Raw genomic sequence first — 72089 nt, 5'->3', positions numbered from 1 at the left:
TGTTTAACGTTCATGCAAACACTTGTCGGATCAGCCAGGATATGGTTCAACGACCTTCCTGCCCAAAGTGTTCGAAGCTTCGATGATCTAAGCAAGGGATTCTTGGCCAACTTCTCACAACAAAGAAGGTACGTCAAGGATGCCACGATAATTTTTCAGATAAAACAAAAAGATGATGAAAGCCTTCGAGATTTCATCGAAAGGTATAAGAAGGAAGGGTTGACATATGTGGGGGCCGACGAAAAAATGAGAGTGGCAGGCTTCATGAACGCCATCACCTCTGAATACCTCACAAGGGACTCTAACAAGTGCCTACCTAAAACCCTTGAAGAAGCTCTTGAACGAGCTTAGGCTCATATCCGAGGAGAAGAGGACGTTGATTTCAAAGAACAAAGAAAAAGAGCTCCTAGTTGGCGAGGCAACAGCCCCAACCGAAAGAGAGGAAATTTGAAAGAACAAAGAAAAAGAGCTCCTAGTTGGCGAGGCAACAGCCTCAACCGAAAGAGAGAAAATTTCAGTCCCTCTGATAGACACCCAAGGAGCTCAGATCAACGAAGGCCTGAAGGTCGGAACCTTCCTAGCAGGGAAAAGACTGTGAACTTCACAGCTCTAACCAAAACCCCTCTAGAAATCCTTGCCACCGAAGAAGTGAAACACAACTTCCGACCTCCTCGACCCTTGCCCAAAAGCAAGAAATACGAAAACTCCACTCAGTTCTGTGACTTCCACGAAGAAAAAGGTCACCACACCAACGATTGCTTTCAACTCAAGAGAAGAATTGAGGAAGCTGTCAAGTCTGGAGAATTGGCCCATTTGGTAAAAGGGGTCAAGGACAAGATGTCCGAAAGAAAAAACAAATAAGTGAATATGGTGAATATAGACCAAGGTGTTCCCCACAAACGATAACGCTTGGAGGTTAGCTTCAATGTGTCTGCTTCCCACCACCTCAAGGTGACTTACTCTCAAACCCTTTGGTGGTTGAAGCGAACGTAGGAACACTCAAAACAAGCAACGCCTACATTGACACAAGGGCGGCCACAGATATCATGTATGAAAGGTTCTTCAACTGACTAAGTGAAGAAGAGCGTTCAAGGCTTCAACCTTCCGGGTCATCTATAAAAGGTATCGCCGATACACCCTTGAAGCCTTTGGTCCAACTAACCCTTGATGTCTTTTTTAGTGAAGGAAAGATGAAGAAAACCAAACCACTCACTTTTGTGGTTATCAACATACCTTCCAACTATGATGTAATCATAGGAAGGCCAGGACAATGTGCGTTCAACATGGCTGTCTTGGTTGGTCAAGGTGCTGTAAAGCTTCCCACCGATAGGGGAATTGCAACCCTTCAACCCACCCAAGAAGTTTACACAGTTGAAGGAGAAAGTTCAAGAAACGAAAACGACGAACAAGGCTTGATCATAAACCCAAAGTATCCTGAACAAAAGGTACGGGTAAACACAAGCCTTTCCAAAGAAACTATCTCGCACCTTGAGAAGCTGTTGATACACTTTAACGATGTCTTTGCTTGGTGCCCGGAAGACATGACGGGCATCCCTCGAACCATTGCAGAGCATGAGCTAAAAATACCACTCGATGTCAAGCCTGTTGTCCAAATGACACGGAGCTGGGCTCCTGAACGAAGCTTGGCAGCATGCCAAGAAGTTGAAAAGCTTGTCCTAGCTGGGATCCTACGTGAGGTCAAATATCAGTCTTGGGTTGCTAATCCAGTCATGGTTCGAAAACCCGACAAGTCTTGGAGGATGTGCATCGACTTCAAAGACTTGAACAAGGCATGCTCGAAAGATTGATACCCCTTACCCAAGATGGACCTCAAGGTTGACTCTTTAACCGGCCATCCCTTTAAGTGTTTTCTCGACGCTTACAAGGGTTATCATCAAATTCTCATGAAAGTAGAGGATGAAGAAAAAACTGCATTCCACACGGACAAATGTACTTTTTGTTATCAAAAGATGCCTTTTGGCCTACGAAATGCCGGAGCAACCTATCAACGTTTGATTGACAAATCATTTGCCAGCCAAATTAGCAGAAACTTAGAAGCTTATGTCGACGATCTGGTAATCAAAAGCAAAACCGAGCGTCAAATGCTCTATGACATACAAGAAACCTTCCAAAACCTGAGGAAGATCAACATGAAACTCAATCCCGGAAAATGTTCATTCGGGTTCGAAGAAGGCAAGTTTTTGGGACACATCGTGGGGAAACAAAGCATAAAATCCAATCCCAATAAAGTCAGGACTGTTCTTGAAACTAAATCTCCACAAAGCAAAAAAAGAGTGGAAAGTCTGAACGGAAGGCTTGCAGCCTTGAAGCGTTTTACCTCCAAGCTCGCTGAGAAATCCCTACCCTTCTTCAAAACACTAAAGGGTTGCACCAATAAAAAAGACTTCAGGTGGACGGAAGAAGTGGAAGAAGCCTTCAACCAAATGAAGCAACACATGGCTTCACTTCCAGCTATTGTAGCTCCCGAAACAGGGGAACTGATCTCTGTCTATCTCTCAGTGGCTGAAGAAGCATTAAGCGCGGTCCTAACCATCGAACGAAAGAAAGTTCAGGTACCCATTTATTTCTTTAGTAAAACGTTAAAACTGGCAGAGATCAAATATCCTTCTTTGGAAAAACTTGCCCTAGCCTTAATTCAAACTGCCAGAAGGCTTCGAAGGTACTTTCAAGCACACCCTATACAAGTGGTCACTGACCAACCCATCAAAAGTGTGCTTGAAAAACCAGAAAATTCAGGCCGATTGGCCAAATGGGCTGTGGAGCTAGGTGAATATAACATCACCTATGTTCCAAGAAAAGCTGTCAAAGCCCAAGTCTTGGCGGATTTCATTGTAGAAATCCCGAAGCAAGTCATTCCTGAAATACATACAACTGCCACTGAACCTTCTGACCCTGAAGTCTGGAAGTTTTTTACCGATGGAGCTTCCAGCATCGAAGGGTCAGGAGCTGGCCTCATTTTAATCAACCCCGAAGGGTTAGAATTTACATATGCTCTACGACTTGAATTTCAGACCACCAACAACGAAGCCGAATATGAAGCATTGATTGCTGGTCTGAAAATTGCCAAAGAGATGAAGATCTAAAAGCTTCAAGTCTTCACAGACTCATTGCTTGTTTCAAGTCAAGTCAATGATAGCTATGTAGCAAAAGAGCCCAACATGAAGAAGTACCGTGATAAGGCAAAAGAGTTGATGAACACGTTTCAAGAATGCACCATTAAACAGGTCCCAAGATCACAAAACAAAAGAGCCGATGCCATGAGAAAACTAGCATCCCTCACATTTGCACACCTCACCAAGAAAGTATTGGTAGAAGTGTTGAAAACTCCTTCAATTCAAGAATTGGAGGTTCAAGATGTAATCACTGAAGAAGGTCCCAGTTGGATGACTCCCATAGAAAAGTTCCTAAAAACTGGTGAGTTACCTCTGGACCAGACAGAGGCTGAAAGGGTTCGAATCAAGTCCCGACAGTATGTGTTGCAAGGAGAAACCCTTTATAAAAAAGCTTACCTTGCACCTCTACTAAGATGTGTGGGCCCAAAACAAAGTCAATATATGATCAAAGAGGTTCACGAGGGGATATGTGGAGCTCATTTTGGGCCAAGAACGGTGGTTGCAAAATTGATGAACCTCGGATACTTCTGGCCCACGATACACCGAGATGCAACAGAGCAACTTAAGAAATGTGAAGCTTGTCAAATTCATGCACCGGTTCCCAAAAGCCCTAAACACGATCTTGTTCCCATCTCCTCGGCTTGGCCATTCCATAAGTGGGGAATGGATATCGTTGGTCCATTTCCACCAGCCAAGGGAGGGGTAAAATTTTTGTTAGTAGCAGTTGACTACTTCACCAAGTGGCCCGAAGTCAAGCCACTTGCAAAAATAACGGGCAAACAAGTCATCGACTTTGTATGGGAAAGCATCATTTGCCGCTATGGGCTTCCAGGAGTGTTGGTCACGGACAATGGGAAGCAATTTGCTGAGAAGCCTTTTAGCACATGGTGCCAAAAAATCAGAATCACCCAAATGTTCAGCTCAGTTGCATACCCACAATCCAATGGCCAGGTTGAAAGAAGAAACAGAACCATTGTGGAAGGAATCAAAGCAAGGTTGGGAAGACATGACAACAACTGGCTTGAAGAACTCCCAAATGTTCTGTGGGCAATAAGAACAACCGAAAAAACAAGCCACAAACGAACACCTTACAGCTTAGTGTTCAGATCGGAAGCTGTAATCCCATCCGAAGTCAGAGTTGTAACTCAAAGAACACTCAACATGGACCTCGAATCAAACAACAATGAGACCATGTTGAATTTGCAACTCCTTGAAGAAATCCGTGATCAAGCCGCAATACAAGAGGCTAAGTACAAACAAAAAATGGAAGCTTATTATAATGCAAGAGTGAAACATGAAAGTTTCAGGCCAGGAGATCTTGTACTCCGAAACAACAAGGCCAGCAAGAAAAAAAACCAAGGAAAACTCGGCCCAAAGTGGGAAGGAACATACATAATCCTTGAGGCTCACAAAAGTGGATCCTACAAACTGGCCGACGCAGTAGGCAAAAAGCTTCCAAGACACTGGAACGGCAAAACCCTTTAAAGGTTCCATGTCTAGTCAAGATCTTAAAATGTATTTCAAGAGATGTATCGCTCTCCTTTTTGTAAACAACAACCTCTTGAATGAATGATGAAGTCTTTTATCATAACTTGTCTTTACTATCCTATAATCAGGTTGAGAACCTAGCAAGAAACTCCATGGCAAGGGCCATGTAAGGGGATGAGCTCCCAGGCCACATCGCTCAATAGGTTCAAGGGTTAAATGAACCGATATAAGGGGTGAGTTCCTATATCAATCTAACTCCATGAGACTTAGAAAATTTTATCAAACAAAACTTGTCACATAGACGGTTCTGAACAACCTACATCAATTCGTTCCTTAAGCTTTGAAAAAAGTTTACGAAACAAATATACACTAAGTAATGATATAAAGGATAGACAACATGTGCTTTTTACCTAATGAAGCCTTGAAGCTAAAGTGACTGCAGCACTAAAACTTCTTAAGAAAAATTAGTTAAAAACACATCAAACTAACAAGACAAGCAACAAAAATACAAAACATCGAATATTACGATTCATAAAAGGGCCTTTAAAGGCCATAATAAGCAACATCCATAATAGCCAAACAAGGAAATCATAAAGATTCCCATAAAAAGTGTTCAAACGGCCAACAAGGACAACAACAACCATAAAGCAAAAACCTTAAGGGTTTCATGCCAAACCTAAATTGTTCAAAGTACATAACATTGTTTAAGAGTGCTAAGAAAGCTACGAATAAATTGTTCAAACATCAGAGACAGGCTTTGAAGTACCAGCCTCACCACTCTTTCCTTTCTTGGATTTCCTTGCCTTCAAGTCATCACCAACCGTTGAACCTTAGACACTACCCGCATGAGACCCACCAGCATCTCCGGAAAAAGTCTCTTCACTATCACCTGAGCGAGAACGCTTCTTGGATAATACCTCAAGCACCTCAGAGCAAACTTTCTCATCAAGCCCAGCCGGCCTTAAACCCTGCAAAACGGAAAGAGGTTTACCAAAGTAAGATGAAACTTCACCCACGTAGGGGTAAGAAAGCCTTTCCATCGCATGAACGGAATCTGAAAAGAGCTTGGAAGCTTCACGGTTGAACATAGATGATTGTTCCAAGGGTTGACCAACTTCGTGATGTTTGAAACCCGCAACAAGCCCAAATGTTTCCCATAGTTCAGCAGCTTCGTGTAAACACCACCCAACACCGAGTTAAATTTAGATGAGTGAAGCAGGTAAGTCACAACCTGATGAAACCCACACTCAATTAGCCACCGGTTGTCGTTAGTAGCCTGGGTGACTGAAGCCTTCAAGCCTTCTTTCTCCATATCAAAGGCTTTCTTCTGAACCTCAAAGGCTTCCCTATCAGCTTCTAGCTTAACCCTTTCAGCTTCCACCTTTTTCTTCAACCCGGCAACCTCAATCTCATGACTACGAGAAAGCTCATCAATCTTCTTCACATACTCCTCCCCCTTCTTTAAAAAAACATCAATATATTTTTTCATCGCCGCCATAGAAGCTTTCATCCTCTCTTTCTTCTTAGAAAATTCCTCATACTCTTGCATCCCCTTTCGAAAACGAGTAACACCCTCAGCCAAGAGGGCCGAAAGGTTGCAAGAGCTAAGAATTAGCCTTGAAAGCATGGCATCACCCTCCATCTCAGATATGGTATCACTAACCCCAGGAGGATCAAAGTTAGCCAAAACTTCAGTGCAAACCTCTTGATCCTTAAAGCTATCACCAACTTTAACATTCCAACCAGGAACATAAACCTCATTTCCATCTAACCCTCAAACAGTAGGTGCTGCAACCTCTTTACCAACCGATTTCTTCTTCTTAGAAACAACCAAACCCTGCTCCTTCTCCACCTCTACACTTGGACCTTGATCCTTAGCAACTTGAACATCATCACTTACATCCAAAAGCTCATGTGAAGATGACGATTTTAACAAACGCTGATTAGAACGGCGGGTAGAGACCTTGGGAGCACTAGACTTGGTGAACCATTTAATGTTAGGAACTCCCACATATCCAGAACCTTCGAACCTACTCTCTTTTCCTCGAACCACAACGTTTTCCCCAACAGTAGCCGCAACATCCCCAAATCCAACATCGGAAGTATCGTCACTCTTCAAAAAATCCAAAGCTGACATAACTACAAAAACAAATTGAATCTATCAATAGGCACAACAGGGAAACAAAACAAGTGCAAGATAAGCAAACGCATACCCTTATCATCTCTCATAAGCACGGGATCCAGATTAGGCTTATCCCACAACTTGATAATTCCTAACAAAACGAGAAGATGTTCGGGAAGAGGACTCACGGACACTTCCTAATAGATTTTAAAAACACATCGTTCAACTCCGATTCAGACGACTCTGGCGCATTCAAAACGGCCTCGGGATGTCTCCAAACAGATTTGAAAGGAAGAATGGAATCGGAAACAAAGAAAAAGCGATCCTTCCAGGAACCAAGGGTCGTAACCGTCGAAGATATCAGGCAAGTATCAACCTGAGAATGCTCGAAGGTATACCAATCGCCGTTCTTCGCTAGACGGAAGAAACGGAGAAAACACAACAATGACAGATCATACCCTAAAGCACTACATAAAACCTCAAAATGCAAAACCCTAGCAAGCCCAAAGGGGTGAATTTGACCAAAAGACACACGGTAATACTCTAACATGTTCAAAACAAAAACCGAAAACGGATGGCGAAGGTTCGAAAACTCAAAATGACGACAATAAAGGGCAATCGAACCCGCTGGACAACGGTCGATCGAAGCGTCGGACGGCGGAGCAACCGGTTTAAACTCTAAACCTATACCCCAATCGAGGAAAAACAATTCAACCTCCTCTTGGGTTAATCGGGAATAACTCACCAATAGATCCTTACGAGCACCCATAATTCGAAAGAACAGGGAAGGATTTGAACTAACCTGGTGAAAGATCGAAAGGAACTTGATGAGTGTTTGAAGAATATTGTGGAACTTTAAAAGAAAAACTGAAGAAAATGAACAGTTATTACTATTAATAAGAGTAGTTATTGGAAACCGCAATCTGCAGTAACCATCACATCAACTGTCTTGTCAGAAATTCATAAAATAAGCAAAACCGTTCAAAGCCTTGAATCCTTTAATCAATAACACAATATGTGCAAAAGTCAGAAGCCTTTGAGCCTACTTCTCAAAAAACTCTGACTTAGGGGGCTGATGATGGGGGTAGCCCAAAGTCTGGTAAAATGGCTTTCACATATTAACGCTAAAAAGGTTAGAAGGTTAAAAGGTTCGTTTCCCACCCAATTTAGGAAAACAAGTACGTGAACAGTAAGCAAGTGCAACAGTACCACGTCAAATCATTGTTCACATCATCCATCTGCCGTAAAAGAGGGGACACGCTCAGAAAAAGTAATATTATTATAATCATTAACCGAAGGTCAAAAGCTTCCCGCCCGTAAATGGTAAACCCTCTACCAAACTGGAGGTTCATTAGTTTATCCATCAGACAAAATTCTTGGATTCCTTCCCCTATAAAAGGAACACAACTCAGCCATAACAAGGACACACCAGATCTGAGAATTTAACATATACTCTCTGATCTTATCTTCTTCTTTGAGAAACTTGCACTTTGCTTGCTTCTTTCTTTCTCCAAAAACTACATAGCTTCATCAAGAACTCACATCCAAAACCAGTTCCAAACATCTCGGTCTTGGATTCTTGATGAACTATAACAAATAACAACTAAACTAGTGAACCTCTCTCTACATTTTGCAAACGTAGAGGGACCCGACGACCTGCGTTAGGTTAACCGGAACCCTTGAAGCATGTTAGCCTAACCAGTCCATTCACTATCATTGGTCTTATAATGGTTGTAACCACAAATCCCATTCTCTGTTTGAGTCTAAGCATATTAGATGTTTAAATCTCTCGAACTTTGCTTTGATACCAACTTGTAAGGCTCCGATCCCGGTGCCCTACATTGGACGTTGGATTTATTCATAAACACAGTTCTAAATATCAGAGTTAATTAAAATTTTCGCGGAATAATAATAATAGTCAACCATTCATTACAAATATTCATAATTTGTCTCTTTGAAACATAATCAAAACATAGTATCAAAACATCAGGACAAATCTTCAGATGCCAGCCTCTTCAATCTTGCCATGTGTCCTGCTCAAACCAGCTGTCTTAGTTTGTTAACCTGCGTGCATACTAAAAGTCAGCTACGCTGAGTGAGTTCTAGTTAATCAGACGACATACAATACATCCACATACTTACATATGCAACCGATGGTACATACTTCATATTTACTTACATACTTACATACATACGTACTTTCATTCTTTCTTTCATACTTACATACATACTCACATTAATACATATACGTTTTAAAGAGAATTCCGCCCTATAACATTCGCCGATTTTATTAGGGTCGGTTCCCTACATTCGCTGACATTATTAGGGTCGGTTCCCTACATTCACAGACATTATTAGGGTCGTTTCCCTGCATTCGCCGACATTATTTGGGTCGGTTCCCTGCATTCGCCGACATTATTAGGGCCGGTTCCCTACATTCGCCGACATTATTAGGGTCGGTTCTCTATATTTAGTACATTTTACCATACCTGCCGTTACATACCTTTCTTAATATTACGTGCAATATCCGAAGATCGTTCACGTACCATCATCATAACATACATACATCCTTTATATATATATCATACATATATATAGTCATATCTTTGACTATCACCTGGCAGCACATGCAATATCTGAAGATCGTTCATGCATCGTCAAACAGTCATCATACATAAATCGTACAAGGCATACACTTACCACCTAAGGTAAGTGTATTAACTATCACATCGAGTATGCACACAGCCCCGAAAAATAACAAGGAAGTGGGGCTAGAAACTCACCTGAATTCTGTTACGCTCGCCGTTAATTGGTATTCCTTTCCTTAGCTGTGCACGACTAACTGTTTAATCATTACATATATTAAATACGGTTATAGCTCTTCTTATCATTACTTAATTAATATTAAGCGTCTAAGCCGGTTTTACTTCATTGGACCCTTACCGGTTAGTTAATCGTTACTCGTTAACCTTTAAAGGTATCTTTCAGCAATTATCAAAGTCCAAGGACTAATATGTAATTATCTCATTCTTTCACTAAGTCCAGGGACTGTTCTGTCATTAACTCAAACTTCTAGTTCATTACTTTGCTTTTAACGAATTGGATTGTCATAACGAACTGGTCCTTGTAACGAACTGGACCCTCTAACGAACTAGTCCTTGTAACTATTTGGACCATATAACGAACAGGACCCTTGACGAATCGGTTCATATAGCGAACCAATCCATGTAGCGAATTTTATCTTCTAATTCGTTATATCTTTTAACGAATGATTAATGCGAATTGGGATCTAGTTCTTTATCTTATCCTTAACGAATCATCAGACGAATTGCTTCTAATTCGTTAACTCCCCGTTGACGAATCACCTCTAATTCATTAACTTCCCGTTAAAAAATTAGGGTTAGGTCAGAGAATGTCAGAAACATTCTCTGACATTCCCTTCCTCGTACCCGCCGCCTTTCCTGCGCCGTCGCCGGAAAAACGCGATTTCACTGGAAAAACGAGATCTGGCTCGTTATCCACCGTTTTTCATCATTTTTCGTCCCGTTCGATCCAGATCTGAGCTAGGGCGACCCCTAAGCTCATCTTAGGTTTGGTTTACACCCGATTCCACCCGGATCTTGTGACCTTGATGGTTTAATGGTGTCGGCTCGTCATTTCATGATTAAATCTAACGGGTTGAGCTCATACAATATCATACTATCATTACCTTGGATCAGGATCGGTTTTCCTTGGTGATGAGAGAGAGCAAGATGAGAGATAGCTAAGTGTGTGTTTTGGTGGTGTATGGAGTATGTGTAAATGAATGAGAAATGGGTAATTAAGGTTTATATAATTATGGATCATGGGCTTAAGCCCTGGTCTTTTCATTCTTTCCTTCATGACCCAAGTCCATAACCCATATCCATTACCCAACACTAGCCCGACTCATAATAACTCATATTCTCATTTTATTAACCGAAACTAGAAAACGGGATGTTACAATGAAAATACCCATTTTTTGTTTCTTATAATAATTTAGGTCATTACAAAAGCTCAGAAAACAATCACAACTTTAAATAATCGCCGGGTTCACACATTGCTCCATTTAACCAAATTATGGTGTTTAACCGATTCAAACTATCAAAATAAGAACTAAGTTGGGTTAGACAACATAATCGCCTATAAACATCACAACTTTAGTTTTTTATAATTATTCTATTTATATAATAATTAGTTATGATGGTGGACATTGCTATTTGACTTTAAACAAAATAAAATAGATTGAATGTAATTTAAGCCATGTAACATCACCGTCGTACTTTCACCGCCTTCGTAGACAACCACCATGTTTGTCCCTTCGATTTCAGCTGGATCTTAATCAATCATGTCATAACTCACACGGATTAATCGTGTTGACAAGAGAGTTAATGATGGGTTGCTATATTTAGAAAGATATCCATTTGTTAAAGGCGGAATCAATAACAAACATACGGTTGCAATAAATAATCAAAGATAGAAAGCACATACAGGATTCACTCAAAAGATTTCCATTTATATAATATTAATCATACAAAAGGATAATCGATTTAGGGTTTTCTCGGAATCCTAAGACAGCCGTCACACAATATTCTCTCAATTAATTGTGTCGGTCTTATCCGTATTGTGCTCTCTTGGGTGTCGTGCCCTAAATATTCTATTTATAGGCCTGCCAACCTAGGACAGCTGTCATTCCTTCTAGGAACCCTAAATACAATCATACATATTCAAATTACATATTCAAAATAAACTAAGTGTAAAACAAGTCTTCCGGGTAGGCTTTGCATCGATCTTGTCTTTCCGAGTATGCTCGGCCATCCTTCATAACTTGGTAACATAGAAGTGTGCTTGGGATCAGTTTCCGGGTAGACTTTACTTAAAGAGTATTTTACCAAGTAAAATACTCACCGAGTAGACTTCAGTCTTTAAACTGTTTTAAACGCTTTTCACTTGGGGGAGATAACATACTCCGATAAACGCATTTAAGATTTTGTTAGTAAATTATATATCACTTGTAAAGGCTAAGTGGCAAACGAAACATTTGAAGTCCTACACATCGAACCGGTTAATATTTGAAATAGCGAGTCACTGTTGAATAGTGCTACTGGGTTTGACAAACCCCACCCAACGCTAAACTCGACTGGAGGTCGAGCGGGTGTAATTTTGGCTAACACGTACCATGGTCTGGATGACCTGGTGACAAGGCACTTGATAAACAGTCAGCTTCGGTGTCGAACACTTAGTAATACTTGTTGTATAGGCTAGCTACCTATCGATATATAATTGATTTAACACTATCTGGTAACGCAAAACGCTGAACGCAAAACGCTAAACGCAAAACGCTGAACGCAAACGCTAAACGCTTTACTTTATATAAACTTGTGAACTCACCAACCTTGTGTTGACACTTTTAGTATGTTATTCTCAGGTAGCCGAGGCGGGCGCGCGGTATAGGATCATGCATTGCTTGAAAACGCTTTTGTTATGCAAACTATTTTAAAACTGTTATCATTGGGTTTAAGTCGCCCTGCGTGACGCAACATTTATTTTATGGTTTTTACGCTTCCGTATTTAATTACTCGTAAACGTTTTTATGGTTTGATTATAACTAATGAATCCGATCCTGTTAGTTCACACCCTCTGACGGTAAAACTCCGTTAGTGGATTTTGAGGGTGTGACAGATTGGTATCAGAGCCATTGGTTATAGCGAACTAGAAGCTGCATGCATACTAGACTATAACCGCGACGACCCATTAGTTATAATGATACGCACTGCATAAGTTTGTGTAGTCTTTGTTATCTTATCTCTTTACCTCTTTCACTCATACGCGCGCATACACGGCTTACCTGTAAGGATGTCGACGCCATCTTCATCATCATCCGACCTGATGTCTCACGCCCCTGGAAAGGAACCGCATCTTCCCAACTCATCGCCACCCCGAGTAGTCCCGGAGCTCGAAGCTCCTGCACCGAAGAGGTATCGCTTATCCGGAGGCATGTACGAAAACGAAGTTAGCTGGGATTGGTACCCTAATATGATCAGACGTATGGTCTATCGAGAACAAGTTCCCCCGCTACCTCACCCGAACCATCCTGCTTACCCCAACACCCTACCACCCATAACCGAACCTGTGGAGCGAGTTCTCGCAGCTGTTGTCTCTTGTTTAGAGCGTAACGTGGGTTTTATGCGCTCGGCGAGAGCGGATAATTCCCGGACTGATAAGAGATGGAACCGAAACTAAAGAGGAAATTTCCCGCCTGACAGCGGCAATGAAGGAAATGCAAGAGGCTAGTGATCAACAGATGAAGATTATGAGAAAGAGGCAAGCCGAGATGATAGACTTGTAAGAGCAACTCCAAGTAGCAAGGCCCCGAACCGAGATAGCTTTAGAGCGCTGCGATGTCTTACAAATGCAAATTACTCAGAACGCAGCCGAACCTGAGGCAGAGCCCGAAGAGGAACCCGAAGAAGATCCCGAAGAGGAGCCTGAGGAGGATCCCGAGGAAGATCCCGAGGAGGAACCCGAAGAGGAACCGGAGGAAGAACCGGCTGAGCCAGAGGCACACTCATAGGTGTCCTCAGACGATGTGCAAATGTGCAAATTCTTGGATTGGAACTGGCTAACGCTATGAACTGAGAGGTGTTCAAGAATATGATGCGAGAAGAGTACTGTCCGAGAGAGGAGATTGCAAAGTTGGAATCTGAGTTTTGGTCATTGAAGATGGTGGGTTCGGAAATCGAAGCCTACACCACCCGTTCTCACGAGTTAGCTGTGATGTGTCCACGGATGGTAGACCCGCCGAGTAAGAGGATTGAAATGTATATTGATGGGTTAGCACCGCAAATTCAGGGCATGGTGACGTCTTCCAGACCAGCCACGATTCAACAAGCGATTCGGTTAGCTCACAAATTGACGGATCAAGCAGTGACCCAGGGTGCGCTACCACCTAGGGGTTCAACCACTAAAGCCCGTGACAACCCGAGTACTGACAACAACAGCAACGGCAACCCGAGCAGCGGAAAGAGAAAGTTTGACAACACCAGATCCTCATCCTCGAACCTCCCACAGCAACAACACTACCGCAAGCCCGAATTCACCCGGAGCTTCAACAATCAGGGTCACAACAACAATAACAACGGTAGCGGGCATGGTTCGAGCGGCTATGCTGGGAAATATCCGAAGTGCAACAGGTGTAACTATCATCATGCTGGCCCGTGTGACCGTGTCAAGTGTCTGAGATGAGGAAAGATGGGTCACCAGGCAAAGGAATGTAGAGGAGACCTTGCGGCAAAGGGTGCTCCTAAACCACCTATGACGACGAAGGGATGTTTCGAATGTGGGCAGGAAGGTCATTTCAGGAAAGATTGCCCCAAGCTGAAACAGAACGACAACAACGGAGGTAATGGAAGTGGCAGTGGTTGTGGAAACTTTGGTAAAGGAAGAGCTTTTGTTATTGGGTCGGGTCAAGCCCGCAATGATCCGTACGTGGTGACTGGTAAGTTCCCTGTGAACGATTGTTTTGCTTCTGTATTGTTTGACACTGGAGCTGATAGGAGTTGTGTGTCGAAAGCCTTTAGTCAACTCTTAGACTTAACTCCAACCCCGTTAGATGCTAAGTTTCCTGTTGAGTTAGCTGACGGTAAGACTATAGTAACGACTCATGTACTTGCGGGATGTAAGTTAAAACTGTCAGGTCATATGTTTGATATTGACCTCATACCTTTTACGCTTGGTAGTTTCGATGTCGTTGTCGGCATGGACTGGTTATCCGAGAACCGAGCGGAGATTATATGTCATAACAAGATAGTCCACATTATTACCCCTTCCGGCGAGATCATTTCGATCCGGGGCGAGAGAAGCGGCATAACCACCAGCGTTATCACCCTCATGAAGGCGCAGAAGTATCTACGAAAGGGTCATCCGGCAATTTTGGCAAATATTGTTGAGAAACCCGCGGAGGAGAAGCGAATTGAAGATATACCGATCGTGCGAGATTTTCCGGAAGTATTCCCGGAGGATTTGCCTGGACTCCCTCCTATACGACAAGTCGAATTCCAAATCGAGTTGACCCCCGGTGCAGCACCCATAGCACGAGCCCCGTATCGGCTCGCACCGGCAGAGCTTCAGGAGTTGTCCACCCAGTTGCAAGATTTGTTGGATAAGGGTTTTATCCGACCTAGCTCATCGCCATGGGGAGCCCCTGTCTTATTTGTCCGAAAGAAGGACGGGATTTTCCACATGTGTATCGACTACCGGGAGTTGAACAAGGTGACGGTCAAGAACCGTTATCCTTTACCCCGAATTGATGATCTGTTTGACCAGCTCCAAGGATCGAGTTATTACTCGAAGATCGATCTGCGATCTGGTTACCATCAACTAAGAGTGCGCGAAGAAGATATTTCAAAGACGGCTTTCAGAACACGGTATGGTCACTACGAGTTTTCGGTTATGCCTTTTTGGACTAACCAACGCACCAGCCGTATTTATGGATCTCATGAATCGAGTATGCAAGGCGTACCTCGACAAGTTTGTGATTGTGTTTATTGACGATATCCTGGTCTACTCCAAGGACAAGGCTGACCATGAAGAACACTTAAGGGTAATTCTGGAACTATTGAAGAAGGAACAACTGTACGCTAAACTCTCGAAATGCGAATTTTGGCTTCGCGAGGTTCACTTTTTGGGACATGTGATCAACGAGAATGGTATCCATGTCGATCCCGGTAAGGTAGAGGCCATCAAAAACTGGGAAGCACCTAAGACTCCGACTGAGGTGCGGCAATTCCTAGGACTGGCCGGCTACTACCGGCGTTTCATCGAAGGATTTTCAAAGATTGCCCAACCCCTCACCGCTTTGACTCACAAGGGTACTAATTACAATTGGGGAGACGCGCAAGAATCCGCTTTTCAACTATTGAAAACCAAACTCTGTAGCGCCCCTATTCTAGCCCTATCAGAGGGAACGGAGAATTTTGAGGTACACTGTGGCGCATCGATACAAGGTCTCAGTTGTGTGCTGATGCAACTCGAGAAGGTTATAGCTTATGCCTCTCGACAACTGCGGGTTCACGAGAAGAACTACACGACCCATGATTTGGAACTCGGAGCTGTGGTGTTTGCCCTTAAGATATGGAGGCATTACTTGTACGGTACCAAGTTTACCATTTACACCGACCACAAGAGTCTCCAGCATATCTACGATCAGAAGGAGCTGAACATGCGACAGCGTCGTTGGGTCGAGTTACTTAAGGATTATGATTGTGCCATCAAGTACCACCCTGGAAAGGCCAATGTAGTGGCCGACGCTCTCAGCAGGAAAGAAACCGATAAACCCAGGCGAGTGCGAGCATTACAACTCACGATTCATGCCAACTTACCCGATCAGATTCGCGAGGCGCAACTCGAAGCTTTGAAAGATGATAATCTTCCATCAGAACTCATGCGGGGCATGAACAAGCAACTTGAAACCAAATCGGACGGGGTCCGATATTTTGAGAACCGGATTTGGGTTCCACGATACGGAGATTTGAGAACTCTAGTGATGGACGAAGCTCACAAGTCCCGATATTCTATCCACCCTTGCTCAGATAAAATGATCATGACTTAAAGGCACTTTACTGGTGGCCAAATATGAAAGACGACATTGCCACCTACGTGAGCAAATGCTTGACTTGTGCCAGAGTCAAAATAGAATACCAGAAACCATCTGGCCTACTACAACAACCGGAACTTCCAATGTGGAAATGGGAACACATTTCAATGGATTTTATCACGGGATTACCTAAAACACCGACGGGATGCGTTACCATCTGGGTGATCGTTGACCGGTTGACTAAGTCTGCGCACTTTTTTAGCGATTAAGGAATCGGACAAAATGGAAAGACTGACTCGCGTCTACATGAAGAAAGTAGTGTCTAGACACGGAGTGCCTGTCTCAATCATTTGTGATCGAGATTCCCGTTTTAATTCGCACTTTTGGAAGTCACTGCAGAGCGCACTAAGCACCCGTCTTGACATGAGCACAGCATACCATCCTCAGACGGATGGGCAAAGCGAACGAACTATTCAGACCTTAGAAGACATGTTGCGTGCATGTGTGTTGGATTTCGGAAAAAGTTGGGAACCTCACTTACCTTTGGTAGAGTTTTCGTATAATAACAGCTACCACGCAAGTATTAAAGCAGCGCCGTTTGAAGAACTGTACGGACGGAAGTGTCGATCACCTCTCTGCTGGGCAGAGGTGGGTGACAGCCAAATCACTGGTCCAGAACTAGTACTCGAAACTTCGGAAAAGATTGTTCAAATCCGAAATCGCATGGCAGCAGCACGAGATCGCCAAAAGAGTTACGCCGACAAGCGCCGAAAACCCCTCGAATTTCAAGTGAACGATCAAGTGTTACTCAAAGTCTCACCTTGGAAAGGTGTGGTTCGCTTTGGGAAGCGAAACAAACTCAACCCACGATACATTGGCCCTTATCGAATAACTGAGCGCATTGGTCCGGTGGCGTACCGACTGGACCTACCAACGGAACTCAGTGGCGTACACAATGTTTTCTACGTATCCAATTTGAAGAAATGCCTATCTGATGAAACCCAAGTAGTCCCTTTGGACGAACTGCAAGTTGATGAACAGCTGCGTTTCATTGAAGAACCAGTCGAAGTTTTGGATTGGGAAACCAAAACACTTAAGCACAGCAAAATTCCAATCGTTAAGGTTCGTTTGAACTCAAGACGTGGACCGGAGTTCACGTGGGAACGCGATGATCAAATGATGAAAAAGTATCCTCACCTTTTTGAAGGGCTGACCAAACACCGGAAACCGCGAAACCCAGCAAACCGTCAGAAATCACCATAGGTATGAATTAAATTTCGGGACGAAATTTCTTTCTACTAGGGGATGATATGACAAACTGAAAATCTTTCTTACTTTTTCAGACACTCATCACGACTTGACTCAAATTTTCAGGACGAAAATTCTTTAACATGGGAATGATGTGACAATCGTCAATTTCAGGTTAACTCCGTTAACTCAACTCCGTCAACTCAAACTTAAAGATCACTGAATCTATAACGCACACCTCATTACATTTAAACTAGGGTTTAAATGACGCTTGACACTTACTACATGTGTAGTCTTTCGGGATTTGCACCGAAACGCAAACTCTGTAGCGCCCCTATTCTAGCCCTACCCGAGGGAACGGAGAATTTTGAGGTACAGTGTGGCGCATCGATACAAGGTCTCAGTTGTGTGCTGATGCAACTCGAGAAGGTTATAGCAATGCATGAAACATGATAATTGCTAGTTAATTGTTATGTTTTGACCAAATTGCCCCTGCGGGGAATAGTTGCTAGTGATGTACATTATTAATACATGACACGTAAATGATTGTTCACACACGTAGCGTATCACAAATGTGCTTGTTAAGTCACACACGATTCACAAACAAATACGAAACGTGATATTTGCATAGGTACTACGTGCCGGGTCTAGAGACTCGTTAATAGTTCCGACACTTAGAAAATCTCTTTGTTGTTTTAGAACGCTAGAGAGAGTTTTTCTGTGACGCGCATCCTTTGGTGATTTATTTTGGGAATTCTTCGCAAACAGTGAGTTTCACTTACCCCTTTAAACTGTTTTAAACGCTTTTCACTTGGGGGAGATAACATACTCCGATAAACACATTTAAGATTTTGTTAGTAAATTATATATCACTTGTAAAGGCTAAGTGGCAAAAGAAACATTTGAAGTCCTACACATCGAACCGGTTAATATTTGGAATAGCGAGTCACTGTTGAGTAGTGCTACTGGGTTTGACAAACCCCACCCAACGCTAAACTCGACTGGAGGTTGAGCGGGTGTAATTTTGGCTAACACGTACCATGGTCTGGATGACCTGGTGACAAGGCACTTGATAAACAGTCAGCTTCGGTGTCGAACACTTAGTAATACTTGTTGTATAGGCTAGCTACCTATCGATATATAATTGATTTAACACTATCTGGTAACGCAAAACGCTGAACGCAAAACCTTAAACGCAAAACGCTGAACGCAAACGCTAAACACTTTACTTTATATAAACTTGTGAACTCACCAACCTTGTGTTGACACTTTTAGTATGTTATTCTCAGGTAGCCGAGGCGGGCGCGCGGTATAGGATCATGCATTGCTTGAAAACGCTTTTGTTATGCAAACTATTTTAAAACTGTTATCATTGGGTTTAAGTCGTCCTGCGTGACGCAACATTTATTTTATGATTTTTACGCTTCCGCATTTAATTACTCGTAAACTTTTTTATGGTTTGATTATAACGAATGAATCCGATCCTGTTAGTTCACACCCTCTGATGGTAAAACTCCGTTAGTGGATTTTGAGGGTGTGACAGATTGGAACACCTCAGCTGACCCAAAACATTTCTATGGTTACTTACACTCAGCAAAAATACACATCAAATCAAAAATCAAAATTACATATTCAAATAACATAAGCAAATTACATAATCAGTTGTCATATTTACCCTTTCTGACCAGTTGTCAGTGGGATTCTTCTTCAGATCTTCCTTTACTTGCTCTACCCATTTCTTGGCAGCCATTGAAGGAATGGACTCACCAATCTCTTCTTCAATCATGACATCAGTATTCAAGTTGGCTGGTTCAGCAGTTTCATATGTTTGACTTTGGGGTTGAAAGATGCTAACCCCCATAGCTAAGGAATTATCAACTTCCTCAACTCTATTCATCTTAATCAACTCCTCTATCATCTCTTGATCAGCCACATCATCAAGTATTTCTTTTGCTATGTTGGCTTCATTGATCAAGATCTCCTGCTCTGTCATTTCTTCATGAGTTAAGGATTGGGCTATTTTCTCCCTTTCCATTGACTCTTTGATAATTCTTTCTTGTTCTTTTAAGGCAGCAGCAGCATCTCTGAATAAAACATCCTTTTCATGATATGCCTTAAGAGGCTCTTCTTCTGTAACTTTGGCCTTTCCCTTTTCCATCCTCTTCTTTAAGTCTTCTTAACTATCAGGAGGAAAGTCATCAATTTCCTTTTCAAGTGCTTCCAGTTCTGAATCATGCTCTATCCTCTTGGAACTTTCTTCTTGGTCAGTTTCCGGTTCAGTGTATATAAGTTCCTCAGTAGCAGCATTTTCATCAATGAATTCTTCAGTTTGTGGATCAGTGACATCAGTAGGTACATCAGTAGCTAAGGAATTAGTATCTTCCTCAGTTCTCCTCTCCTCACTGCTCTCCTCTCCATCTCCATACACATTCATAATCATATTCAATGCATTCACATTCTCACCTTCTACACCTGAGACAGTTGGCATAGAATCATTTCTTGTCCTGATTTGAGGCAGCTGAGGTCTTCTCAACCTCCTGCTCCAGGGCTTGAATTTTCAAGTTTGCCTGCACCAACTTCTCTAACAGGATCACATTCTCCTGTGTTACTTTCTCATTCCTTCTTCTCAGCTCAAAATTTTCCTTCATTAGGGTCAGAAGGTCAGTTTCAGTGTGTGGTGATGTAGGTGGTGTTGTGAAGAATTGTTCATAATCAGGTTGTATCTGTCACATGTATTTCCTGACCAGCAACGGATGCTTCAATTCTTTTCCCATTGATGTCTTCTAGAAGTTCTGTTGATCTCCAGAAATCAAGTGAGTGATTTCTGTAGATGACAGGATTTTCAGTACAAGCAAAGTTGACATTTGATCGAGCCATCCATCTGATCATTGGTGCCACAGGCTCATTGTCAGGTGTGACTTGCAGAAGTGCACACATATTAGGTTTTTTTCAAAGAAATACTTTGGCTGTTCTTCTTCTGCCATATCTGAAACACATAAACAAACATATTCAAAGTGAAATTAGTCATAAAGTTCAGTACTTTGGATAATTTCAAGTTATAAAAATGAAGAAGAAAGAAAAAAAATCTTCATGAACCTGTTCTTCGAAAAATTAATAACCTAAACACATAAACAGAGTATTAGTAATCAAATACACAATCAAAGCCCATTATAGTCTAATCGTGATCGGAAAACACATTATTAATGCTTACCGAGTCGGAATTAGAGGGCTGATAAAAGTTAGGGTTTGGATTAAAGTTGACTGCGATAAGTCGGTTAGGTTTCTTTGTGAGTAAGCAGTTGCAGTGGAAGGAGAGAGAGAGGGAAAAGTAATGTTGAAAAATTTTCCTAACTCCCTCTTATATACCTTTTGAAAGTGGGTTTTAAATGTTTTTTGTCATTTTGTGAATTATTAGCTGTCAACCAGTAACATTATCCACTTGATATATTAAAAACATTTAATTTCATTTACGTTCATAAGACCTTACTCGAAAGATTAATATATCCAAAGTCTACTCGGTATACTTCCACTTACAAACCTTACCCGGTCAAACTTTGCTTGGAAAATTTTCATTTTTGAATATACGAAGTTTGCCCGAATTCGTCTAGTTATAAACCTTGCTCGATCAAGTAAATTAATTTAAAATTAAGACATGATGAAGAAAGCTTACCCGAAATACTAGATTTCTTGAGAAATTAATCACAAGGCAAATAATCAAGTATAATCATCAAATAAAAATCCTTACTAAGAATCAATTAAGATCCCCACATAGATTTCTCAATTTTAAATTAAAACTTATCTAGCATAAACCCTAATAAGAATCATAATCAATTTTATCATACTAACTAACATATTCAATCAAGTAACACATTCATTCAAGTATGCTTAAAAACATAGTGTGATCGAGCAATCTTTCTGGAGAATAGTGTGCCCGAACACCTTTCTAATGCAAAGTATACCCGAATAACCTTCATATAGTACAAAGTGTGCCCGGAAAAGAATTCTAGCAGACAGTGTACTCGGAAAGTTAAGTTTTGAAATTACCAAGTATATTGAGGGAACAAAACTGTACCCGGAATATAAAGTGTGCCTGGAAAACAAAGTTTGCCTGAAAACACTTGTAATTTCAAAGAAATCATAAACACACATATCACAGAGCATGCTTGGAATGAAATTAAAACACATAGACATTTAAGTGTGCTATAGTCTAAAATTTCATAGAGCTTGCCCGAAAATCCTATGTTAGCACTAAGCTTGCTAGGAAAAACACATTCAATCATCAGGTATGCCCTTACCTGTCACACCCCGACTAGGTAGTTGCGGAAGCGTAATACGGGAATGTAACAGATAACACTGGTATCAACAACATTGTTTATAAGGAAATTCATAGCTAATTTACATCATAATACATGGGTTGGTACTAAGTTTACAAACTAGATGTGAAAAACACATAGCCGGTTTACGAGCTTCTTATATAGTATTACATCTGCGTCTATTCACAGCTATTCAACTTTCTTCCTAACACCAAGCATGTAAGCAAATCATTCCACTTTTGCTTTACCTGAAAAGCATGTTAAAACGGGTCAACTACGTCTAGTTGGTGAGTTTCAAGTTTCACGAGTTTCAATGAAATCAGTACACGAGTTCGTAAAGTTTACAGTGTGTATGTATATATGTCTGTGTATGATGCATTATACTAAGCCACAAGTGAAACCGAAACGAGCTATACTGCATGGCCTCTCCTGCCCATGCACTGCTGTTGGCATTTAACAGCCAATTTTGCCCCATGTATGTACTATGTCTAACACCACATAGCAGTATGTAAATATATAATGACAATGTGCAACTGGTTTTACATATGTTCCGGCTTACCCCACCGGCTCTGTCACAGTTGGGTTTGTCAAACCGATAGTACTATCCACACGCCACCGGCACGAAGTTAATCACTTGTGTTTGTGGGGACTTGTCAAGTGTTAGTACTTAGATAATCCACATCATCACACGTTTTCAAGTATAACAGTTTATGTAAACATGCTTTTCACCCCAAAAGTTCGTAACACAGTTTAGAAAGTTGGGGTCGTGAAACTCACCTTATCGTAGTTCGCACAGAAATCACGTATCAAATAGTCAGATGTCTCGTTTATAGCCTGATTCCTATAAACGGTATCGTATCGTTAATACTAGTACAGTGTTCAAGCTAAGTCGGGCTGTATAGATAATCTTGGTATAGCTGTTAGGCCCAGAACATGACCATAGTCTTAGATTGTGACGTTGTATACTATGAAATGTTTAAAACTGGATTTGGCTCAGTTTTACCGTTTTCCGAGCCTAGCTCAGTTGATCGTTTATACGTTTCGGGATTAGGTAAGATCACATAAAACTTAAGTAAATATATTGATTGATAAAATAATTTGATTTATGAAAGAATTTTAAGGTTTCGGTGTCTGGTTTGATTGCAGGGCTCGTTTCCGTTTTCATACGGGTTTGATTATACAAAACGCGCACAATCCACCCGAATTGTCCGGAATTCTCGTAAAAAGTTTGTTTTTATTAATATCATTCAAAAATATGATATTTGACCACTTTTGATATTTTGACATACCAGTCAGTCCGTTAAACACAAAACTGCCGGTTTCGTTAAAACAATTATAATTTAAATCTTTGATAAATCATAACTAAATATGTAATTATATATAAATTATGTAAATTTTTGTAAAAATACATTAAGACATGGAGAATTTTATAAAAATATTTCCAGAAATTTTATGATTAATTATTTATTTATAAAAATTCATTTAATAGGTTATAATCGTGTAATAAATGGCCCGTTTATATCAAACGACCTCCGAAAAATCCGATAATTTTTACCGATAGCCTTAATGTGATTACATAGCCCCTGCAAAATTTCCAGAACCTAACTCTTTTGACAAAATGCCTTTTTGTGCGTTTTTCGGCTGTTAAAATTTGGTTAAGCCATGATCGCACAAACCATACTTAGACATTTCCAATGATTCCCAAACTTTACCAGTGATCTTACCATCACATATTAAACTCCAAAACCAAGTTTCATAATTTTTCAATATGTTTAGCTATTTTTCCCAAATAAACGCTCATAAACGGGAATAAATTCACCAAATATTCTCCGTTTATCGAAAAATTACCAAATTTGAACAGGGACTCATTTATATGATCCCTAATGTCCCTGAAAATTTTCACAAGCTAACAACAAGCACGTCACAACCTAATACTAAACAGCCCCTAAACGAGTATTACGGGTTTACCTTGTCGGTTTTCGATGAATTTTGCTAGCTTAAACGACTTTCCGGATCTCGGGTTGCAAACTCAGTATATCTACATATCATGTAACATCAAACCAAGCATAAATCATCCATGTAACAGCCTTGATAATTAGGGTTTCGGTTTTGGGTTCAAACCGAACTTTCTAACCGTAAAAACGTTGTATTCATGTTCTAATCCGCGTTTTTGACCAAAAAAATATACGTTCCAGGTTTGTAAACATGTTTAACATCAACACATAATTTTACTTGATTTTTAGGGTTTTTGGATGGTTAAACATGTTTAAAACTAATTAAAACATGTTTATATATTAATCATATACATCAAACTTTGTTAAAACTTTATGGAATTTGATCTCACCTTAGGGTTTGAAAGGAAGTTGAGAGCACAGGGGTTTAGAGCTGCTGGACTTGAAATATTTGAGAGTTAAAATGAATAACATAGCTTAGAAAGTAAGTTATATAAAACAATGTGTGGTATGGTGGGGCTAGCGATCGGAATGAAGAAAAACCCCTTAATGGGCTGTTTTGGCCCATTAAACTGTACACACAAGCCCAAACATGAAAAGCCCACTTTAAATTTAGTTCGGGTCCGGTTTTTCGCAAGAAAATTAATTCGGGTGTGAGAAATAACGTAAAAACGTGTGTTTTTCAGCTTATTTTTGTAAAATAAGAAAAACGTACTGACTCGTTGTAAAATTCCAAAATATTTTCACGGATTGCTTAGAACATGTCATATAAGTGTTTTATAAATCTTTTTCGGCTTAACGGATGCTACAATGCTTGTTTTGATATTAACGATTGCGTTTAAGCTTATAGCGTATCGATAAACGAAACCTTTTTCGTTTAAAGAATTTTAAACGTACCGAGGCCTAAATATCAATATGTTAGCCTCTATAACATATGTATAACTCGTATATGACCCCTCAGTATGTATACGGGTCATAATTAGTATCGGTCGGTTACTCGTTTAAGCACTACGAATTAACCGATTTATCGTTTACTTGTTACGTAATGAATATAGTATACCTCGTTTTATCATGAATGTCACATTCTCCCCCCGTTAAGAAATTTCGTCCCCGAAATTTAATGTGTCATCGGTTTTCTAGGGAACAGGTGTGGGTATTTCTTTCGAAATTCGTCCTTTCGTTCCCAAGTATATTCGGGTCCTTGTTTTGAATTCCACCGAACTTTTACCAATGAAATTTTGTTGTGTCGTAACTGTTTAGTTTTCCCGTCTACAATTTCTACCGGTTCCTCTACGAAGTTGAGCTTTTCCTTGATCTGAACATCTTCCAGTGGTACTATTGTCGTTTCATCCGTCAAACACTTTTTCAGATTCGATACATGAAACACGTCGTGAATAGTGTTCAGTTCTAAGGGTAGTTTTAATCGGTAGGCTACGGGACCAATTTTTGCGACAATCTCAAAAGGTCCGATGTATCTCGGGGCTAGTTTACCAGTCTTTCCAAATCTTATAACACCTTTCCATGGCGATACTTTTAAAAATACCTTATCACCTATTTCAAAAGATAACGGTTTTCTACGAACATCGGCATAACTCTTTTGTCGGTCACGGGCAGCTTTCAATTTTTGCTTAATCTGGTGAATTTTATCGGTGGTTTCCTGAATTAAATCGGATCTTGAAATTTGAGTATCACCCGCTTCTGTCCAACATAATGGTGATCTACATTTTCGCCCGTATAGAGCTTCATAAGGTGCTGCTTGTATACTACTGTGATAACTGTTATTGTAAGAGAATTCAATGAGCGGGAGGTGTTGATCCCAATTCCCATTGAAGTCCAGTACACAAGCACGAAGTAAATCTTCTAAGGTTTGGATGGTTCGTTCAGATTGACCATCGGTTTGGGGGTGGTAAGCCGTACTTAAGTCGATTCGGGTTCCTAAGGCTTCTTGTACTGCTTGCCAGAAATGTGAAGTAAAGTGACTGTCTCGATCGGAAATAATCGAAAGAGGTACTCCGTGTCGAGATACTATTTCATCAATGTAGATTTGAACGAGTTTTTCGGTGGTGTAGTTGTTACGGATGGGAATAAAGTGTGCGGATTTGGTTAATCGGTCCACAATTACCCAAATTGCGTTGTGTCCTCTAGCGGTTTTAGGAAGGTGTGTCACAAAGTCCATGGTAATTTGTTCCCATTTCCATTGTGGGATTTCGGGTTGTTGTAACATTCCCGAAGGTTTTTGATATTCCGCCTTTACCCTTGCACATGTTGCACATTTACTTACATACACGGCTATATCCTTTTTCATATCAGGCCACCAGTAAAATTCTTTGACATCCTTATACATCTTATCAGTACCTGGATGAATAGAATATTTGGATTTGTGTGCTTCATCAAGTATCAGCTTTCGGAGTTTATGAAGTGTTGGAATCCAGACCCGGTTTTTGTAATAATATACTTCATCAATTTTCTTCTCAAAATTCCTTTCATTTCCATGTAGTTCTTCTTTTTCTAGCTGATCTGCCTTCAAGGCCTCATCTTGTGCAACGCGAACTTGTTCGGTTAGGCTACTTTGAACAATCATTCCGAGTGCTCGTACCCTTAATGGTTTGATTATGTCTTTTCGGCTTAAAGCATCAGCTACTACGTTGGCCTTACCCGGATGGTATTTAATCTCACAATCATAATCATTTAACAGTTCTACCCATCTCCTTTGTCTCATGTTTAGCTCTTTCTGATCGAATATGTGTTGTAGGCTTTTGTGATCAGTATAGATGGTACATTTAGTGCCATACAAGTAATGTCTCCAAATCTTCAATGCAAAGATAACTGCTCCCAATTCCAAATCATGGGTCGTATAATTCTTTTCATGTACTTTTAATTGTCGGGAAGCTTATGCTATTACTTTCTTTCTTTGCATCAGTACGCATCCTAAACCTTTACGAGATGCGTCACAATATACCACCAATTCATCAGTTCCATCTGGAAGGCTTAATATTGGAGCCTCACATAACTTCTGTTTTAACGTTTGGAAGGCCATTTCTTGTTCTTCTCCCCATTCATATGCTCGATCTTTTTGAGTTAAGAGGGTTAGAGGTTGTGCAATACTTGAAAAGTTTTCAATGAATTTTCTATAATACCCGGCTAGTCCTAAGAATTGACGAATTTCTCTTGGTGACTTAGGCACTTGTCAATTCTTAATGGCCTCAATTTTACTTGGGTCTACTTGGATCCCTTGATGGTTCACAATGTGTCCCAAAAACTGTACTTCTTGTAGCCAAAACTCACATTTGGACAACTTTGCGTATAACTTCTCTTGTCTCAATAATTTTAAGATTTCCCGCAAATGTTGTTCGTGTTCCTCCTTACTTCTCGAATATATCAAAATGTCATCGATAAACACTATAACGAACTTGTCAAGGTAAGGTTTGCAAATTCGGTTCATAAGGTCCATAAACACTGCAGGTGCATTTGTCAACCCAAACGGCATAACCAAAAATTCATAGTGACCATACCGAGTTCGGAAGGCTGTTTTTGGTACGTCTTCTTCCTGAATTCTCACTTGATGATAACCAGATCTAAGATCAATTTTTGAAAAATACTTCGCACCTTGGAGCTGATCAAACAAGTCTTCAATTCGAGGTAAGGGGTATCTATTCTTTATAGTCACTTTATTCAATTCCCGGTAATCAATACACATTCGAAAACTCCCATCTTTCTTCTTTACAAACAACACTGGTGCTCCCCACGGTGAGTAACTAGGGCGAATAAAACCTCTGTCCAGTAATTCTTGTAACTGGTTGGACAGTTCTTGCATTTCAGAAGGCGCAAGTCTATAAGGTGCCTTAGCAATGGGTGCTGCTCCTGGTATCAAGTCAATACGGAATTCAACTTGTCGGGTCGGTGGTAAACCAGGCAACTCATCGGGGAGTACATCTGAATACTCGTGTACCACTGGGATGTCTTCAATTCGTTTTTCCTCAGGTTCCCTAACTGCTACGCTCGCCAAGTATAAAGTACAACCTTGGCGTAAATATCTCAATGCCTTAAGTTGAGATATGAGGGGCAGTACTGTACCAGATTTCTCACCTTGAACAATCATAGCTTCATCATTCGAAAGAGGTATTCTAACGGTCTTATCCTTACAGACAATTTCAACTTTATACTTAGATAGCCAGTCCATACCGACTATAACATCGAAACTTCCCAGTTCCACTGGAAGTAAATCAATAAGGAATGGGTGGTCGTTTAAGATAAGGGAACAGTCTCGGACTATTCGGTTAACAAGTATAGACTTACCGTTAGCGAGTTCTATAGTATATGGTTTTGTTAGTTCACTAACCGGCATATTTTCTAAAGGTAAGAAGTTAACAGATATGAAACTTCTATCGGCGCCCGTATCAAACAAAACTGAAGCATACTGACCCGAAACTAAGAATGTACCTGTCACCACATTCGGATCTTGACGCGCTTCACCCGGTCCTAATACAAACGCGCGTCCCTTAGCTGTGTTGGAGGTTGATGCTTGTGCTTGGTTCTGCCTTCTCACTGTACTCGGGTTCAAATTAGGGCAGTATCTCCGAAAGTGTTCCGTACTGCCACATTCATAGCAGGCACGGAGGTTCGTGGTAGGTGGGGTTTGTTGGTTGAGTTGTGGGCGGGTTGGTTGAGGTCGAGGGAGTTGAGTTGATTGCAGTGGACGGTTAACAGTGTTGGTGGGGGTTCTACAGTTGGGGGCATAGTGTCCCGTTCTTCCACACTTTTGACAGATTATCGGTTTGCAATCACCCACATGATGAAAGTTACATCTTCTGCATTTCGGTAACGTCCCTTTATAAGTTTCTTGTTTTACATTAGAACTGGTCATGGCATAACTTCGGGTATTCGGACGAGTCCGCTTGTTTTGAGGGTTTCCTTGTATTCTTGTCCCATAATCAGTTCGTTTTAAACTTGTTGTTTCACCTGGCATCCTTATCACTCCACTTCTCATCAGATCAAAAGTAACGACACCCGTTTGAGATACAGCACTTTCTAATGTCGGGTGGGCAACTGAATTCACTATACTTCTCACAGCAGGGGTCAGTCCCCAGATATAACGTTCAATTCGCTTTGCTTCCGGTGTAACCAACCACGGAACTAAGCGGGACAGTTCGTTAAAATGATTCGTGTATCCCACATGGTCTGCTCCTTTCATTTCTAGATTCCATAACTCGTGTTCCAACCTCTGAATCTCACTTTTAGGACAAAAATGCTCTAGCATGAGGGTTTTTAATTCAGTCCATGGCATACGATTAATAACATCTTGTCCCCTTATTTGGACTACCGTGTTCCACCACATCAGCGCTTGGTCTAGAAACATACTGGTAGCATATTTGACCACGCGGTTCGGTGGACACTCACTGATATTAATTACTGATTCGGTCTTTTCTATCCATTTGACCAGTCCGCTAGGTCCTTCAATACCCTTAAACTCAATCGGTTTACATGATGTAAATTGTTTGTATGAGTACTCCTGACGCGGGGGTTCTCGGTTATTATTATTATCGGTATTGGGCCTAGTATTATCATTATCAGTTGTGTTAACAACCGGTACAGGGTTTGGGTTCGGGATATTATCAGGGTGTACAACAGGTTCTGGGTTCCCAGTGACATTCATAGTTGGGAGAGTGTTATTATTATTTATGACATTACCAGTATTCACCGGGATAGTAACACCCGGGGCTACATTAGTGTCCGGCGGAGGTATATTAACAGTGGCCGTGGTGGTGCTCGTAGGTTGATTAACAGTATTGTTAGCACGTATGCCTGCAGTGACTTGTGTTACAATTGTTGGTATCACTGCTTGTAGTTGACAAGCAATCATTGCGGCCACTTCCACCTCAGACAAAGGGTTTGTTTTCCTCGGGGCCATTCTATTGAATAATCAATTATATAATAATCACTATCGTTTCACTATGATCAACACAACTTTACGATATTACACCTTCACAACACATAACTATGCCAAAGAAAACACGTTTGTATTAATTATAATCATTACTGTACATATGCATCCAAAATTAGCGCATAGGCTTAACCTGGTATAGGCCAGCGCTTGTATATGCGTATCAAAATTTGTCACCAAGTGACATGTAGACTTAACCCGATAAGGGCCAGTGCTTGAAATAGTACTAAACCACAAACAACTCCCAAGTCAGCCCAACATGCTGTAACAAAATGCTGCTTGGGATATCCAAAGACTATATACATACGGCTAAACTACTATGTCCTATCTATTCTTTGCAACATGGAACCACAACCAAACAACAGCAGCCACTAGGGCCGCATTAACCGCTAAACACGCCCCCAGTAGTATCATCGCTCGATCCTGACGCCCGTGGCTGTGAGCACTGGATCTTTGCACAATTCTGATTTCTTGCTGCATGTATCGCATGTGATCTTGCATATCATATCTATGCAGGTTTAGGTTATTTATAGAGTGTGAGTGGTCTAAAAGCTGATCAGTTGCTAAACCAAACCATGCTGAATCAGAATGACGAGGTGGCTCGGGTACCGGGGCGGGTAAACCCCAAGTAGGAATAGGTATCTCAGTGACCTGGACACGCGATGTTTCTCCCCTATGGTACGTAGATCGAGGTGGGAGAGAAGTGTGCTCAGGTGGACGCACTGAAATACGAGCGGTCCGACGGTTTCTAATAGTGGGTGGGGGTACTGGTGTATGCTGTACAGGTGGAGTAGGGGATCTGGGTGCTCTAACAGGTGAACGATAAGCACTAGTAGCTCCCTGTCCTGCAGCATTCCTAGGGGATTCCCTAGGGGGATAAGTGTCACAACGATAACCCGATAAGTCGGGTTGATCTGCGGGTACCTCGTAAGGAATTACCGCATCTGCACCTTCTTCTATTTCCTCTGGGTCCTCCTCTGTTTCTTCTTCCGGATCCTCCTCCTCCTCCTCAGGCCTTGCTGGTAGGGCATTAGGTACACGATCAGTAGATCTTGACATCTTCCTGCCCAATGGTTAGTGATAAGAATAATATCCTTCTATATTAATCATAGTAAAATACATGTAGGTATTATATACATAAGCACAAATAATCATTTATATACACAAATATTTATTTATTATTATATTTTATACACATATGTTGCTGTTTTTACCTATTCGATTGTTCATCGACTTCTTCTCGAATTTCCTCGTACAAACAAGTCTGTTATTACGTTCCGGACCATAATAACCCACTTGTCCATTCGCGTTCATCACGAGAATCATTCGTGTATATTATTTAATATTATTTTATTCCCAGAGTTAATCGAGCCTACGGTTATCTTAGGGTATCCTAAGGGACATCCTAATTCTTTATAACCAATGGCTCTGATACCAACTTCTGTCACACCCCGACTAGGTAGTTGCGGAAGCGTAATACGGGAATGTAACAGATAACACTGGTATCAACAACATTGTTTATAAGGAAATTCATATCTAATTTACATCATAATACATGGGTTGGTACTAAGTTTACAAACTAGATGTGAAAAACACATAGCCGGTTTACGAGCTTCTTATATAGTATTACATCTGCGTCTATTCACAGCTATTCAACTTTCTTCCTAACACCAAGCATGTAAGCAAATCATTCCACTTTTGCTTTACCTGAAAAGCATGTTAAAACGGGTCAACTACGTCTAGTTGGTGAGTTTCAAGTTTCACGAGTTTCAATGAAATCAGTACACGAGTTCGTAAAGTTTACAGTGTGTATGTATATATGTCTGTGTATGATGCATTATACTAAGCCACAAGTGAAACCGAAACGAGCTATACTGCATGGCCTCTCCTGCCCATGCACTCCTGTTGGCATTTAACAGCCAATTTTGCCCCATGTATGTACTATGTCTAACACCACATAGCAGTATGTAAATATATAATGACAATGTGCAACTGGTTTTACATATGTTCCGGCTTACCCCACCGGCTCTGTCACAGTTGGGTTTGTCAAACCGATAGTACTATCCACACGCCACCGGCACGAAGTTAATCACTTGTGTTTGTGGGGACTTGTCAAGTGTTAGTACTTAGATAATCCACATCATCACACGTTTTCAAGTATAACAGTTTATGTAAACATGCTTTTCACCCCAAAAGTTCGTAACACAGTTTAGAAAGTGGGGGTCGTGAAACTCACCTTATCGTAGTTCGCACAGAAATCACGTATCAAATAGTCAGATGTCTCGTTTATAGCCTGATTCCTATAAACGGTATCGTATCGTTAATACTAGTACAGTGTTCAAGCTAAGTCGGGCTGTATAGATAATCTTGGTATAGCTGTTAGGCCCAGAACATGACCATAGTCTTAGATTGTGACGTTGTATACTATGAAATGTTTAAAACTGGATTTGGCTCAGTTTTACCGTTTTCCGAGCCTAGCTCAGTTGATCGTTTATACGTTTCGGGATTAGGTAAGATCACATAAAACTTAAGTAAATATATTGATTGATAAAATAATTTGATTTATGAAAGAATTTTAAGGTTTCGGTGTCTGGTTTGATTGCAGGGCTCGTTTCCGTTTTCATACGGGTTTGATTATACAAAACGCGCACAATCCACCCGAATTGTCCGGAATTCTCGTAAAAAGTTTGTTTTTATTAATATCATTCAAAAATATGATATTTGACCACTTTTGATATTTTGACATACCAGTCAGTCCGTTAAACACAAAACTGCCGGTTTCGTTAAAACAATTATAATTTAAATCTTTGATAAATCATAACTAAATATGTAATTATATATAAATTATGTAAATTTTTGTAAAAATACATTAAGACATGGAGAATTTTATAAAAATATTTCCAGAAATTTTATGATTAATTATTTATTTATAAAAATTCATTTAATAGGTTATAATCGTGTAATAAATGGCCCGTTTATATCAAACGACCTCCGAAAAATCCGATAATTTTTACCGATAGCCTTAATGTGATTACATAGCCCCTGCAAAATTTCCAGAACCTAACTCTTTTGACAAAATGCCTTTTTGTGCGTTTTTCGGCTGTTAAAATTTGGTTAAGCCATGATCGCACAAACCATACTTAGACATTTCCAATGATTCCCAAACTTTACCAGTGATCTTACCATCACATATTAAACTCCAAAACCAAGTTTCATAATTTTTCAATATGTTTAGCTATTTTTCCCAAATAAACGCTCATAAACGGGAATAAATTCACCAAATATTCTCCGTTTATCGAAAAATTACCAAATTTGAACAGGGACTCATTTATATGATCCCTAATGTCCCTGAAAATTTTCACAAGCTAACAACAAGCACGTCACAACCTAATACTAAACAGCCCCTAAACGAGTATTACGGGTTTACCTTGTCGGTTTTCGATGAATTTTGCTAGCTTAAACGACTTTCCGGATCTCGGGTTGCAAACTCAGTATATCTACATATCATGTAACATCAAACCAAGCATAAATCATCCATGTAACAGCCTTGATAATTAGGGTTTCGGTTTTGGGTTCAAACCGAACTTTCTAACCGTAAAAACGTTGTATTCATGTTCTAATCCGCGTTTTTGACCAAAAAAATATACGTTCCAGGTTTGTAAACATGTTTAACATCAACACATAATTTTACTTGATTTTTAGGGTTTTTGGATGGTTAAACATGTTTAAAACTAATTAAAACATGTTTATATATTAATCATATACATCAAACTTTGTTAAAACTTTATGGAATTTGATCTCACCTTAGGGTTTGAAAGGAAGTTGAGAGCACAGGGGTTTAGAGCTGCTGGACTTGAAATATTTGAGAGTTAAAATGAATAACATAGCTTAGAAAGTAAGTTATATAAAACAATGTGTGGTATGGTGGGGCTAGCGATCGGAATGAAGAAAAACCCCTTAATGGGCTGTTTTGGCCCATTAAACTGTACACACAAGCCCAAACATGAAAAGCCCACTTTAAATTTAGTTCGGGTCCGGTTTTTCGCAAGAAAATTAATTCGGGTGTGAGAAATAACGTAAAAACGTGTGTTTTTCAGCTTATTTTTGTAAAATAAGAAAAACGTACTGACTCGTTGTAAAATTCCAAAATATTTTCACGGATTGCTTAGAACATGTCATATAAGTGTTTTATAAATCTTTTTCGGCTTAACGGATGCTACAATGCTTGTTTTGATATTAACGATTGCGTTTAAGCTTATAGCGTATCGATAAACGAAACCTTTTTCGTTTAAAGAATTTTAAACGTACCGAGGCCTAAATATCAATATGTTAGCCTCTATAACATATGTATAACTCGTATATGACCCCTCAGTATGTATACGGGTCATAATTAGTATCGGTCGGTTACTCGTTTAAGCACTACGAATTAACCGATTTATCGTTTACTTGTTACGTAATGAATATAGTATACCTCGTTTTATCATGAATGTCACATTACCCGAGGGATTTCAACATGCCAAACCATACCCAAAAAATGACAAACTTAAATAGTAATATCTAAGCATGCCCGGAAAGATTAACAGACCTTTCCTAACGACATATTCACAAAAATCACAAAGCTTACTTGATGTACTTGACTAAGTTCATAAAGTTCGCTTGGAATCATAATCAGCATATAACATGCATAGCTTGCCCGAAACAAGAATTTTTTGTTAAAAGCTAGCTATAACAACACATAATCATCTCAAGACTTCAAGCTTGCTCGGGAAATGAGTACAACAGTGTACTCTACCCGGAAAGTGTAAACACTTCAAAGCATGCCCGAAAATCATAAAGTTAGTCAAAAATGACTAAGCTTACTCGGAAAGGTTGAAAATTATCAAACCTTACCCGAAACAACATATTCACACATAATCAAGTCAGAAATGACTAAGCTTACTCGGAAAGGTTGAAAATTATCAAACCTTACCCGAAACAACATATTCACACATAATCAAGTCAAAAATGACTAAGCTTACTCGGAAAGGTTGAAAATTATCAAACCTTACCCGAAACAACATATTCACACATAATCAACTGTTTTGTACTCGGAAAGGTTGTAGTTCATTAAACCTTACCCGAAAATACATATTCAAACAGTTTGTGCCCGGAAAGGTTATAATGCATCAAACCTTACCCGAACTTACATATTCAACCTATTTTAGGCAAAATGCAACACTTTTTGACTTAAACCACTTTGTCAAAATATATTTTTCTTTTCAGTCATAGTTTAAGAGCAAATGGTGCATTTAGAGATCAAATTTCAGTTATATTTCTCTTCAAAACAATTTCTTCCATTTACTGAAAAGATCTCAAGAATGGGATCATATTGACTAAGTAGCCATCTCAATACTTCACTCTCAGCATTATTATGACAACATAGATATGTTAACAGCAGGTATAAACTTAGCATGAATTTTATCTCTATGGTGATATGATTTAGGTTCATTTAAAGCATAATGCATTAATGGTCAACACTGTGCTATGATGCCTCATATCTCTTCTCAAAGCTTATTTGGCTTTCCCCAGATCACCCCAATTTGACTCCAACCTCCTGTATTTGGTCAAAAATAGTTTTTGTATGACAGAACTTATTGTATTTTTATATTTTTAGATTCAAACATATATATAGAGGTTGAACGTTGGACTTACAGTTAGCAACATGCCTTTCATTCAAGATGAGACCGAATTTGCCAACATCTTTGTAGTTCTTGTTGTAACCCTCTTGTTTGATAAAATATTTAAAAACACTTATCAACTGTTGGTTGATTTATTCATTCTTCCCCTTGTTTTTGATATTTTCTCAAATTTTCTTAAAGTATGTTCCATGTCATATTTAAAGATGTTTTATTTTGGTTGACCAAATAACAACAGGCTCGTGTATGACTGGGTAATCACTTTTCTGCCATATCATTCGGAGAGATTTATCTTGAGACATGAAAAGACAACTATGCATCTCCACATAAAGATTAGCATATTCATTATGTTTATATCACCTTAGATTTTACATCATCATGGGAAAGCAACCATACATGTTAATGACTATACTAAGGTATTTTTAGCCTATTAATTCCATATAATCAGCTAAGTAGTCAATGTACTATCATTTCCCATAAAACACAGTTTAATATTCAATCACCCCAATATCTTTTCATTGTCAGGTTAATGGCTATCCTATTTGACCAAAAGTGGTCAACAGGACCAAACATACATGTGAATATATGTTCTTTCAAAGTCAGAGCTATTGGCATAGTTTTAGGTGAAGGAATAAGAAACAAGTCATAATTGCCCCAAATGCATTCAGTTTTCAGGTCAATGGCTATCCTTTGAATCTATAAAGATTTAAGGACCAAACATATACAAGTGCATGTCCTTCCAACTAGGCAAATGACATAGTTTTCAGCAAAAACAACTACTTGAGACTTCTCTTTAAAAATCCTTCTTTTAAGCTTCTTAAAAGGTTGAACTGAATAATCTTATCATATCTCTACACCATTAATCAACTTGCTCATGTTTTGACCAAAATAAAGTATTTATGCAAAATTCATTATAAAATTCATTGAATCACTTAATTTTGACATAAAACACATTTTGACATAAACAGTTGCATCACATAATCAAATCTTAATCATTCTTAACATCATCAAGAAAAACAGACTGTACTAACATTCAAAGTCTATCCTATCTTAACAACATCAGAAGATCAGATAAATAACATACTCAAGTAACCATAAACATGTGATTACTCATGACATCAGATAAGCATTTAATCTCACCTAAACATATCAAACTACTTATCATTAATATCAGATTAGTTAAATTGATAGTCAAAAATTAACATCAATTTCAAACAAATTGCACAGATATTTATTTAAGCACCTATCAGTTAACTTCAAACATATTCAATCAACATTCAGTTGAAACATATTCAAAACATATTCAATCAACATTCAGTTGAAACATATTCAAAACATATTCAATCAACATTCAGTTGAAACATATTCAAAACATATTCAATCAACATTCAGTTGAAACATATTCAAAACATATTCAATCAACATTCAATATGTGTAATCTCTGATAAAATAATCAGTTATCATAGAGAGACACACAACCAGGCACACATCCTTAATCAGATTTCATCAGAGTTGACCATTCCCAGGGCTTTCAGAAGAAAGTTGAACCTGGTTCTATCAAGTGGTTTGGTGAATAGGTCAGCCAAATTGTCACTTGTATCAACCCTTTGCATTTCAATCAAACCTTTTTCACTGCAGTCTCTGATGAAATGATGTCTGATTTCAATGTGCTTAGTTTTGGAATGTTGAACAGGATTTTTAACAGTAAAATATGCAGCATTATTGTCAATAAGAATAGGGGTGTTCAAGAAATTCAAACCATAGTCCAGCATCTGATTTTGAATCCATAGAACTTGTGCACAGCAGGCAGATGCAGCAACATATTCAGCTTCTGCAGTAGAGATTGAAACTGTAGTCTGCTTTTTACATTGCCATGACACTAGCCTTTCACCCAAAAATTGACATCCACCTGAGGTTGACTTTCTGCTCATGTTGCAGCCATCATAGTCATTGTCTGTATATACAATCAGATCAAAAGCTTGATTCTTTGGATACCAAATCCCTAAGTCCGGTCTTCCCTTCAAATATCTGAATATTCTTTTAACAGCATTCATGTGGGAGACTTTTGGACTTGATTGGAATCTAGCACACACACATACAGCAAACATGATATCTGGTCTTGTTGCAGTCAAATACATCAGAGATCCAATTTTGGCTCTATATTCATGTTCATCTATAGGCTCCCCCTTTTCATCTGCAATCATCTTTTCTTTGGTGTCCATTGGAGTTGAAGCAGTCTTGTACTCATGACAGTTGAACTTGTTCAAGATGTCCTGCACATATTTGCTTTGATGAATGAAAATCCCCTCAGCTTTCTGTTGAACTTGCAATCCTAGAAAGAAGTTCATTTCTCCCATAGAACTCATGCTGTATTTGGATTTCATTACCCCTCAAACTCCATACACATTTGTTCATTTGTAGAACCAAAGATGATGTCATCCACATACACTTGTACTAGAAGCAAGTCTGATCCCTTTCTTTTGTAGAAGAGTGTCTTGTCAATGACTCCTCTTTTGAAACCATTTTCAAGAAACATGATTTGACAGCTCATCATACCATGCTCTAGGAGCATGATGCAATCCATAAAGGGCTTTGTTTAACTTATACACCCTGTTTGGATACATTGGATCCTCAAAACCTGGAGGTTGAGCAACATACACCTCTTCATCAATCTTTCCATTTAGAAATGCAGACTTAACATCAAGCTGGAACACTTTAATGTTCTTTGAGGCAGCATATGCAAGAAAAATCATGATAGCTTCAAGTCTTGCAACTGGTGCAAAAACTTCCTCAAAGTCTATTCCTTCTTCTTGAAGACATCCCAGTGCTACAAGTCTAGCTTTATTCTTAATCACTAAACCCCTTTCATCCCTTTTGTTTCTGAACACCCATTTGGTTCAAATTGCATATCTGTCAAATGGCTTATCAACAAGATCCCACACATGCAGATCTCTAAATTGTGCCAATTCCTCTTGCATTGCTTCCACCCAACTATTATCTTTTAATGCTTGTGCTATGTTCTTTGGTTCTATTTGGGATAGAAAACAAGAGTAAAGACAAATGTTTGCAATTTCAGAATGACTTCTTGTAACTCTTTCATGCAAATCACCAATGATGTTTTCAGAAGGATGATTCTTTTCCACATAAGGAGTTTGAACAATCATATCTGTAGACATAGTAGTGTCAAGATTTGTCTCATTGAGTTCTGGTTCTTCAATGATCAAGTCAGTCTCTGTATCATGAAATTCTGGTGCTTCATCATTATGTTGTCTTGAAGTAGATGCACCATTATTTTCTAAGTTCAATCTTTGAAATAGATCTTGAAATCTTACGGTAGATGCAGCTTCTTCTCCACTTGCTTGGTTGCTTGTGTCACCCTCATTCTAAACTTGATCATCCTGTTCATCATGATTGTCTTGATTGTTCTCAGTATGATCATGTTCAACATTGTGATTGTTTTCTTGATTAGGTTCACCAATATTACATGAGGAGTTCTTCACAAAAGTATATTCCTTTTCCTTTTCAGCAACCTTCTTCCATAATTCTTCCAAGTCCAATGACTTCTTCTTTTTCTCTTCAAATTCACTGATCTTGTAGAATGATTCATCAAAGTCTTCAGGATAAATCTTGAAAGACCTTATTAACTTCTCATGAACAAACAACCATGCTGCACCATCAACTGTATTGAATTGATTTTCATTAAAAATGATGTCAGAAGATTATATTACACTCAAGTGATCTTTTACATAGACTCTGTAGGCTTTTGAGTGTGTAGAATATCCAACAAAGAAACAATCCAGGGACTTTGTTTGAAACTTGTTCAAATAGTCTCTAGTGTTCAGTAGAAAACATTTGCATCCAAAGGGCTTGAAAAACTTAATGTAAGGCTTTCTGTTGTGAAATATTTCATATGGAGTTTTGTTAAGCCTTTTGTTGACAAGTACCCTGTTCTGAACATAGCAGGCTGTATTTATAGCTTCAGCCCAAAAAGTGACAGGCAGATTAGCATCTGCTAACTTGGTTTTTGCAGCTTCAATAAGTGTTCTGTTTCTTCTTTCTGCTACACCATTTTGATCAGGAGTTCTAGGAGCTGAGAATTGTTGTTGTATTCCTTTTCCTTCACAGAATTCTTGCATAACTCCATTCTTGAACTCAGTGCCATTGTCACTTCTGATCATCTTGACTGTCTTATTCAACTTGTTCTCAATCATTGTTACACAACCTTTAATCAACTCTGCAGTCTCATCCTTGGTACTTAGGAAATAAACCCAAGTGTATCTTGAATAGTCATCAATGATCACCAGACAATATCTTTTCTTCCCAATACTAGGTACACTCATTGGACCAAAGAGATCCATGTGAAGTAATTCAAGTATTTGATCAATTGAGTTGATGAGTTTTTACTTATGAGTAGATTTGTGTTGTTTTCCCTTTTGACATGAATCACAATGATCTTCCAACATGAATTCTCTTGTAGGTAAGCCTATGACATGCTCACCATTGACAAGTCTATTCATGTTCTTCAAGTTCACATGACACAGTTTCCTATGCCACAATTTTGACTCATTTTCAGTGGCTTTGGAAACAAAACATGCACCTCCTCTTGAAATAGCTTCTTTCATATTCAATTCATACAAGTTACCATTTCTTGGTGCCATCATCATAATCATTTCAGGTGGAATTACAAATTCAGGTTTTAAAATGAAACAGTGTGAATCATCAAAACTGACTTTGTAACCCTTATCACACATTTGTGATATACTCAGCAGATTGTACTGAAGCCCTTCAACATGAAATACATTATCAAATGAGACTTTCCCATTTGTTAATATTCCTTTTCCAACAATCTTTCCACCATTCTCATCACTCCAAAAGCTACTGGACCTTCATACTTCTCTTCATAATTGACAAGAGATCTCTTGTCACATGTCATGTGCCTAGAACAACCACTATCCATATACCATATGTCATTTAGAGGAGTGGACTGTTCCTGCACATACAAAGAAAATTTGATTAGTTAAGTGATGAAGTGCAAGCCTTATCAACTTGCAGTTCATCAGATTTAGTTTCAAACACAGCTTGGGAAGTGAGTGTTGTTGGTTCAGGATCTTCATGAGCCAATTCTAAGTTGTCTGAATGATCAGTTTCATAACCACACTCTCTTGGAGTTTTGACAAGTGAGGTTGGGCAATGGTATTCATCTGAGTCAGTGGCATACTCCTTTATCACATAGTCCTTCTTCTCAGAGTAGTCTCTCACATCAGCAACTTGCTCAACCTTACTCTCAGTCTTAGGTTTTCAAAGGAAACCATGTGGTTTATATCCATGTCTTAATAGAAACTTCTCATCACCAGTGAGTTCTGTTGGTTTATTTCTAGAATGTGCATCTTTTCTTCTTGTCTTCTCACTGCTTGATGATCCTTGTGAGCTATCGGATTTGACTGATTGAGTATCTTGCTTTATTTTCACAGACTGATAGTTCTTTTTGGTTAATTTCTCATTCTTCTTAGGAGATTTACTTCTTCTTGCTAGTTCAGCCACTTTCTTTTCAATCCTTGTCTCCTTTTCAGATTTCTTCTCTTCTTTGTTCATGGTTTCATTTCTACACACCTTTCCTTTTCCCAGATATTCGTCATACTTCTTTTTGTACAGGACAAAATCTTGCCCATACTTTGTTCCATCTGGTACATGAAATGGTGTGAATTTGAATCTTTCATTACATGAATCTGTGTGGTGTCCATATTCATCACACCTTTTGCACCAAACCTTGCCTTTGAATATTTCATGTTCTTTTGGTTTCTTGTATCTTTCACTTGGCTTAGGTGTCTTGAATCCTAGAGTCTTCTGATTCTTTAAACCATCAAAATCAATTGAAAAAGGAACAAATTCCTCAATCTTGATGTCTTGTCTTTCAAGTTTGCTTTTGACAAAGACAATCTTCTCCATAATCATAGGTTCTTCATCACTGCTTTCTCTAACCCTTGACTGTCTTTTCTCATACTCTTCCATAGTTTCCACTTCTCCAACATCCAACACCTCATGACAATAAAAATTTTCTGTATCAACTTTTTCAGTCACCATCTTCTTTTTGTTGTTCTGCTTTATCTTACCCAATACAGCCTTGCTTGGTGGTCTGACTGCATTGTAGTTTATCTTCCTCCTTTCACAAATATCAAAAGAAACATGTTCTCTTTTCATTTTATCATTCTGTTTCTTCAATCTTGGTGGGACTGGTGGATACTTTGGTAGTTTATCAACAGATTCAGGTTTCTTATATTTTCTTCCTCTTTCAGCAGCTTTGATTTCCTTTTCAGTAATTTGATCACTCAAATCATCTTGATCCAACTCAACTGAATCAAAGTCATCCTCAGAGACTTGAAATCCAATTGACTTATCCTCTTTTACTTCTTTCTTGATCACAAACTCTCCTTCTTCATTCACTTCTACCTTTTTGTACAAATCAACAAATTATTCCTTGTCTTGAAAGACATCTCTGAATTGTTGCAAGTATGCATTTCTTTTCTCTTTGTCAACTTTTGGCATGAAGTTGTTGTTGAATGGAGGTGGTACTGTTTTGTATTTGTCTTGTTCTTTCACCTGATTCAGTATACCAAATATGTTGCCTGTTGAGACCAAATTCTTCAGAAATTCAGTTTCAACCTTCAGTCTTGTGTTTTGCACCTTTTCTTCAACCAACATCTTCTTTAATCCATCAATCTCAGTGGTGTATCTGGTTTGAGTTCTGTAAATGATCATGCAATCATCTTCAAGGCTTTTAATCTTTTCATCACTTATCATCTCACTTGCCTCATACTCATTGATGATACTTTGTTTTCTAAAACACTCACTTTCCAGCTTGCCTACTTTTGTTTTCAATTCAATGATAAGTTCATTTAAATCAACTGTAGGAGCAGAGTGTAGATGATGATCCCTTTTCTTTCTCAAATGCCACATTTGCTTTCCTGATATCATCTGCAATGTCCTCTTCATGATTGCTCCAATCAAAATTTCCTTCATGTTGTGTAGTCACTGCCACATTTCCTTGATTTCTGATCTGATTTTGATTTGCTGGAACAGTGTTGTTTGGAACATTTTGAGCTGCTTGAAGGTTTTGATTGTTGTTCATTTGAAAACCTTGAGTCTGTTGCATACTTTGTTGTTGATTATTCATTTGAGGCTGAAAGTTGTTGAAGTTTGGGTTGTAATTGTTGTTATTGAAGTTGTTCATTTGATTTCTGTTGTTGTTGAATCTTGGCTGATTTTGTTGGTAATGTTGCTGACCTCTTGGTTGATTTTGTTGATATTGATGCTGACTTCCTGGTTGTTGATTCTGGAATTGATTCATTTGAAAGTTTCTTGGTTGATTGCATTCTCTTGCAAAATGACCAGGTTGCTGACAATTGTAGCATATTGCTTTTGACTTGTCAAATCCAATCCTGTCATTAGAACCAGAAACCAGAGACCTACCAGTTCTGTTATACAGCCTTTTACTACTCAAACCCAACATGGCAGCTTGCCACTTCAAATCCATGTCTTCCAAGTCATCTGCATCAATTTGTTCCAAATCATCTTGTACCACACTTGTGTGAATTAGGTTCTTTGCAACAAATGCATTATATGACTCAGTAAACATAGACAACAAGGCTTGTGTTTCATTTCTTTGACCATGTCCTGTTCCAGTATTAGGAACATTTCAACTTGACATAGAGGCAGAATCAGTATCATCAATCAGTTGCACATTGAACCTCTGCTGATTTTCTTGATTACTTGTGCTACCTCCAATGAAAGATTTTGGAGTAACAACATTATGTTCAGTTGGTTCTTCAATAATGGGAATTTGCTGTTGGTTCTTGGTAGACAGATTTCCCATGGGTGCAATCAATACATTTGAAACATTGAAGCATGGTCTATCTTCCTTAATCATCTCATTCTCGATCATTTCAAGTTCTGCAGCCTGAAGAAAGCATACCACATCATCCAATTTCAATTCATGAAAATTTTGCTTCTGAAGGATGAATTTGCAAGCAGTATACAATTCTTTTGGCGTTGAGTTGAGTAACTTTGTATTCAAATCAAAGTCAGTCATTACATAATCAATTGTCCTCAACTCATTCACAATACTTAGAAAATGTTCTAGTATTGATTTCAACCTTTCTCCATCCCTATACTTGAACCTTTCCAACTGTTGCTTCAATCTTTGCTTCTTTATGTTCTTTAGTTTAGTATTCCCTTCATACATTTCAAGGATGGCATCATACATTTGCTTGGCAGTTGTGTGATGAGCCACCTTGGTCAGAATCTCCCAAGACAAACCTAGCTTAATCATAGCTAAGGCTTTGTCATCCACCTTTCTCATTTTTTCTCTTACAACAGCAGTTGCAGTAGCATTTGCACCTTCTTCAACAGCAGTTTGTGGACCATTCTTGTTGGAGTTCCACATATCAATATCATTGTAGCATACGGCTGCTTCAAAGAGTACTTTCCATTTGATAAAGTTTTCCTGTCCATACAACCTTGGTATCTTGTTAGTAGACACCTCTTGTTCCTCATATCCAGACATTTTGAGAAATTAAAAGTTAGTTTCCTTTTTAAAAAAAAATTCAAAATAATCAGATCTGAAAACAGAATGCTCAGATCTGATGTGTCTGATGTGATTAGAACAAGATTTAGATATAAAGATTAGAACTTTAATTGAAATAAGGAAGAAAAAACACCGGTAGATTGTAGATCTGGAAGAAAAATGAAAAACAGGGCTGCTGACGTCACAAATCAATCGAACAGTGGTCTGCTTACGTCATTCTTCTTCAAATCATCAATCAGCAACAATCTTTCAAAAATCGCAGTAACTCAGCTTTGATACCACTTGTCTGTCCCTTCGATTTCAGCTGGATCTTAATCAATCATGTCATAACTCACACGGATTAATCGTGTTGACAAGAGAGTTAATGACGGGTTGCTATATTTAGAAAGATATCCGTTTGTTAAGGGCGGAATCAATAACAAACATACGGTTGCAATGAATAATCAAAGATAGAAAGCACACACAGGATTCACTCAAAAGATTTCCATTTATATAATATTAATCATACAAAAGGATAATCGATTTAGGGTTTTCTCGGAATCCTAAGACAGCCGTCACACAATATTCTCTCAATTAATTGTGTCGGTCTTATCCGTATTGTGCTCTCTTTGGCGGCGTGCCCTAAATATTCTATTTATAGGCCTGCCAACCTAGGACAACTGTCATTCCTTCTAGAAACCCTAAATACAATCATACATATTCAAATTACATATTCAAAATAAACTAAGTGTAAAACAAGTCTTCCGGGTAGGCTTTGCATCAATCTTGTCTTTCCGAGTATGCTCGGCCATCCTTCATAACTTGGTAACATAGAAGTGTGCTCGGGATCAGTTTCCGGGTAGACTTTACTTAAAGAGTATTTTACCAAGTAAAATACTCACCGAGTAGACTTCAGTCTTCTTGAATTTGCCAGACTTTGCCCGACAACTTCTTATGAGCAACCTTGTTCTTCAATGATCCATTTCAGCTCTTTGCTATAAAATAACTTATTTAGCAAAGTGTACTCAGGAGTACTGTTCCTTGTTCGAGCTGAACCTTACTCGATATTACTTAGAGATATTTCTTTAGATTATCAAGCATACTTGGATCATACTTATTAATGAATACCTTGCCCGGTCTTCCAATTTCTTGGCTTCTTGGACTAGGTTAACCAAACCTTACTCGGAAGAGTAAAATACTTGGTTCTGAAGAACAGACTTGCTTGATAAAGTGAACCTTACCCGGATTTACATAAACTAGTGTACCTTACTCGGCAATGCACTAATTTGCAAACCCTGCTCGGATATCCACTTAAGAAGACTACTTGAAGCAAACCTTGCCCGGTAGGCAAAGTATTGTACTCGGCTAAGTAAAACCTTGCTCGGATGCCTAAGGTGTGCTCGGATCCATTACTTAGGGAATTCAGAGGAGGTTGAGAAGATTCCAATCTTCCATGTACTTCATTTAGGTCAAATCTTTGACTCAACAATCTTTGACACAACATAATACAATAGCAAAAAGTCAAAATCAGAGCCATAGATGTAAGAAATAGACGATGGTGGTGGTGGCGAGACGTGATGATGGCCAAAGACAAATGTGTGTTGTAATAGAAAAATATATGGAAACAACTGCAAAGCAGAGGGTACAATTCTATTGCCCGCTGACATTTCCAATTGTTATTATACAAATTAAACCATATTTTAGTTTTTAAATTTTATATTACCAAAACTAAAGTAATACTCAACAAGAAAAACCACATAAACATCATTTAGTTGTTTCTCAATTGTAATATATTCTTGAGCCTAAGCATACAGAATTCCTAATGACTTCTAAGGTCATTGGATGTAATAAAAGTCCTTATCATAAGTTACCAGAAGTACAAGAGGAGGGGGAGAGACTCTTTAACATACCTCTTATACACCATACTGCTAACTCCAACATACTTAGAAACTAATGTTGCTCCCAGCATACTTGAAAATGAAAGCCCTTAACAAACCCAATTTTCAACTCAGGGGTCATCTAAGGTTGTTTATCAATCTTATTTTAAATCATTAAGTTGTCTGACTGATTAAGAGGTAGACTCTAAATCATTCAGCATGTTTCTAAAACTTAACCATTAAGAGGTACCTTTTTAGTGAACCAAACACACTCTACCTCTAACATATTCATAGGTAACATCTTAATGGAATCATTTACATGCTACCAAACAGCCCCTAGGTCTAAAAAGGCCTACTAACTTTGATGATTATGAATTCTACCTAACCGAAGCAAAAATGGATTCTGAAAGTTTACCGGTCCTAAAGATTTTAGTATTAGCTAAATCCAAATGGAAACTTACGATTGATCGCTAAAGCTAATATTCAAGAAGGAATAAATTATCAAATAACCTTCTAAGCTATCTTACAAAAGGTTTCTTTAAGGATCATTACTGTTCCAGTAACTTATAATACTTTAGCCACATTACATGGATATTAAGACAACTTTTCATAGCATTGACCTACATGTTCATAAACAGCCTGAAAGTTCAAAACTGAAGGTCAATATGCACACCCCGATTATGGGTGTCACATCACAACCTAAGGCGGAAATGTCGAGGCGCGAACTGATTGTTCACAGCTCTCAAGGTACTATCATGCAAAATTAAAAAGTGACAATATCTATTAATTTAAATTAAATATTCAAACAATTCGAATAAACAAAGTACATAATCTTGAAATAAAAGCAACAATATAAATTCAAATTCAAAATTTAAGACAAGTCTAGATTAATTCTTCTAACAAAAATGTCTCTAAATTCTTCACCACTTGCAATCAATTCAAACGAAAACTTGCATATGTGTATAAAATAAAGTAGATGATGTAGATGCGGTGCTCTAATCAAAAACAAATATTATGAAGCTTAAATACCTATAACTAGTATGGGTAAGTAAGGTCGTCTCCACAGAGAATCAGTGGAAAGTGCAAGTAAAGTTCATTATTATTAATTATTATTCTAGGCGGACAGTCGATGTCAAGCAGTTTATAAAGATGATTATAAGAACATACGGTTACTTGGAAAAGTTTGTAAACAATAACGAGAAAAGGATTCACTTTAGGTTCAGGTAATGTGACGACCGACTTATCACAGATTCATAGGATTAATTGCGCAGTAATTACTAAACCTAACAGTTGGGTTGTGAGGAAAAATGATACCCTAACCGAATAGTTGACACAACTGAACAATGGTTTACCCAATTACCAGTTTAAAATATGAAAATCAGTTATAAGCAATGACTAACGGTTATTGGTTCAATGACATAAGAGCTAACCGTACATGTGATGAACACAACCAGAAAAGTGATGCAAAGCTTGATAATCAAAATCATAAACTGTTTAAACAATCCATGCTAATGTAAAACAAGATTAAAACATTCAATCAAGTTCATACTTATTCAAAACATAAAATCTGATCATTGTTAATCTACACAAAACCCTAGCCTAAAGTGAATACAATGGTTTAGCCTTGCCTCATGGAGATAGCAGCTTCAAATCTTGATTTGGTTGAAGGAAACATGATTAGAGAGGTGATTAAGATGAATTGGGAGGTCCAAAATCAGCCTTAGAAACCCCAAAAACGGCTAGGAAAAGGTCTCCTTCAAAACCCTAAAACATATGGCTTTTATAGTGAAATTTTCGGAATTTTTCGCATCAGGCCGTCACTTGTCGTATGATACGCCAAGTCTGCCGTACCGTACGCTAACTCTGACAAAGCCATGCTCCAACTTTCTACCATACGCTGATTTTGGCGTATGGTACGCCAACTCTGATATGACCAAATTTCATCTATCTCCCTTGTATTGCACTCACGTTCCTCGGCTCCATCTAAAAGCTTCCAAAACAAATATTTAAGCTCTCGATTAGTTCCTTTAAGCTCCAAGCAACTAAAATCATAAAACCAATCCAAGTAAACGTGTTCGATACATATAAATAAGTAAAACACACGATATTAAACACTATAAACACATTCTTTTACCCACACATCAGTAGATTTTTCAACACAAGGTTGAGTGACTAAAGCATCAGTCAGTTAAATATAATATAATCTAAAAGAGCAAAACCATCCTTCGTGAGATATACATGGAAATGTTAAGAATACATAAAGATTATATTTGAATTATTTTATTCACATGAAAATTAGAGAAGTGCTAGATATACATGGAAAGGTTAAGAATACATCAATAGGAAGATGCCATGTTGAGTTAAACTCTATTGTTTTAATAGTATAGTTAGATTATATATTCCTCATGATTATTTATCTAATTATAAAAATCATTGACTTAAATAAATATCATGTGAATGATAATTATTCGATGGACGGAATTACCCTTACTATCACAATTAGGGTTTCCTATTAAATGTATATATAAAGATTATTTGACGGGATAAGAACCTTTAATATAGCCACCAACATCAACAAGATCCACTCTCTCCCCCCTCTCTAAAATCGTAAGCTTCATACTCACCTGTTACCATCATAATCATACAGTCATATTCCTTCAATGAGTTCTCAGGATTAATAGATACACATGATTAAATAATACTTGTTTTCTATTATTATTTTCATAATTGATCAACACAGATGTTTATGTTTTTTATGTTGTTGTATAGTAAGTTGTTTTTGAATTCCACGGGTTTCCAGCTTGTAAGAATAATTATGGCTTGTATTATTTATTACAATAACAAAGTATCCTTAAAATGGAACATTCACAAATTCGGTTTACACAATTGAAGCTTAACTTTTGTAACATCCTAAATATTATAACGTTAAATAAAGAAAGTTACGTTTTGTGATTTCGCGTTATTAGTTAATTAATATCGAGTAAAGAATGGATCATGGACTTGGATTAATTAAGATAGATTAAGGGTAATGGGCCTTATGTCCATGGGCTTTAAGGGATATAAATATCCCATTAAACCATCCTAAAACCCTAACTATCATAAATCTCTACACACTCCAAAACACACACACCACACCACCGAATACGGCCGGCGGCCGAGAGAGAGAAATGAGCAAGATCCTAGAGAGATTAAACGTTAGTTGTGATTAGATTTTTGTTATTCGAGTCCTACACGAGATCTAGCGTTCCTAAACAAGCTAACCAAGATCGAACGAGCACAAAAGGTATGTTCTTGACCTTTAAAGTTTACGTTTTATTGAACATTTAGCCTTGAAGCTTGAAACGGTGATAGATCGGGTCTAAACGAAACGTAAAGTAGCGAACTTGATTCTAGGACGAACCTAATAAACCCATAAACATGTACGGTTCGTTTAAGATAAACCGTAGATCTTGTATTGAACGTTCATGAAATTAAAGGTCCAAACTTTACGTATTTTCGGGTCAAATCTTATCCAAAAACGACCATAGGAATGATCGCGGGTTAGTCAAATACCATACCCATGGATCTCTCAGTAAAACGATGATGATTTTGGGGGATTAAGATTGAACAGAGGCTCAGCTGGGCAACTTCGCCTGCAAGCTTAATTTCGCTTGCAAGCAAGTTCGCCTAACTGATTAACTTCGCTTGATGTTAAGTTCGCTGAGATACAAGTTCGCCAAACTGTAACTTCGCCTGGTGATAAGTTCGCCCATGATAACTTCGCCCAAAGCTAAGTTCGCTTAAGGTTTAACTTCGCCCAAAGCTAAGTTCGCTTAAGGTTTAACTTCGCCAGGTCAGCTCGACCCCAGCCAGGGGCTCTGCCCCTTGAACCCTGCTAGGGGCTGCCGCCCCTAGACCCCGCTGCCAGGGGCGCTGCCCCCGGACCCCCGTTCGTTGTGGGTTATATAAAGATAGAAATACAACATGAGTAGTAGTAGTTAATTGATACATGTAAATATTATACAGTTAGCCGTGCACAGCTCAAGAAGGGAATAACGATTAACGGAGAGCGTAACAGGATTTAGGTGAGTTTCTAGCCCCACTTCCTTGTTATGTTTTCGGGGCTGTGTGCATACTCGATGTGATAGTTAATACACTTATCTTAAGTGATAAGTGTATGCCTTGTATGATTTATGTATGATGATTGCTTGACGGTGCGTGAATGATCTTCGGATATTGCATGAACCGTCAGGTGGTAGTTAAGATATGATTGATAAGTATGATGAAAGATATGATGTATGCATGAATATATGATGTATGCATAATGTATGTATGTTATGATGATGGTACGTGAACGCTCTTCGAAGATTGCACGTATTGTCAAGGAAAGTATGTATGAACAGGTACGGTACAGTTACACGAAACAAAGGGACCAGACCCTTATGATATCGGTGATGTTAGGGACCAGACCCTTATAATATCTGTGATGTTAGGGACCAGACCCTTATAATATCTGTGATGTTAGGGACCAGACCCTAATAATATCTATGATGTTAGGGACCAGACCCTTATAATATCTGTGATGTTAGGGACCAGACCCTAATAATATCTTTGATGTTAGGGACCAGACCCTTATAATATCTGTGATGTTAGGGACCAGACCCTAATAATATCTTTGATGTTAGGGACCAGACCCTTATAATATCTGTGATGTTAGGGACCAGACCCTTATAATATCTGTGATGTCAGGGACCGGACCCTTATAATATCTGTGAGGTTATAGGGCGAAAGGCTCTTTAAAACGTATGATTATGTATGTAAAGAAAGTATGAAGGTAAGAATGAAAGTATATGCACTTACGTGTGTATGAAAGAAAGTTAAAAGGTTAAGTATGAAATGTAAGAAGGTATTTATGAGTATGTGATTAACTAGAACTCACTCAGCGTAGCTGACTTTTAGTATGCACGCATGTGAGTAGAATGAGACAGGTAGCTTGAGGAGGACACATGGCAGAGTTGGACAAAGCTGGCATCTGAAGATTTTTCTATGATGTTTTATTTTAAAAGACCATGTTATGTTTTTAAATGACTATGAATGCTCGATAAGACAAGAATTATGGTTATGGAATGTAATGGTTTGAAGGTTTTTAATGTTCCGCGAATGTTTTAATTAACTCTGATATTTAGAACTGCGTTTATGAGTAAATCCAACACGAAAGTAGGGCTGCCGGTAACGGGGTCTTACAACTTTAGTATACATGAAAGGATTTATGAAATGCAACTGACTAGATTTAACAAACTAAGTTAAATTGAAGTGATTTTGAAAACTCTCCTCTTCAATTTATGATGAACTGTTTGGTAGCTTCTTAATGATTTCATTAAGATATTACCTTTGAATCATTAAAGAGGTAGAGTGTATTTGGTTCACTAAAAAGACACCTCTCAATAGTTCATTAAACATCTTAGTGGGTAAGTTTTAGAGTCATGTTAAATGATTCGGATGCTACCTTTTAATCAATCAAACATCTTAATGAAATAGTATAAGATTGTCGAACACCCCAAATCTAGTGTGATTCGTGTCAAAGGAATATTGAAACTCATTCGCCACCCTTGATCAAGTTCTTAAAAGAAATGCTTAATTAATAAGATTGTAGAGGAAAAAAACCCGTTGTATCTTTAAATATTATAAATTTATTTAGGGTTTAAATAAACGAATATGTTGAGCTTAAAAATATCCATGATCAAATTTAGGTTTTAGAATAACGGCTCTTACATTTTTTTTTTAACTATGACCCATTTCACCCATCCCATTATCCTCCATTTTAGCTTTTTTGAGGCAAAAAGTACTACTTGAATGGATTATGTGTATGTTTTGTGTTATTAATTAAATAAAAAAAATAGCCCTTATAAGGGCATCTATAGCGGATATAGCCTTGAGCCACATTAGCTTAAGAACGCTGCTCACATTATTATGTGTGAGCGCATGCATTGGGAAAACACGGGCGTGGGGACCAAATATTTTTTTATTGGATTTTAAGGACCACAAACATTTAAATGAAGCGTGTGTGGAAAGAACGTGACGACTGGTTTTTCATTTTTTAATAGAACCTTACATATGCCCTAACTGAAATCATCTCAAGTATATCATTGTGATGAAAATAGAATTATAAATGGGAATATCTACATTCACACCTTTCAACTCACATCTTATGAGATTTTTCACCCTTTTATGTAATCAAATTTGGACCAACTTTTATCTTGGGGTCTGAGTTTCCTAAGTCAACATGAAATTCACGAGCTTAAGTGATACGATCATAATATTATTCATGCTAAACTTCTTGATTATGATACAAAAGACTTCTCTTGCAAGCAAAGTAATTAATGAAGTTTATCTAATATTTAGTTTCCTAATTGTTTTATTTAGGTTTCCTTACTGTGTTATCTTTTCCTATTTTTTTTTGTCTTTGGTTTTCCTATAAATAATAATAACTGTTTGAGACAAAGAAGAGTTAAGTGTCATTTTAGTACATGTGGTTTGTTCAATTACGCAACTTTAGTACTGTATTGAATTCGCTACAAATAGCTACTTCACGTTTCTAAAACTTACCATTTTAGTACATTTTTTAAGCCCATATATTTTTTTTCTGTTAAGTCGGAATGTAAACGGGTAATTTCATTTATCTTATCATTAACTAAAAAAATGGGGTGCCCAAAAATCGAAGCCGCGCCTATGGCCGAACTAAAGCTTTAACAAGGGATGCATAAACCACTTTAGCAAGTGACTGCCATGTTTCTGACTGGTTCTGAATATTTTTATAGTACAAGTTAGAATGAACCCCAATTCAAAATAAACCCTAGAAATGAAATCCATAAATTGATCGATAATTGTCTTATGTCTGCATAAGTACGTGCAAGAATCACGAATTAATCACCGCTGACTGTAACATTTAGGTTTTTCCATTTCTTATGTTTGCATTGTATACCCGAACCAGGTTTTTTATTCTGATACTTTGTATTAATAAAATCACGTATTTATTGAGTATCTATGGCATTTATCTTATTTTATGCTGTTATGTCGTGTTTAATCAAGCTAGCAAACTTTAAACTCTCTTATGTCGTGTTTAATCAAGCTTGCAAAATTTAAACTCGCTTATTTCATGTTAGTATCGCATTGTATCAAAGTCCTGATGTAAAAGGTGTCAAAATAAAACTTTGTTTTTTCACCACTTGTCGCGCTACGCGACAGATAGGAAAATAAACCCGTCTCCGTATGCGACAAGCGTAACCTAGTTCTGTCATGACGCTTGACATGCCAAATTTTCTGGAAAATCTCATTCAGTCGCCACGTGACAAGAGAAGCTCCAACCCCGTCACGATGCGCGACCGATAACATTTTCTGTTAAAGAATTTGGGTATCTTTGATTCGACCCCAATTCAATTCCAATCGACTTAATCTCTTGAAGTAACCTCAAAGACATGTATTGGTACATTTATGCTATGTTAATTCGTGTAACATCGTAAAATTTTAGGATAAAAAATACCAGGTTTCCAAAATCCAAGGACCAAAATGAAAATTCTGCCTTTTTAGACAGATCGCGATTACGTGGTCTGACAACAAGACACGTGTCCCCACGTGGCACTGCGTCAGCTATGTGATGACTCATCAGGCCTAGTCGCGATACGCGACAACCTTTCTTTTGGACTATCGCGTATCGCGATGGGGACCTGATTTCAGCCTATAAATAGGGCATCAAGCCCTTCATTCTTTCTCACACCAAAATTAAATCTCTTTCTCTCACTAGAAAATCTCTCTCTACCTCGTAAAGCGTGCCCCGGCCTCCTCGTATCTGTGCCCTAAACCGACGTTGCCTCGAAGTTCGTGCCACACACCAAAAATATTATCTTGAAGTGTGTGTCATCTCGAGACAACCCAATGTCCCGCCTCGAAGTGCGTGCCGATGAGTTTTGAAGACCGGTGAACCTCGTTTTGTGTGAAAGAAGGTGTTGATCAAAATTATCAAGAAAACGTAAAGGCGTCGAAGTGCTGCTCAAGTGTCTAGGGTATAATAAAGCCAACCAAGGTAGGGATAATGCTCAAATAAAATATTAATATAATTAACGAGCTTGGTCCCAAGTCGACGGTGTACTCAATACCTCGAAATTAAGCAAAAGTATAAAGGAAAGAAAATATAAAACAAAGAAATAAAAAAGAAAAGTTATAATATATAATTCTTTGTTTTGTAGTATAAGTTATTATTTAAATAAATTTATAATAATAAATAAATAAAGTATATGTTTCTTCTAATGTATAGAAAAGTAAAACAAGTTAAACTAAAGGTTTTAAACTTGTAAAATAAAGAAAAGATGTTTTGTACTAAAGGTTCATAAAAGAAATATGATAGAGGTAAAGACTATACAAAAGAGACTAAAGGTCTTAAGACGGATTAAAGATCTGGTAATAACAAAAGGTTATACTCGTACTATAGGTCCGAGATAGCTCAAGAAAGACCGATCAGTGAAGTGAAGCTCATCCTTTAAAAGGTGAATACGCCCAACTTTTATAACTTGTATTATCGAGTCAAATAAATGAATTACATGAGATTACTTATCTCTAAAACATTATAAACAAAATTAATCGTTGGCCCTCAGGTTGTCATGTACGTTTGTTTGGATCCTTACGTATGTGGTTAGACAGTGGGCACACCACGCCACACCTGGTTATATGCCTCCGCCACGATGGGTCGGACCTAAGTTATGTTTAAGAGAGGGTAATCATGTGTATACTGATGGTAGCTAAGTAATCTCGAACGCATCAGTGTTTGCTAAGCGGTTTTCGAGTAAAGCTTAAGTTTGTAATTGTGTTTTATGTTTATAACTTGATTATTCCTAAGCCACGATGGGCCGAGACCTAAGTTATGTCTCGAGTAATAATTAAGTAAATAAAATATTTTATGTGTCAGCTTATTCACCAACATGTCTTGCTGACGTATTTACAAACTGTTTTATAGGTAATGAAAATTAGCCACTTAAAGAAGCGAAGTTGTTGATAGGCGATTTGATGGCTTAGATCATTTTTGTTAAAACATTAAAATATGTAAATGGTGGTTTATTAAACAAGTAATCTTTTGTAACTTTAAAACGGGTATTTTTATAATCCCGTCTTTTGATATGTAAATAATAATATTTTAATCCACGCTATTATATTTCCGCATTAAACCCGTAACTCTGTTATAATTACAAAAATGGTATCAACTGTTGGTCGCACGCCCAAGCCCAAGATCGGGGTGTGACAGGTTGGTATCAGAGCCATCGTTCTTAGCGAATTAGGTATTTATTGATAATACCTAAGTTTCGATCCAAGTGAATAAGAATTTATATTATTATTAAGTGTTTATATATTATTTGGGATAAGATAGGCTAGTAACCTTTACTTTTCCTTCTCAATCTAGACCACCCATAGATGTCATTCAAGAAAATAATAGACAGCTTCATGCGCGACGCAAGGAAAGCTGGATGCCCTGAACCGATTCCGAAGCACAAGATGAGTGAAGACTATTATGAAGATTTCTCCAATCAAGATCACCCAATTGAATGACCAACACCGGTTTATTTTCCCGGCACTGAACAACTACCAATTAACTTACTAGACGATCCACAGATGCAAGGGTACGATCCCCCAAGAAACTCAAGTTATCACCCGTCAAGCATCCCGGAGTATCATCCGTCCAATAATCCAGCGTATCACCCGTCTGACATCCCGATGTAGCACCCATCCAATATCCATCCGTCTTATGAAATTCTAGCCAACAAAGAAATCAAGGTGGAACTCGAGTCCGACCCTTTCAACTGGATGCAATGCCACTCCGATCAAAGACGATGGCACACTGGAACCTCTACTTGCAATTCTATCAATTCTCACCCCAATGCCGACAATGGCTGGTTTAGGACCGGATTTGCCAGATTTGCAAGAGGGTTCAACAGATTAAGATTGCCTAGAGTGAGTTATAGCTTGTGATTCGTGTGATACCCAGAAAAATAAAAAGTATTATTATATTCCATAAACGAGATTAAAACATGTTTAGGCCGGATTAAGTGAAGATTAATACCCATAAGTTAAATATAGTATTTTAAGCTAAGAATGAAGGGAATATATACATTATAAACATGTGAGAAGTGAGACGTAATAAAGAAATTCCGGTGATAAATGACGAAGAAACGAATATATTCGGTTAAACGTGTGAAAATTCAACCCGACATTCGAGAAAGTGTCCAGGGGTGAATCCATTTGAATATTTTAGAGGATTGAAAACTGAGAACGCAGATGAAAACGTGGCTCAATTCTGAGTTATAACGAAGCGGGAAAATGCAAATTAGTAGTTTTGAACACGATCGTTAAAGCACATGTACCGATGAGCTTATAAAAGTTGATATTATCTCCGTATTTGAGTTTTATTATTTAGAAAAAATAAGTCAAATAGACACCATAAGTTTGGATGAGTTGTTTTTGGGAAAAACAACACTAGTTTTATTAAGTTCGGAGTAACACGAAATCGTCATTGGGTAACGATCGTCAATAATTTATTAACGGAAATAATAAGTTAACAAGACAAATTTAAGTCGAGAACGGAATAAGAATAAGTATTTTGACGAAATGTATTTGGAAAATACAACGTCACTTGTAGTAGCAGGTTAGTTGGAGCGAAAAACCGAAACGCGATCGAAAAACTCGTTTAAAACCGGCACCTATATAAGGTGGGTTACCCCACCATTCTCTCATTATTAACACAAAAATCTTCATTATTAGAGAGAGAGAGAGAGATAGGTTAGAGGATTCTGGCAAGGTGGCCGGCGGCCGGCGGTGGTCTGGCGGTCGTTCGCGGCTGCCGGCGGTGGTCCGGTGGAGGCCGAAGCCCGTCTTCTACCCGGAACCATTTTTCGACTCCCGAACGCGATGGTAAGCTCCTTTTGTCCTAAATCTGAGCTTAAGTTCGTTAAAAACTCGTTTTAAAATCTGGACAGATTGTAATGGTTTTGCATGTCCGCAAAGATCGGTATATAACTAAAGATCTAACGATCAGATCATCTTAATATTTTTACAGAGGGTTCATAACCCGTAAATAATCATTTTGAACGGTGGAGATGAGGATCGGAGTTGCTTAAGCTGGGTTTCTAAACCCGTTTTAGTGTTCAGCTCGCTGTGCGGATTTTGAAAACACGGCTCTGAAGAAATGTAGATTCCCGAAGATTTGACCAACGTATCGAGCTGATATTTTCGGTGAGCGTTACTAACATATAGATCCTGGAGTACACTGAAAGGATCGATGATCAGATGGTTAGATGGTGAGTTATAAGCTTCATAAATTACTAGTCAGATTATAGAACGAAAATAGTTTATTAAAACGATTTGAATGTAGGTTTTGAGGTGTCGTACGGGCTATCCGAGACCGGAGAAACGTTCGTGATTCAAAAAAAGAAAGCGATGACATATGCGGATCGCATTGCATGCGGGTTTTGAGTTGATTTCTAGACTCGAACCGTACGCGAGGAGGTATATCGTTTATATCTTTAAGTGTTGAAAGAATTGAATAACGAGATATTAGTATAAAAATTGTTATCGGAAATGATATCGGAAATAACTTGGACAATGAAAATCTTGTTTATATTTATTAGAAAGCCGTTAGTTAATATCGAGTGTTAAAAACGATACAATCTAGACTTGGACGAGTTCGTGTAAACTTATGATATGAAAATATATATACGATATTTGGACAAAAATATTTTATTCAGATAATCGGTTAATAAAAGGTTATTATATTTTACAATAGATATATATACTTTTTTTAAACAACGTCCGTGTTTAGTTTCAAGAATTTAGTTCTACAACGATTGTTTGAACTAAGTTGTTTATAATTATATAACATTTTGAAACATTCGATTCGGTTACAATTTTCAAAAACAATAAAAGTTCATAATTTAATAATTTCAATTATTATAAATGAAACACGTGAGGATAAACGAGTTAAGTTAGGATACGTTCCTATTTGTATATGTGTTTATGTGTTAATATATTTTGTATTAAACATATGAATCCAGTTATCATTGGATGACTATTATTAAGATCTTGCATCAACCGACTGTGTGTTATCTCGCATATGTTAATTGTGCCGAAACAAAGGTGAGTTTTTCAGAAATCCCCACCATTTTAAATGTTTTAAATGATTTATAAATGTTTTTGGGGAGGAAACACGTTTGTGTCAAAACACATTTTATTATCTTAACAATTGTGATATTGTAACGCCTTTAAATTTGACCGACGTTGATTAACGTGGTCGGGCTGGCTAGAATAAATGTTGTGAGAATTGTGATTACCGCAGTCTTATAATCATTAACTGTAAAAAGGCATAGAAATATTGATAGATCTATCGGGTGACGCCCTGCCTGCCGACTAGTCGCGCTGGTTAAATGTTGGGGCACATATTTTGAATTATTGTACGCTTTGATTATAAGTTTAGTAGCATTACATTTGTTATATTTCTTGCTAGTCTATAACTATCACAAATTGTTGGAGAATAAAATGTTATATTTCGAGAATTATCGTTGTAAGACGAAAGGAGTCCATTTGGTTTGTCGTTGCGGCGACTATATGATTTTTTTTAAACAACTTTCGTGTAAGTTGGCCTTGGTCCAGTGGGGTCAAGGTAAAACATTAACTTTGATTCAGTATGGACAAAGAAGTTTTGAGATAAATAAAGAGGGACTTTGTGAAATTATTGGCTTTGTATTAACAAAGAAAAATTGTGTTAAAACGACACTTTCGTTAAGCGAAAGGGGTCTAATGGATTTCATGGGAAAAAGATTGCTTTCGATGTGACTTTTGGTTTCATGTCAATAAGGACGAATCAATACTTTAATAATATTTTAACAAAGGAAATTTTGCTTTTAAATATTGTTACGACTGAAAGTCGTTAATGCTATTTTTGCTATTTAAACAATCATTGACTTCGGGCCGTATGGGCGGAGTGGTATTTATGAAACCAAGAAACCATTTGTTTCAAATTATAAGTTTTTAACATTGAGAACTCACTAACCATTGTGTTGACGTGTATTTTAAACGTGTTTTTTAGGTAAATGAAAAGCGGATGCTTCGTGGAGTGATGTGGGAAAACAAGTGTAATATCTGAATGTTGGACTTGTATTTTAAATAAGTCGTGTACTCTGACACGTGCGATTTATGATATTTTATAATAAATAAAACTCCAACTTGTATGTGAATATGTTGTGTTTAAATACTGATGGCTAAACGGCGTCTGTCACCGCCCAAATTAGTTAATTAATTCTTCTGCTGTTAAGTTAAGATTTTTGGGGTGTGTCAGAAGTTGGTATCAGAGCCAATGGTTATAGGGAACTAGAATTTTTCGAAGAAATATCTAGACTATAACCCAGTATTTAGAACAAACGTTTTCCCACTTCATGAAGCTGAAAGATTTTATAAACAAAATTTTAATTAGAAATGCAAAAGAAAATGGTGCATTTAATTTGTTTATGAATAATGTGAAATTTAAGTGATAAATTTCCACATGCTGTTAAAATATTAATGTTATTAGGATTACCTTGTACGAATTATGTCATAAACGTATGTATCACACACTATTAATGAAATACACAACATTAATAGCGAGTCGGGGGACCGCCTTTGTAACACCCCGTAACCGCAGCGGAAACGTAAACGGGATGCCACAGACACCTCTGATATCAACCACATTGTTTATAAAGAAAACTGAATACTTTAATATACTTCAAATTACATTATCTCATATTTCATTACCGTCTAGGTGATACACACATCATACGATACGATACATAATTCTATTTAATATAATGTATCATAACATCCCGCACGCAAATCTTACACACATCAAGCACTTAGAACGTAAGCAATCACTTCATCTTAATCGTACCTGAAAAGCATGTGAGAAAACGGGTCAACTACGAATAGTTGGTGAGTTTCACAATTCGAGTAAACCATGATAAATCAATATCATAATATAATATTATCGATGTAATTATGCTAAGCCCACAAGTGAAACCTCTGACTATCCACATACAACCCCGTGGCATACTCTGCCCACGAACCTGCCCCAAACCGCTATGCCTAACATTACATAGCAAATTAAATAACAACAAAATAGACATGTGCAACTGGCTGGGAAACATCAGCAAATCCATGCCGGACCAGTTGGGTTTGTCAGACCAATAGTACTATTCACACTCTACCGGCTTTTAGCTAATCACTCGTGTTACGGGGCCTTACAATGTTAGCAACTCAGACAATTACCATCTTAGTACATTTCCGTACGGTTCCCGTACAATAAAATATATATAAATTCACGCAAATCCATGCGTTCAGTATGTACTTAAACATTTTAATAGTAACATGCTTTCCGCCCCGGGAAAATATTTAAAAACAATTCAGAAAAAGGGGCTCGTGAAATTCACCTTATCGCAAGCAAGCAGGTAACACAGAACGTAAGCTACTAGTCCGGATCTGTAATACGATTCCTAAGTTCGTTACTATACGATCACTATTAATATAACTTTAACCGTGTTAACCGGTACATCTGGGGACACTGTTAACCCAGTACTGTACCCGTTCCGGGGGCAATGTTAACCTAGAAACACTTCTCCGGACTCAGATTGTGATATCGTTTAGAGTTCAGTAGTCAAAATTACTATTAGTTCGTTTTCCCCGTTTTGCGTGCCTAGCACGGTTATCCGTTTTTACGTTTCAAAAATGAGTTTGATCACACACGACCCGAAAATAGTTGTTGACTGATAATTTAATTAAAGTTGTGAAATTAGAGCTCGGTTTGGACGCCCCGATTGGCCGCGGGACCCGTTTCCGTGTTTAGTGCACCGGAAACTGTTAGATCGGATAAAATTACTCAAATCATCCGAATTATTTTCTGATGATTTATTTTTACTTGTTTAACTCAGTTATGTGAAAATAGTTCATTTTTAGGGTTTTTATACACCAGTCAGCTCGTTTAGGCGAACTTTACCGGTTTACGCGTTTTAAACTTTAAAAGTTTGTTTTGCACAAATAATTATCCGTTTAATCTCGGATCTTGAAAATTTTCAAAAATCACTTTTTGAAAGTGGGGAATATTATAAAAATATTTCCAGAATTAATTTTTATATTTAAAATTTATTTATCTATTTTTAAACACCATTTAAACACTAAATATGTCGTAAATATCAAACGACCTTAGAAAAATTTCAAATTTTTCTTGGATGACCCCTGCCATCCACATAGTCCCCTGTAATTTTTCCAGAACCAAAATCTCTTTTTACATGCCATTTTCACAAAAACCAAGCTAGAAAACCCTAGAACTCGTTTACCCGAAAAGCCTACTTAGACTTCTCCAACTGACCTAAAATTTTGTGTGTGACTTTTACATGTTATAAAAAGCTTATCTGGAATTTTCCAGAATTTATCATGATATTTAAATATTTTTCCCCATTTTTAGCCAAAACCGAGCATTAAATTCACCAAATATTCATCCTTTGTCCAAAAATTACCAAATTTTCACAGAACTCATATTTTCATGTATTTAACACCTCTGTAAAATTTCATGACCTAACTCTAAACGTACCACAATCTGTCCAAAACACTCATAACCGAACATAAACCGAATATACTTTTTGTTTTCCGCCACTACAAGCTACAAACTCGTCTTTCTGCCTTATCTACCACTAAATACAGAACCTACAACCAACATACCACAATACCAAGCAAGTTACACTCACCATCAAGCCTCTTACATTATAGTTTCGGTTATTGTTTCCAAACTAAAGTTTAAACCGTAAAAATTCGTTTTTGGTTCGTTTAACTCCTTTCTTGGACCAAGATCCCTTGTATAACCCGTATACATCACTTGATCATGCAAGAATCGGTTTTCATCTCGGGTTTTCACCCTTTTTCACTTGAAACCTCATTTTCTTGCAAATAAACTCAAGAAAAGAAGATGGAAACGTAAATAACTCGATTTTTACCTTGCTTTTCTTGCTACAAATCCGGGTTTTTAAGTGATAAAGTGGAGAGGAAAGGAGAACATGGCAATGGTTGTTATAAAAAAAGAAATAAGAGGCAAGGGGTTTTCACCCCAAGCCGATCGGATGGGTAAGGGAGGTGGGGTGGGACCCACCTTTCCATTTCTAGCCACTCATTTGGATTTTGGAAATCCGGATAACGTTTTGGATAATCTGGTTCAGTTCGTTTTTCGGTTAAATGTTTAATTTAGCTTAAAACGAGGCTAAAACGGTCGTTTTCGGCTTAAAAATGAAATTTATATAAAACCGATTTAAAAACTTTAAAAACTTAAACCATGACATTTATTAACTTAAAACATCATATTATTAATAAGACTTTTGTGTGTTGGGGTGAGATTGGTCAGAAAGAAGTGGGAAGCCTTGAAGTGGTTTAAGAAACGTCTTCAAAGTTCGATCAGATCAAAGCAAGAATGAAAGCCGCTCAAGACAGACAAAAGTCTTATGCAGATAAGCGGCGACGACCAATTGAGTTTGACGTTGGTGACAATGTGATGCTCAAGGTCTCGCCTTGGAAAGGGATTATCCGTTTAGGAAAAGAGGAAAGTTGAGTCCGAGATACATTGGACCGTTCAAGATTGTAGGTCGTGTGGGTGAAGTAGCTTATAAACTGGATTTACCCGATGAGTTAGAAGGAATTCATTCAACCTTCCATGTTTCTCATCTAAGGAAGTGTCTAGTTGATGACACGTCTCACGTGCCATTGATGGACATTGAGGTTGATGAACAATTGAACTACATCGAGCAACCGATAGAGATCGTTGACCGCAAGGAGAAGCAGCTTCGTCACAAGATTATACCTTTGGTAAAAGTGATATGGAAACACCGCAAAGGATCGGATGCTACTTGGGAAGCCGAGGATGAGATGCGCAAGTTTTACCCTAGTCTGTTTATGTAATAGTTAGGTTTCGGGGACGAAACCTCTTTAAGGAGGGAAGACTTGTAACATCTTAAAATTTTAATGTTGAATAAAGAAAGTTATGTTTAGTGATTTCGTGTTAATTATTGGATATTGAGTAGGGAGCGGAACATGGACTTGGATTAATTGAGATGGGTTAAATGAGAATGGGCCTTAGGTCCATGGGATTTAAGGGATATAAATACCCCCTAAACCCAAAAATATCTTTCATTCTATCACTTTTCTAACACACTCCAAAACACACACACACCACACAACTTCGCTGCCGGCCGAGAGAAGAACCGGGCAGATCCGAGAGAGAGAAAGAGAGAGCGATTAGTTGTGATAACAAGTAAACGAGATTCAAACAAGCTCAAAAAGGTATGATTCTTGATCTTGAAGTTTAAAGATCCGAGCTTTATAGCGTATATACGACCGGAAACGGTTGGAGAACGTAGGGGGTGATGTCGAACCATAGCAAGGGTGTTAAAATCGCTCGAAATGCTTGGTCAGAAACTTAAACAGCGGCTGATCTGGGCAACTTCGCCTGCATCTGGGCAACTTCGCCTTCAAAGCGATAACTTCGCCTTCAAAGCGATAACTTCGCCTGAGGCCAAGTTCGCCTAATTGATAACTTCGCTTACGGCTAAGTTCGCCTGATGACAACTTCGCCTAAAGCTAAGTTCGCCTGAGGCTTAACTTCGCATAAAGCTAAGTTCGCCTAAGGTTTAACTTCGCCTAAAGCTAAGTTCGCCTAAGGTTTAACTTCGCCTAAAGCTAAGTTCGCCTAAGGTTTAACTTCGCCTAAAGCTAAGTTCGCCTAAGGTTTAACTTCGCCTAAAGCCAAGTTCGATTAGGAAATAAATTAAAAACCTAATGAAAAATGTGTTAAGACAGTTAATGGAAATAAAATTTTTCCAAGCTGACCTGGCAGCTCGACCCCAGCAAAGGGCTCTGCCCCTTGGACCCTGCTAGGGGCTGCCGCCCCTAGACCCCGCTGCCAGGGGCGCTGCCCCCGGACCCCCGTTCGTTGTGGGTAGTAGTTAAGACTGGAAAGATGATATGAGTAGTGATAGTTGTTTGATATGTGTACTTGTTATACAGTCAGCCGTGCACAACTGAAGAAAGGAATTACGATCAACGGTGAACGTAACCGTGTTCAGGTGAGTTTCTAGCCCCATTTATGTGTTATGTTTTCGGGGCTGTGTGCATACTCGATATGTTTGTTAATACGCTTATCCTAAGAGATAAGTGTATGCCTTATGTGAATGATATGATATGTATGAATGATTGCTTGATGGTACGTGAACGATCTTCGGATATTGCACGTACTGTCAGGTTGTAACGCTATGTGTAAGGTAAGTATGATATGTATGCTTATGTGTATGAATGTGATAAAGTTAATAAAAGAAGGAAATGACGGTTGCATGGTTGTATGGTTACGAAAAGGGTACCGAGACCTAATAATACTCGAGGTATGATGTATGGTTGTATGGTAACGAAGAGGGAATCGAACCCTACTAATATTCGAGAACTAGGGAACCGAACCCTACTAATATTCGAGGAAAGAGGGAAACCGAGCCCTAATAATACTCGTGGAAAGAGGGTACCGAGCCCTAATAATACTCGAAGAAGGAGGGTACCGAGCCCTAATAATACTCGAGGAAGGAGGGTACCGAGCCCTAATAATACTCGAGGAAGGAGGGTACCGAGCCCTAATAATACTCGAGGAATGTAGGGCGTAATGCTCTTTATAACGTAAGATATGAAGGTAAGTTAATACAAAAGAAAGAAAGAATGAAAGTATGAAAGAATGAAAGTATGAAAGTATGAAAGTATGAATGAAAGAATTTAAGTTTATGTGTATTGTATGATTATGCGATTAACTAGAGCTCACTCAGCGTAGCTGACTTTTAGTGTGCACGCAGGTGAGTAGGATGAGGCAGCTCGCTTGAGGAGACACGTGGCACTAAACAAGAGTCTGGCATCTGAAGACTTATGATGTTTTAATTTTAATGCTTTAATGTTGAAAGACAAAGGATTTTTTGAGACAAGTTATGAATTATGTAATGTTTTATGAAAGTTTTATATTCCGCGTAAATGTTTTAATTAACTCTGATATTTAGAACTGTGTTTATGAGTAAATCCAACACGAAAGTAGGGCTACCGGTAACGGGGCCTTACAAGTTACTCCTTTTATGTCATTCTGCCGTACCCATCCCGTACGCAGTAATCAATACTAATCTCACCGTATAACTCGTTACCAGCTCAATCATAACAGCAGGTACACATACACACCAAATATTATCATACATATTACACATACCAGTATCTAGTATATATATGTCCCACAAATATAATAACGTATGGACTTAACCTGACGTCGGTTAACGTTTAAATATGTTTCATAACCCTTGTCACCAACTGACATATAGATCTTTCTCAACAAAGATTAATGTTTAATATGCTTGATTTCAATATCCTTCTGCATGTCAGCATAACCGATACATGGTCACCGTGAGCACCAAACGATTACGTACCACAGAGTTATAATATCCGTGTCTATTTGTATATCCGGCATACACGGTATACCACCTACGAACGAACAACCAACTATGCTATAATGATTCCAACACCTCTTTGTGTATGGGTAATCATTCTATTCGAGTATTCATGGGTATAGGCATCTAACGGATGTAAGGATAACATAGGGAGTTGCAAGGTTCAAGGTAATCGCGCAACCCATGTTGCCCTCAAATATTATCAATTACTATTATGGGAAACTCTATCACTTGCTCAGTCATTGTCCTCAGGCGTTCTAGGTTCGCTAAAATCGGTAATTCTCGATCTGGAGGTGGTATGTCTCATATGTTTGAGAGTGAGAAATACACATATATATTTCTAAATATTATTTTTATCTGCTCATTTATTATCAAATTTATTATTTTTATTATTTTATTTTATTTTATTTTATTTATTTATTTATTATTATTGTTTTTTACCTTAATGGAATAAGAATGGGTTCAAGTACAGGTCCGTCCGTACGTGAGGGTGTCGGCGGTTCGGGTGAACATAGGGGGTTATTAGGATATACGGTACCGGTGTTGGTAGGGTAAGGGATTTATCAATTTTGGTTGGGATTGACGGTTACTAGATATTTCTGGTTAATGTCAAACGGGAGATCTAATTTGGTACTATCATAACTATGGCCCGATAAGTCAGACTTATCATCAACCGATGCTCTAGAAATTTCAGCATCCTCGGTACTTTTATTATTTCATCCCCCAGTTCCTCATCCGGGTCCAATTTCTCAATACATGTACCCACAAGATATGTACGTATATATATATATATATACACACATTAGCACGCATAAATAATATTATATACTTTACACATATGTTGCCATTTTTACCTATTAATGTACCCAGTGACTTCCCCTGAATTCCCTCGTGCAGACAAGTCTGTTATTATGTTCCGGACCATAATAACTCACTTGTCCGACCGAGTTCATCCCGATACTCGTCATCATATATTATTAGTTGATATTCAATTTCAATAATACTTGAGCCTCCGGTTATATTTTAGGTATCTTTTAAAGACATCCTAAATCTTTATAACCAATGGCTCTGATACCAACTTCTGTAACACCCCGTAACCGCAGCGGAAACGTAAACGGGATGCCACAGACACCTCTGATATCAACCACATTGTTTATAAAGAAAACTGAATACTTTAATATACTTCAAATTACATTATCTCATATTTCATTACCGTCTAGGTGATACACACATCATACGATAAGATACATAATTCTATTTAATATAATGTATCATAACATCCCGCACGCAAATCTTACACACATCAAGCACTTAGAACGTAAGCAATCACTTCATCTTAATCGTACCTGAAAAGCATGTGAGAAAACGGGACAACTACGAATAGTTGGTGAGTTTCACAATTCGAGTAAACCATGATAAATCAATATCATAATATAATATTATCGATGTAATTATGCTAAGCCCACAAGTGAAACCTCTGACTATCCACATACAACCCCGTGGCATACTCCGCCCACGAACCTGCCCCAAACCGCTATGCCTAACATTACATAGCAAATTAAATAACAACAAAATAGACATGTGCAACTGGCTGGGAAACATCAGCAAATCCATGCCGGACCAGTTGGGTTTGTCAGACCAATAGTACTATTCACACTCTACCGGCTTTTAGCTAATCACTCGTGTTACGGGGCCTTACAATGTTAGCAACTCAGACAATTACCATCTTAGTACATTTCCGTACGGTTCCCGTACAATAAAATATATATAAATTCACGCAAATCCATGCGTTCAGTATGTACTTAAACATTTTAATAGTAACATGCTTTCCGCCCCGGGAAAATATTTAAAAACAATTCAGAAAAAGGGGCTCGTGAAACTCACATTATCGCAAGCAAGCAGGTAACACAGTACGTAAGCTACTAGGAAATTCTATTCTGATGACCTATGAATATAATATGATAATTAATTACTATTGACGAAGCGATTGTAATCATCAAGTCACCCATCCATTCGTAATGTCGTGCTAAAACAAACGTGGATTCTCTAATCAAGAGTTTATTGAGACAATAATCTTGTTTAAGAATTTGGTGAACCCTTTCTTTCGATCCCCATTGATCATTCCATCATCTCTGAGCTTGGTCATTTGTATTTTGCGGTGGTCCTTGCACCATGATCGCATTCATACATCTTGACTATATTGATTTCTTGTGGTCATACGTGTTGGTTCTTAACCCAAAACAAGTTATGCTCTGTATCTAAAATCTTGATGATTATGTCATTAGGATAAATTCTGTACAAATTCTTTTGTGGATTTGGGATAGTACAGTTGACTCCAGTAGATACATCAAAGGGTTTTGAGCATGAAGGACAATATCATATCCTTGTTAAAGAAATTGTCTTCTTTGGAATTTAGGCGTGAGTAGGACATTCTTGTTTGTTATACACAAGATTGAGGCTACATTTGAGTGAGTTAGTTCCTTACGAAATCATAATGACTACTTCGCTTAATATCCCAATCTGACACTTCCCTTATGCACCTCTTGTATAATAAGTAATGTTATCTTTTTATGCGTGTGACACCTAAATGTGGTGTAACGACTAAAATAAAGAAAAGTAGGCATCGTAGCTCTTGTCGAAATTCTAATACACCCATTATAAACCCGCGTCCTCAAATTTACAGGTAAAGAACTAACTGCGCTACTACCTCAACAATCACAAAACCACTTTTATGATTTGAGGCACTTTGGAGATTTTGAGTGTACTATCATGTCTGGCATACTCGTAGTTGCCCTCTAAGCTCCAAAATTACACGTATGCGTAAAAATTTGTTAACCTCCATGTTTCATACTCTATCTAATGGACAAAAGATAAGTTATCGTCAACTGATCAGTTGTCCATGAAGATTATATGACGATAATGCTATTTTCACAAAATAGAATGTATTATCGGCTTGAAAATGTTATTTGCAGAATTAAGCGAAGAGTGACCTTCTCAATTTGGTAGGCCCCTCACCACTGAGAACGATGACGAATATAATCACACCCTTAAAACTCCAAAATCTTGAATCATACCAAAAACTCAGGATCATCATCTGGTAAAAACTTACAACTCAGCTCTCATAGTGGAAACGTCGACCCCAATTCGACGTAAAGTAAATATTTCGTGAGATTAAGCCTTCAAGCAAAAATGTATCCATCCTTAATTTTCTTTAAAAGGAAATTTCAATACCTTTGACATCTTTAAGATCAAATAAAAATTGTTGGGACTAGAGAACCTAGTTATCAGAATAATTGTTTATTCTAAATGCATACGATAACAATCTTGTAGGATCATTACCGTATTGTGTTGCATATTACTGGATTTGAAATGACACGTGGTCATTATAATAATCCTTGGATGTAATACATTTCAAGTTTTATTTCTGTTCACTCCGTACTTTTAGACCTTTCCCACAAACTAAAATTTCACTCGAATTATCAATTGCCCCGAGCAATAAATGCACAATCTTTCGTCTAGAATTCGTCACCTATAAGTTTGTTATTTTCTTCCTTTAGTTATGATAACTAACACGCAGTTGGTACTAATATCGTTACTTGGTAGCAAAATTCCGCAACATAGGATTATAATTAACCCTTCCTTTGGTTAAATTGAACTGAACCTCATTGATGCTCGCAGCACTCGAGCTTCTCAGTAAAATTGAATCATTTGATCTTACATAGTTATCTCGATTACATTCCAACCTAAATTTAGATCATTAGTTACATGACACGCGTCATGCATATCCATACTAATGCTCAGTCTTATTCGTAAAATACACTAATTTTGCGATGTTTAAATAATTGAACACTCATTAATTTGGTATCTTTCAATGAATAAGTTGGTCTAATGTAAAGGGATCCCATACTTGTTCATATTAACCACTATTGAATTTACTTTTTCAGTTGTATTGCGTATATACACAAAATTTTGTAAATTCCCTCATATAACATCATAGTGTTGCCACTTCAACAAATAATGATGGTTGTTGTTGATCGCAGCGGATCAACTTCTTATTTTGTGTACGCTTACTTGCAATTAAAGATGAGTATAGTCTCGTAAGACTTAGGCTCGAACACAAAAATAAGTGTAATTCACTAATGTTCAACGGCAAGTCGACCTATTCCTTAGCTAGAGAAACATTAAGTAATGTGGGATGAATGTGTTATCAATAAAATTTTCGAAGTTATATTGTGACTTCTACTTCTTAGGAAGTTACGTAATCGAAGAATCATACTCCGAAGTATTTTGTACTAACAAATCGACATTGTGAAAATTTGAGAACTCTAATGAAAATGTGTGCTTGGTGTGCTTCGATAGAATTAATATATATATATATATATATATATATATATATATATATATATATATAAGCTCAACCAATCATATGTTAAAGGATATTATACAATACTTTTGACACTGGAGATTAAATCTTAATCGGATGCTTGTATTGTGAAGTCATATTATGTTATACCTAGTACTTATGCTGTAACAAAGGGTGATAGTAGTTCACACACAACTCCATGTAATCAGTTGATTACATATACCATTCCCTAGTAAAGTATATATAAAAACCATGTTCATAAACACAATCACGCCAAACTATATATAGCCACGCCGAATTGTATATAGTGATGTTGAACTATGTGAAAGACTTACCTTTCATCATTATTCCCGATTGCATTATTGAAAACCGTTAATTAGTAACTACTCCTTGTCAATCAAAGATAGCGTTAATTTGTTATCCTTTGTATATTCATCAACTTCATATTATTCGAATACTGTGCAGCGTTTGCAACCGGAATATTCTAAGATATTTAAGTATCATTGTAGCTACGTCTACAAATTCTTTGACCCTATTGTGACATCATTGTTTTCATAATCTATTTGACTCCAGCCTACAATATTTACCAACCTTTCATGGTAAAGAAATATTGAACGTTTAGGTTCTTCGGTATAATGACATTTAATATTTATGTAATACTGAACGAATGTTTGTGCTTAAAGTGTAATAGATCCCTTAGACTCTAAGAGATAATCTTAGGACAAAATTATTTACGACTCGTCATAAAGAGAAGCAATATAAAGAGAAGGTGTTTTCATAAATCTCTTTTCAAGACGCGAAATGCACAGAATTGTAGTAGTCCGTCTGAAGACCAGCTGCTATCATTTCGGAAAAGACTAACTTAGAAGAATGGTAAATATGGATGCAGATATCTACAAGATAAAATTCCTCCTCATGTCAGAGACAAGATTAACCTCAGAGAACCAGTGCTTAAACTAGAAGCAAGATATGGTAGTTTACTTTGATAGACTTATCAAAGTTTGAGTGTGCGCTTACATAATGAAGTAGAGTATGTGCTTATGCACAACACAGTTGCACTCATAAAGATAACTACTTGACTTATGATCCGGAGTTAATTAATGATCTTGATAGAGAAACCTATACCATGATAAGTAGCTAACGTTGTCATCTCAGGGAAGATAACCATACGATAAGAAGAGATATTGTTGTTGATACCGACTAAAGATTTTATTCAAATCAGAAACGTACACCTAGTGACGATAAAGAATTTGAAAATTTATATAACGGTAAGTTACTTACAAGATAGCAAGTTGAAGGAAAGCATTAGAATGTTATACCCTCTATGCTCAGTCAAATCTCGAGGACGAGATTCCAATAAGATGGGGAGAATGTGATACCCGGAAAAATAAGAAGTATTATTATATTCCATAATTGAGATTAAGACATGTTAAGGCCGGATTAAGTGAAGATTAAGACCCATAAGTTAAATACAGTATTTTAAGCTAAGAATGAAGGGAATATATACATTATAAAACATGTGAGAAGTGAGACGTAATAAAGAAATTCCGGTGATAAAAGACGAAGAAACGAATATATTCGGTTAAACGTGTGAAAATTCAACCCGACATTCGAGAAAGTGTCCAGGGGTGAATCCATTTGAATATTTTAGAGAGTCGAAAACTGAGAACGTAGGTGAAAACGTGGCTCAATTCTGAGTTATAACGAAGCGGGAAAATGCAAATTAGTAGAGTTTTGAACACGATCGTTAAAGCACATGTACCGATGAGCTTGTAAAAGTTGACATTATCTCCGTATTTGAGGTTTATTATTTAGATAAAATAAGTCAAATAGACACCATAAGTTTGGATCAGTTGTTTTTGGAAAAAACAACACTAGTTTTATTAAGTTCGGAGTAACACGAAACCAACATTGGGTAACGATCGTTAATAATTTATTAATGGAAATAATAAGTTAACGTGACAAATTTAAGTCGAGAACGGAATAAGAATAAGTATTCTGACGAAATGTATTTGGAAAATACAACGTCACTTGTAGAAGCGGGTTAGTTGGAGCGAGAAACCGAAACGCGATCGAAAAACTCGTTTAAAACCGGCACCTATATAAGGTGGGTTACCCCACCATTCTCTCATTATTAACACAAAAATCTGCATTATGAGAGAGTAGAGAGAGAGGTTAGAGGATTCCAGCAAGGTGGCCGGCGGTCGGCGGTGGTCCGGCGGTCGTTCGCGGCGACCGGCGGAGGTCCGACGCGGTGAT

This window comes from Bidens hawaiensis, unplaced genomic scaffold (genome assembly GCF_021521415.1).
Source record: "Bidens hawaiensis isolate Kalapana, Puna unplaced genomic scaffold, B.hawaiensis_p1.1 tig00035990_1, whole genome shotgun sequence".
NCBI lineage: Eukaryota > Viridiplantae > Streptophyta > Magnoliopsida > Asterales > Asteraceae > Bidens > Bidens hawaiensis.
The sequence above is the reverse complement of the archived record's forward strand: the minus strand, read 5'-3'. Positions refer to the sequence as shown.